General features: G+C 32.3%; 1 protein-coding gene and 2 long non-coding RNA genes across 3 annotated transcripts; all 3 read right to left on the reverse strand.

Annotated features, from left to right (window-relative positions):
- Positions 1-18,179: 18,179 nt before the first annotated feature.
- Positions 18,180-23,633, reverse strand: LOC143057837 (G-protein coupled receptor 157-like). Its single transcript, XM_076231266.1, has 3 exons — positions 22,875-23,633; positions 21,395-21,618; positions 18,180-18,620 (listed from the first exon to the last, which is right to left on the reverse strand). The coding sequence occupies exons 1-3, from the start codon at positions 23,335-23,337 to the stop codon at positions 18,252-18,254; spliced, it is 1,056 nt and encodes a 351-aa protein (XP_076087381.1). The 5' UTR covers positions 23,338-23,633; the 3' UTR covers positions 18,180-18,251.
- Positions 23,634-25,333: 1,700 nt separating this feature from the next.
- LOC143057838 (uncharacterized) lies at positions 25,334-29,972 on the reverse strand. Its single transcript, XR_012972830.1, has 3 exons — positions 29,317-29,972; positions 27,758-27,981; positions 25,334-25,867 (listed from the first exon to the last, which is right to left on the reverse strand). It is a non-coding gene; the product is annotated as an uncharacterized LOC143057838 (long non-coding RNA).
- An 11,160-nt stretch (positions 29,973-41,132) lies between these two features.
- On the reverse strand, positions 41,133-47,743 carry LOC143056432 (uncharacterized). The gene is made up of 5 exons (XR_012972337.1): positions 47,602-47,743; positions 45,921-46,032; positions 43,520-43,579; positions 41,994-42,047; positions 41,133-41,209 (listed from the first exon to the last, which is right to left on the reverse strand). It is a non-coding gene; the product is annotated as an uncharacterized LOC143056432 (long non-coding RNA).
- Between the last annotated feature and the right edge of the window lie 2,841 nt (positions 47,744-50,584).

Genomic DNA, 50,584 nt, shown 5'->3' on the forward strand with positions numbered 1-50,584 from the left:
AAGCTGATGACCGTAACTGCATTCACGGTCATCCCAAGATGTCGGATGAAAAATTAGGTCAGTTTCTGTATTGTCTGTTAAAGTGTTTCTATATCATTTTCTTTACAGATCATACATTGAAACGATGTAAATTTATAAAAGAATCACTCGGAAATCCCTTATTACTTCTGAGAAATGTGCATGAAACGGGAAATTCGATTTGAAAAAATCGCCAAGATGACCGTAAATCACAATCGAGATGACCGTAACAGAATCAGCGATTCATAACAAGGCTGACCGTAACTGCTTTTAAGATGACCGTAATTTGTAAATGATGACCGTAACTTTTAAAGGATGACCCTCAATTCTAAGAAATATCCGTATTTATATAACTATCTTTTTGTATCAAATGATTAATCGTGTTGGTATACACATAATGATATGAAAGTTTTATCCTATAATAGGATAAAACTTTCATATCAGTATAGGTAGAAGAAAATAAGACGTGCTACAAATGCAAAGATTACCATATGTATCTTTTTTACAGTAGAGGGTTCAATTTTTAAAATGAATTTGCCAAAAGACATGCGGTGCACAGCCTTCAACTGCTCGACAAAAGATTTTTTTTTTGTTTCTGGGATTCCTTTTAATGACATATAATAAATACACATTTTTAAAAATGCCAAAAATTGCATGTACACCCATTGATATTATGTCGTCTTTCATTTTGTCGTGCAAATAAAATAACAGAAATATTTTGAAAATATCATTCGAATAAACTAGTGAAGGTGAGCTCCAGCAAAGTAGATCCTTAAAATAGTATTGTACGAAAAGCGTATCACAAGGCGGAACGTTGTCAATTTGTATATATACAGAAATTTTATTCATACAGTCAGGATTCTACTTCTTCAAAATTATCTCCCCATTACGCCAGTTCATGCTCACAGTCGTAGAAATGGAAGCCATTGTAGGGATGACGCTCTGCCAATTTTGCTCTTGAAAACTGATAAATTTATCAACATAGCACCATTACGATCGATCGTTATATGTCAGTTATATTTTAAAATAGAAATGTATCTACTAGCTAATGAGCATTAGTTAATGATCTTGTCTGCATAGATTCAACTTAAAAATATTGTCTGTTTGGATGTCAGATGGAATTTTTGAAAATTCTTAGGGAGCTACCATTTGATTTTTATGGGGGGGCTAGGATGAAATTTGAAAAAAATAGGCAGGACAGGAGTTTTGAGTAAAAAAAAAAGGCAGGATGAGACACTTTGCAAAAAAAAAAAAGGCAGGATGACAATTTAGGTAAAAAAAAGTCAGGATAAACTAATAAAAAAAAAGGCAGGACCAAATAGAGTGAAAAATAAAAAGGCAGGACAGAGATTACAACTAAAAAAAAAATGCAGGACAAAATTTTTCATCCCCCCCCCCCCCCCCCCCCATAAAAATCAAATGGTAGCTCCCTTAAGCATTTAAAAAAATTCTAATTAAATATATCGTGGAAGGGCAGACTAAACATTTTCAGTGGTTGAAGATTATAAACCCTAGTTATCACACACACATTTTCATCATCCAAATTAAAAGACTGTCGTCAAGTACTTTTAGAAAAAATAGCTATTCGAACACACCTACTCTGTTTTTGTGATTCATTAGATAGGTATCTCAATTGACCCATATATTTCATCTTTTCGTACTGTCATTTTTTTACGTTATAAAGTCAACCTGTAGCTTTGATATATAATAATGATAGAATCTGAAGCGAGATGCTACATATATAAAATACTCTTGCTTTGTACGTTTTAAAGACAAAATATACACCCCAAACATGCCCTTACATAAAAAGGTGCACTCGATTTTTCTCTTTTCGATACAATCGTTACCTGTTTTGGGGAATTTTTTCTTGATTCACATAATGGAAGGGCAGACACGAAAATTTCTGAACTAAAAGATTGATACATATGTTCTCCGTCCGTGATAAAAAAAAAATCGGAGGTTATGCATTTTCTACATCCAACTTATAGATACTATATATGAAAAAGAAGATGTGGTATTATTGCCAATGAGACAGCTATCCAGAAAAGACCAAAATGACACAAACATTAACAACTTTAGGTAACCGTAAGGCCTTCAACAATGAGCAAAGCCCATACCGCATAGTCAGCTATAAAAGGCCCCGATAAGAACCATGTCGTCGACTTCATATCTTATTGTTTTGCATTACTATGTAATAGATACATTGAAAACTTATGCAAATGGTGTTTTTAAAATAAGAAAATTGTCGTTTTATTTGTTTCTATTAACTTTTTAAAATTTTGTTACTATATCAAACATTACAGTTAACTTTTATCGCTTTTGTTCTATTTCAAAAGTGTTTCCGCCTGCATATATCAAGACAAATTAAGATTTTAATCTGCTTCCTCTGGACCCATACACATGGGATCGATTACCAAATATTCGTATGTATTATTAATGTTTTTAATGCTCCATTTATTGGCATTATGTTTTTCTGGTCTGTGCGTACGTTCGTCCGTTCGTCTGTTTGTTTGTCCGTTTGTCCAGCTTCAAGTTAAATAAAATTGAAACTTAGTACACATTTTCCCTATGGAATGATCTTTTTAATTCTAATGCCAAATTACAGTTTTATCCCATTTTCATAGTCCACTAAACATAGAAAATGATAGTGTAGATGAGGCATCCGTGTACTAGGGACACATTCATTTTTCTGCAAATTTTCGTCGTATCGCTGTAAATTTGTGTTAAAATTTTAACGTCGATATCAATAAATATTTCATTGTTTACGAGAAATATGCAATTTACTATCATTGTTATAAATCCTAAATATGGCCAATTATATTATAGTTTAAAAAAAGAAATTTATGAAACATATTTATATCCGCTAACCGAGCCCCTATTGAGATCGACAAACTCAACAAAAAAGCTTTGAATACAATACTTCTTAGAATTGATGGTCTTCCTATAAAAGTTACGGTCGTCCTATATAAATTACAGTCAGTCTTTACAAATTACGGTCATCCTTTACAAGTTACGGTCATCTTTTTACCAATCACGGTCATCCTTGTTTTATGTTACGGTCATCTTGAAAATATTTTGATTATGATTTACGGTCATCTTAACGATTTTTTCAATTCGAATTTCCCGTTTCATGCACATTTCTCGGAAGTAATTAGTGATTTTCGAGTGATTCTTTTATAAATTTACATCGTTTCAATGTATGATTTGTAAAGAAAAAGATATAGAAACACTTTAACAGACAATACAGAAACTGACTTAATTTTTCATCCGACATCTTGGGATGACCGTGAATGCAGTTACGGTCATCAGCTTTACCCCAGTGAATATTCACCTAGACCAAGGTGAGCGACACAGGCTCTTTAGAGCCTCTAGTTATGTTTTTGAACATCATTTGACAAGCAAGGGGCCAAATAAGCATTTTTGTACTTTCCAGTTAATAAGCATATAAATCTCTCTGAAATTATATCACAAGTTTCCATACTACAACAGGATAATTATGGCTCAAATCACATAGCCATTAGTAATAAAAAGACAAAAAACAAGTTTTTTTTCTGTTTGGAGGACAGTTTTAAAACACTGTAAGGGAGGTAATCAAATTAAATTTAACAATACTGTTATATATATATAAATATATGATTGATTACTTGTTACCTCCCTTGCACTGCTTAAAAATTATGTATTGAGAAATGATTGTTTTGACATGTGTAGCTGTAAATTAATTTTTAGAATTTACTTTGAATATTCTGTCCATACTTGATACAACCGTCACTGCTTGACCTCTACAGATCATCTGGTTTTTATGCCCCACCTACGATAGTAGAGGGGCATTATGTTTTCTGGTCTGTGCGTCCGTTCGTCCGTCTGTTCGTTCGTCCGTCTGTCCCGCTTCAGGTTAAAGTTTTTGGTCAAGGTAGTTTTTGATGAAGTTGAAGTCCAATCAACTTGAAACTTAGTACACATGTTCCTTATGATATGATCTTTCTAATTTAAATGCCAAATTAGAGTTTTGACCCCAATTTTACGGTTCACTGATAGAAAATGATAGTGCAAATTTCAGGTTAAAGTTTTTGGCTTCAGGTTAAAGTTTTTGGTCAAGGTAGTTTTTGATGAAGTTGAAGTCCAATCAACTTGAAACTTAGTATACATGTGCCCTATGATATGATCTTTCTAATTTAAATGCCAAATTAGAGTTTTGACCCCAATTTTACGGTTCACTGAACATAGAAAATGATAGTGCAAATTTCAGGTTAAAGTTTTTGGTCAAGGTAGTTTTTGATGAAGTTGAAGTCCAATCAACTTGAAACTTAGTATACATGTGCCCTATGATATGATCTTTCTAATTTAAATGCCAAATTAGAGTTTTGACCCCAATTTTACGGTTCACTGAACATAGAAAATGATAGTGCAAATTTCAGGTTAAAGTTTTTGGCTTCAGGTTAAAGTTTTTGGTCAAGGTAGTTTTTGATGAAGTTGAAGTCCAATCAACTTGAAACTTAGTATACATGTGCCCTATGATATGATCTTTCTAATTTAAATGCCAAATTAGAGTTTTGACCCCAATTTTACGGTTCACTGAACATAGAAAATGATAGTGCAAATTTCAGGTTAAAGTTTTTGGTCAAGGTAGTTTTTGATCAAGTAGAAGTCCAATCAACTTGAAACTTAGTATACATGTTCCCTTTGATAAGATCATTCTAATTTTAATGCCAAATTAGAGAATTTATTCCAATTTCACAGTCCTTTAAACATAGAAAATGATAGTGTGAGTGGGGCATCCGTGTACTGTGGACACATTCTTGTTTTTAAATAAAATACCTCTATATTCTTTGATTTTGATATTGTATTTGATACTTGCTTTATTACTGCTTGAATTACCTCTATAACATAATATACACTTTTTTTTAATTATCAATATGTAATTGTTAAACTACAGTCTATAAATACTTATAAAGATGCTAACACAGCCTCAATTTTACATTTTACACTTCTAAATCTTTATATACTCTTTTTAAAATGTGATTTAACATACTAATGTTTATTGTTCTTAATGTCTCTTAAATTCCATGATAACTTAATCTCACAAATCAAGAATCTATTTGTTAATTTGCTTTACATCTTCAAATTCAAATGTCCCCATATTTCAACCATACCAAACATGTTCTTTTAGTCAAATATTTTTAACTGTACATTTATATCTTGTTAGTAAATAAATATTTGTTCTCAACTGCTGTTTCTTTATTTACTTTTTATTCAAACACCAACATACATGTACTAAAATAATCACTACAAAATGCATGAAAGATAACATACAAAGTAAAAAATGCTTCAAATCAGAACACACATGCCCTCTATTATTCAACTTACACAGAAACAAAGTATAAATCTTGCTAAAATATTGATAAATTAAATCATCATTCATTCCATGTTCATAAACTCACTTGTACAACTTGGTTTTCTGTTATCTGAGGAAGGGAAACAACCCTTATATTTGATTATATCTGACCGATAGAACTAATTTTATTCTCAATTGTTTATGTTTACTGTTTTACCTCTTTCTGTCCTTCAGTCCGTCTGTCCCATGAATATTTTTCGTAGCATTTTTCTCGCGAACTACACTACGATTCCAAACTCCTGTATTATTTTACACATGATAACCAAATTGAAAATTTTGTCACATTTTTCTGAAGAACTACAATACAAGGATTTCTGGAATTTGATTTCGAAGTTTATATAAGTATTCATAGCTGACTATATGCTGTATGGGCTTTGCTCATTGTTGAAGACCGTACGGTGACCTATAATTGTTAATGTCTGTGTCATTTTGGTCTTTTGTGGATACTTGTCTCATTGGCAATCATACCACATCTTCTTTTTTAAAATACTGTTATGCGTTTTCACATTCATCACTCAACAACTTCCTGTTTACCGAACTCTTACATAGTTTACACTTAAAATTATGCACTTGCAGTGGGGGCATCATCAATGAGCAGCAGCTCACAGTTTCACTTGTTCATCTTTTAAATATTCTTTTCTGTGATTGCTTCGTAAAATCAAGAAATATATATAAACATTTTTCCCCTGACAAATTATTTGCTTTGATTTATAATTCACAATTATACAATACTACATGTACCTTTATAAGAAATAAGAATTTGCACTAAAGGAAAAAGTGCAGGTCAATCTGAATTACAACTACACTTCATGACTATGAATGTTCCTCCGTCTCTCTTGTATAAGGGTAATGTCTGTATAAGAAGATGTGGTATAAATACCAATGAAACAACTCACCATCCAAATAACAATTTGTAAAACTAAACCGTTGTACGTCAACATACCGCCTTCAACACACAGCCTTGGCTCACACTGAACAACAAGCTATAAAGAACCCCAAAATTTGCTTGTCATAATAATTTCAACCTTATTTTTCAACATTTAAAAAGCACATTACATACAGGTGAGCGACACAGGCTCTTGAGAGCCTCTAGTTATGTATTGTCCTGAATGAATGTTTAAGATACTGTAATTTGTGTATATTTGTCTAAACCAGAACACACAATCTGACACTTGGTTGCCATGGCAACCAAAGTGTCCTAGCAACAAAAATGAATATTTTTTCATCAATCTTGATTGAAGGCAAGATAACATACCAAATTTGGTGATAATCTGTTGACCCCCATGTATCACTCATTGCATGATTTTTACACGGAGCCCTACTTAATACCTAACCTACGAAAACATGTTTAACCCCGAATGCCCCAACCTATTTTATAAATAACAAATTGAATAATGATCCCCAGTCAGTATTTATAAGCTCTAAAAAGATTTCAAGTCTCAGGTACGATCCGCGAACCATTTAATTTGAGGTGGCAGTCTGAGATATTTGAGAGAAAAAAAAAATGACTTTGATTCTTGCCTTAAGCTAAACTCGGTTCTGGCCGTATCTGGATTAAAACAATAGTCTTGTCCACTTTTTTGCTATTAGAAACTAAAATTTCCAACAGAATTATTTAACATTAAATGAACATGATGAATAAAAACGGGCGTATTTTTTGTTTTTGGCTGAGGTTTGCATGTCTGACTGAAATGTCTGTTTCGCCGGACTTATATATTGAATACATTTTTCAAGACGAAACTGTAACCTGCCTGCTGGGTGTAGCCTTTATGTCTCCATTTGTCGACCGTTATTCATAAATTCGTTGTCATTTCAGACTCTTTCGTAGCCTTTGGTTGATTTTGAACCCCTCACTTTCCTTAGTTTTGTTGGGTGAAACATACCAACCAAACATTTGGTTAAAAACTGCATGTTTGTCTTTTTAACTCGTGTCGGTCGTATTGTAAATTTCATCGAATAGCCCGGCGTATATCTTGTTTACAAGAAGAAATCTGTGAGGTTATGACAACTTAACTTGCAACAAACCGGCGAGAATTTCCATGTCTATTTTTTACTGACAAATCCCACATTAAATATATCAGTACATAGTTTTGGATCCATACTATCATTTTATGATAGACAATTAATAGGGAGAATACAGCATCAAAAATGTCCAACCCTTACACTTTACAGCAACTATAATATACACATGCCCACGCCAGGAAACCATTTGAATAGTACATATACTGACACTTATTTTATGTATTTTTAGCCCAAAAAGGTCCCAAAAATTTTTCACACTTCCGCCTCCCCCCCCCCCTTTCCAAAATTCTGGATCCGCCCCTGCTTTTCCATTTTTTTGTAGATCATATTTCGTGGTGGAGCCATTATAAATAAATTTACCATATGGCTATCGCTCATTGATAAAGGAAATGATGACTGACGGTACTATTACATCAGTACTTAATTAGTTTATATACCTTTTAATTGTCTTGGAGTGTTGTGTCGATTTATTGATTCTAGCCATTTCTAACTGATTTTGTTTTGTATATTATGGTGCTTGTAGCTGTTGGGCGGTTTGGGGGTCCACAAGCATGACTGTTTTAAAGTAAAATCACAAAAATACTGAACTCCGAGGAAAATTCAACATGGAAAGTCCCTAATCAAACGGCATAATCAAATGACAAAACACATCAAACGAATGGACAACAACTGTCATATTCCTGACTCTGCACAGGCATTTTAATGTAGAAAATTGTGGATTGAACCTGGTTTAATAGCGCTAAACCTCTCACTTGTATGGCAGTCGCATTATTATCCCGCAAAATTTTGTATGCTCCTGTTCTAAGTCAGCGAGTTTCTGATTCATTGGTTGTTAATTTGGTTGCAATCTGATACATGTATATCGGTTTTCGTTTATTGTAATGTCAAAAGTCGGGTCATTGTTTTTTATTTTTTAAATGTTTTTCATATTTTGCAATATAACGCCTTGTATAGCTGACAATACAGTATAGGTTTTGCTCATTGTTGAAGGCAGTACGGTAACATTTTATTGCGAAATGCCATGTTGTTTGGAACTTGAGGATAGCTGTCTTATTGACAATCATACCACATTTCCTTATTTTATAACTAAAAATATCAGAAACAGTCCATAAGTTTATGCTTTTGCAAACTTTTGATTTACTTTGATATTTGGTTGATTGATGTTTAGCGCCTCTGTTGTGCTATTTCGTTGCTGTCAATTTTTATTAGTAGAGAAAATCAGATTGTCAGAGATGATTGAATGGTAGTATTTTCCATTAAAAATAAAGTGAATCTATGTTTTATAAAAGAAAAAGCAACCTGCGATGCAAACCAAGTATTGAAATGAAATCACCATAAATTATGTGGACAACACAAGCATTTTTTTTCGGGGGGGGGGGGGGGGGTCGGTGGTATAATTTGAACCAATGGATAATAAAACAAAAGTACGACGTAGTTAATAGTTTACTTCCTAGTACTGACATGATTCAACAGATACGATTTGCGTAACTAAATCTTAAGTTATATATATGTGTTTGTCAATGTGATATAATATTTAGGTTGCAAGTACATGTAAATTAATATTAGCCCTTATCTATCCTCTTTTTTTTATCTCGTGCGTATAGCTGATGCAGTGTAACTCCCGAAACACCTGTTGTGCATGTTCGCGGAATATTTCATTTACGTAGTTTGCTTCTAAATCATAACTGTAGATGTCTACCTTAACCATTCATTTAGAATTACCTTTTTATGTCTGTGGTGATAGTTTTAAAATGATCAACTTCGGAATACAATAATTAGTGTTAAATTGAGTAAGATGCATACTATGTATAGGCTTTTCCCCCTGTTTCATATTTGCATATCTTATCTACAACACAATGTCGCTAAGAATTAAAATCCGAATTTTCTATCAACTAGGTGCTAAGTTTGAGTAATATGTTTTTAAATTACAACCACTGTTAAACGAGATTGTTTTCAATTTTGTTTCAACGGTGATTTGAATTTCTTAATATATTAAAGCCTACACCCATAGTCACAAATGTTCAGTTTAAATTCCTTCGTAAATTTTACGGACCCCATCACGAGTTGGTTGAACGTTATGGAATAGCCGTTTCACAAATGATATCGGATATGTTCCTTACGTCGTAACTACAATCACCTTCCCTTTCATGAATGTGACCTACCGAATTACACTATAAACCGGATTAGTTATAACATGAGCCCCACGACGGGTGCCACATGTGGAGCAGGATTTACTTACCCTTCCGGAGCACCTGAGATCACCCCTAGTTTTTGGTGTGGTTCGTGTTGCTTATTTTTAGTTTTTTATGTTGTGTCATGTGTACTATTGTTTGTCTTTTCATTTTTAGCCATGGCGTTGTCAGTTTATTTTCGATTTATGAGTTTGACTGTCCCTCTGGTTCATTTCGTCCCTCTTAGTTTTACACCAAGGAATATATTATGTCTAAATCAGGATAGTATATTCAGTAAGAACTTTATGTACATTTGAATTCAGTTGATAACAATCACATTAATCATTGACGTGTGATTCAGTTCTTCAAATAAATTAACCTTGTAAACAAAAAGTGCTGTAAATAAACCAAACAGATACTTTTACCTTAAAACAATGCTTAAGGTGGTACATAACACTTTCACTAAAATTAATTTGGCTCGTTTTATTTTCATAAAATTTTGTCGAAGTATCTTCTTTGACCCTTTAACAAAACTATCAAAATATAAAAAAATTTGAACCATCCATTTTGTCAGAAAATTTACACTGGTTATATAGCAATTTGACAAGCATCAATTTTGATCATTGAGAAGCTTAATATTCCTTTTACAACACAACGTAATTAAAACGTTTAGCTGACTCTACATAGTTATCTCCCTGTAGTGTTAGGTACCTCCTTAAGATCTCACAGAAATACATTTATGTATTTTAATTTCTTATAGAAACTTTTGTGCTTAAGTTAATTTTCAACAAAAATCTTTGAAAATAGCTCAGGTTTCTATGAAATTGAATCGCTCCTCTTTATTATATTAAATTGCCAACAGAGACCGCACAATATATTATGTTGTGTGCACAAGATATTATTTTGTGCGCACACGATATTATTTTGTGCGCACAATATATTTAAGTTGTGCGCACAATATATTTAAATTGAGCGCACAATATATTTAAGTTGTGCGCACAAGATATTATTTTGTGCGCACAATATATTTAAGTTGTGCGCACAATATATTTAAGTTGTGCACACAATATATTATTTTGTGCGCACAATATATTTTTTTTTCTTTGCATGTCCCTAGCGGGGCTCCGTACTCAGGCATATATAAGCATTACTGTTTGACTAGTGACTGTATTTGACATTAAAAATACACCCTGTGAAGAAAATGCTATATTTATAATTCCATTGAAGATGTTTTTAAATCTCTGCAATAATATAAAGGGACGGTAACAACGGGTACCAAAAGGATAACAAAAGAATGAAAAAAAACTAATAAAACTTTGTTTGTAAATGACAGATATTGCTACCATTTAGTGTAACAGAAAAATAACCTTAAATTGGAAACGCGCACTATAGAATATTTCCTGCTTTCCTAGTTGGGTAAATGCAAAGTATAACACACAAGTAGAAATGCCGTGAGATTCCAATCCAATATGATATTATAATTTACATACATGTAGGATATTACATTTTACTGCTAGTAATTATGTGGGTTTTTTTGGAGGGAATATTGCTGCATTATGTATTCAACCCGAGTATGATTTTATGCAAGCAGTGGTATACGAGACAATAAAATGGCTTTAAGTTATGATACTGAAGTTTTCTTACTTTTTTGATCGTCTTATAGATGTGTATTTTTGTAATATGTGGATCATTACGTTTTGTTGAAGAAGGACATTTACAATCAGTGGAGGAAGGAACCCACGAATGCAGTTGTTGTCCCTAGCAAATTACGCTTGTGGCGACGTCAAATAATTTAACGGACAACCTTGCAAGACATTTTCATAAATCCATATTTTTCATAGATAACCCAGTAATCTTAATACAATTTGGTGTACCAACTTCAACTTTTAAAGTACTTTTTATTGGTATAGTATTCAAAGCCGAAAAAAAATCTTCACGAAATCAAATCTCTGTTTTCTGGCCGTTAAAGTTTTGTAAAGACATGAAATGTTTACTCAGACAATATTCCGCAAGACATTGCAAAATTCTTGTTTTGAATTGAATATGAAGCTCAATTTATTTATTAATATGAATTTTTGGAACTTACACTTATATTAGTACAAAGCCATCTTGCTTACAATTTGATAAACTATCTGTCAAAATTTTATTTTTTTAACTGAAATGTTTCAAGTTTCCAAATTAAATTTATGCTGGGGACATTTCCATACATCATATTCTTTTCAAAATATCTATGCCAGTTTTTAATGGAGACAGTCATGTAAACCAATACTGAAATATATCACGTCATAGAACGTTAATGCAAAATTTCGAAGAATTACGTGTTCATTTCGCGAATTGTTCGAGTCTTATGTTTCGAGTTTGTTACATGGGATAACGCTAAGTAAACTTTTTTTTCTGACAATCTGTGTCTTCCGAAGCCTATGAATATCATAGTTTTATTCCTTCTCTATCATAATGTGAAAATTTAAGAAGCAATCTTCATTTTCATGTATAATTTGAAAAATAACATTTCAGCATTTCTAAGAGAATTTCCCCGTCAAATATTTACTTACCGATATTTCTCGTGGTAGTAGTAATACCTAACGTTGCGTCTTTCTCGTGTACATGTACTCGTACGTGCAAAAGAGATAAATAAATAAATAAATAAATAAATAAATAAATAAATAAATAAATAAATAAATAAATAAATAAATAAATAAATAAATAAATAATCTTTATTTCAAGAGGATGATCCCATTAGTTAAAAACTAATCTTCCTGAGAGTCCTCAAAATAATAACATTTTTATGTACATAGAGTATTATAAAGTTATATTATACACAATATACAATTGTATTTAAATAATAATGAAAGTGCATATTAATTTGCACAATTGATAAAAATTTGTAACATTTTGTTTTAAAAGATACAAGTGTATTACTCATTTTTATTTCATTTGGTAAACTGTTCCATATTTGAGAACCTGAATATGTAAATGTTTTCTTTAAAAAATTTGTTTTTGGTTTTGGAAGATTTAATAGTTTGAACGTAAGTTATAATTTTGATTATCAGTAAAATGAAAATTTTCTTGTAAATAGTTAGGAACCATACCATTTAATGATTTTTAAAAGAGAGAGCCAATATCGAAAATAACAACATTATAAAAGTCATTTATCTTCAAATTTCCGAGTACATGTAATCGTTAAGTGTCCTTCACAGATTACTAAAAACTGATTTCAAATTCCTAATATATACATGTAGATAAAACGTCAGTATTAACCACTTGCTGTATGGTTATCAAGATGTACCTACATTTGTATATTTTTAGAGATAGACGTGTTATTTTTTTTTTAATACATACTAGTTTATTAACTTTTCACTTTTGTATAAATTCAAAAGAGTTACTAGTTACAAGATACGTGTATAGTGGCGGATGAAGAGCAATCACTGATTCAGTACACATATTAAAAGGTTTTAGTATAAAGACGTCATAAACTCTTGAGAAAACCATGACGTTGTGCAATGCAAAATGTATATATACCGACAGGATATAGGACCATATATTAAGTGTTTATAACTGTATGAAGTTAACATATTAATTTTAAATAGAAAATCAATATTAAAACCGATGTCGATTTCATGTTGTTTTGTAGTTTCAAAAGAGTAGAAGCTTATAAAAATAAAATATATACTTTTAGTTTCTTGGGTATAATTCGGAGTTTAGTATGACGTCCATTATCAATGAACTAGTATACAAATCTGTTTAGGGGCCAGCTGAAGGACCCCTCCGGGTACGGGAGTTTCTCGCTGCATGGAGGACCCATTGGTGGACTTCGGCAGTTGTCTGCTCTTTGGTCGGGTTGTTATCTCTTTGAAACATTCCCCATTTCCATTCTCAATTTTATTACTAAAATATTACACCATAAGCAGCAAAATTCTCACTTCATACTAAATTAGCTCGGTAACGAAACTTGACAGTAACACGGAACATTGTATGTTTTATATGCATAAAACGTATCAACGATTTTTTTGTAGTTCGCCATCATTATATATGAGTCCTGCTATTTAGAACAAGATCTAACTCTTTACACTACAGATGCAAAATAACCGCGCTGAAGTACGTCCATTATTCATAGTTCATTATTCAAAATTCAATAATGAATAATGAAATAGTTCACTATTCACTGTTCAATATTAATAAATGAATAATGAATAATGAAATAGTTTATGTTTCATTATTCAACTTGGAGCGGTGAATAGTGAAATAAGAATTAAATAAATTGACTGTGACACTATAGCTATATCCCGTATTTCTAAATTCGTCATTTTGGTTTTAGGCCACACCAATTTAATTTCTTGTTCTACGGATTTTTGGACTCCAAAATTTGGGGCGAGCGAGCGATTTGAAAATTTTAATAAAAAAATATTTAATTTGCAAATTTTTGAGGCGAAGCTTGAAAAGTAAAGGCGAGCGATTATAATTTTTTTTTGTAAACATAAAATAATAGGTTTTGACAATAATAAAACTTGATTTATGACTTGTACTTTGACATTTCTTTAATTTCTGAAGTATTTTTTCCCTGTTCACCAAGAAATAATTAAATCTGGTCTATGTATGTGTGACTGACAATGTGACAATTCTCCATCCAAGTCATAATCAGTTTGGGGGCAACCCCTTAATGTTATAAATATCCCTTTTACATGTTTTATGAAGGATCAATATAAGTTATAATATATTTGTTTGTACAAAAGGGCTCATATTTTCTCAAAGAACTATAATATCTATCTGGTATTAAATGGTCAAAACATGTCCAAGAATTTTGTAATATTCCTGGACTTTAACCATGTTAAATCAACACATTTACTTTAACAGTTTAATATTATTCAAAATAAGTCATGTAAGTGGACCCCTCTTTCAGAAAAAGTTGTTTAAAATATGATGTAACTCTCCTCTTTTTCAGTATAAAATTCTAAGTTTTTAAAGGTTTTGTATAGAAGAACTATACAAATCCTTGGTATTTCTATTTTCTATTCTACATCAGTAAAATGACCCCTTGTCTGAGGGAGCTAGGGTTGTTCTCAACCTGATAATAACAAACACAGGTCAAAGTACGGCCTTTTACAAAGGGCTTTGATACAGACCAAACAGCAAGCTATAAAGAACCCCAAAATAATTAGCGTACACAATTCGAACAGGAAAACCAACGATCTATTTATATATCCAAACGGGAAAATACCAATGAACAACATCAACAAACGATAACTGCTGAACGACCGGCCCCTGAATCAATCAGGACAGGTGCATAAACATGCAGCGGCTATGGATAGTTTTGTTTCGCCAGCATACAATATAATTGCAGTTGAAGGCAAATCCCTAAAAAGTTCTTTGTACTTTATTCTAACAACGAACATTTTTTGATAGGGAATATATAAGTAAGGGGGAAAAAAAACATTTTTTTTTTCTTTACAGGTATTTCCGCTGTTTTAAATTTATATCGGAGCTCTCCCACTTTGGATAAATAGGTTTCATGCTGAAACAAATATTCTCACATATATTTACACAGTGTGGTGGGGTGCTTTTATGTTTAAAATCGTTATATACAGGTTAGACTGTGATTTTAAAAACAAATGTTGATATCTTTTTATAATATTTACAAAAACAACGGTGCGGGAAATGGACATGATTACATTTCCGGATGCGGGAAGCGGGAATATAAAAAAAATAAAAAAATTCTGTTTTGAAAAAAAAGGTGCGGGCGGGTCCGTCGAACAAGGAATCAAATTGGTGTGGCCTTATCTAACAAAATATTCAAATTAATATAAGAAAATTCAATAAAAAAACTCTTTAGATTTATAATTTCATTTATTTATTTAGTTTCGGAGGATAAACTAGTTGGTTTTGCTAACTATTTTTAACAGAAATTCACTCGTTAACGGTTTTAACATAGTGTATGAATGGATAATTATGCAAAAAGGAACATCGTATTCACAACTAGTTCAACAATTTTAAACTAAATGTACTAACAAAATCGGTAACGAGAGACCATATAAAAAGGACTTCCTACATGAAGTATTCGAAATATACTAAATTATATGCAGAAAACGTATCTTGTAATGATTTGTTTAACAATACAACAAAAAAAGATGTACAAATTCTGAAAAACGTGTTTATTATAGGTATTCATTGTACTTTCGCATCGGACCAACTTCGCTTTATAGGCTCATATAATATTGAAAATAAATAAACGTTAGAAAACAGCAGTGTGTGTATGTATTTTAAATACAAGTACAATCAAATTGAATATTTTGCCCGGCTGGACAAGTAGTTACAAATTACGTACATATGAAATACGAATCAGAGGTTTAATATAGTAGCTGTATACTACTAAAATATCAAGGTCAAATGTGTTATCCGGCATGACATAAGAACGACAAATCAAAGGATTCAACTTATTATATATACCTAATATGGGACAATGGTGTTGATTAAAAATTACATCGTTTCAGACCCTTTTGCTTACCACATAACTTGTATTGCTAATAAGTAAAAAAAGTCCTGGTCGAATCCGATACCTGACGTGTACTCGTTACGCCTCTGTCAGGCACATCACCAAACAGTGCATTTAGGGGTCAAAATCGCACATGAACTGCGTCATTGTAGAGTGACCGACACTATACTAAATTCAATCAATGACCAAAAATAATATATATTTCAAATACTTTCTTGTTGCAGTAATAATCAGGAAGGATTCAAAGAAAAAAGATTTTGAAAGCAGAAAAAAACTGCACCTTAAAATCAACCTGATTTAATCAGATAACAATACGATTATGAAAACCCCCGGCTAAAATAAGTCTTAGGTACTGACAAATGATGTCAATAGTTATTTGCAGTAGTATAGTATAAAACAGGAAGCCGCGGTTAATCAAATCATCTTTTGTCATGTAAATGCATGTAATATTTATCGCTTCACATTAAACGACATTTTTGTATCATGTATATGCATGTAATATTTGCCGCTGCAATACGACATTTTTTGCCATTTATTTGCATGTAATATTTGCTGCTGCAAATTAAACGACTACCTTTAAAGGCGTTTTCTTGTGTCTGAAGTAATATTTGCTTGTGCACATTAAGGGGGTAGACCTTGGTTCAGGGAGATAACTCTTTAAATCAGTTAAGCGTTTGTAAAAGTCAAGTTCATCAATGTTTTTTAAGCATTTACCTGAAACAGATTAAAAATAATCTATGTAACCTAGAAGCTTAGAATATGTTTTTGAAAATGGTTGACACAAACGTACTGATGATTTTAAGAGTTGTTTCCCTTAACCTAGGTCTACCTCCTTAAACGACGTTTTCTTATGTGTGTGACGTATATGCATGTCATATTTGAAGCTGCATATTAAACGACGTTTTTTGTATCATGTAAATACATGTAATAATTGCCGCTGCACATTAAACGACTTTTTTTGTCATGTAAATGCATGTAATATTTGCCGCTGCACATTATATGATGTATTTTGTTATGTATATGCACGTGCACATTAAACGATATGTTTTTGTATCATATATATGTATGTAATATTTGCTGCTGCACAGATATAAACTTTTTTTGTATCGTATACATGCACGTAATATCTGCCGCTACACATTAAACGAACTTTTATTTTTTATTTGCTTACATTTTATATTTTCTGCTGAACATTTAACGACATATATTTTTGTCATTCATTTGCATGTAAAAATTGCCGCAGCACATTAAACGACCTAGTTTGGTCACGTATATACATGCATGTACTATTTGCAGATGCACATTATATGACGTTTTTTTGGTTATGTATATGCATGTAATATTTGCCGCTGCACATAAAACGATATTTTTTGTATCATGTATATGCATGTCATATTTACTGATGCACATTATATGACTTTTTTTGGTCATGTTTCTGCATGTAATATTTGTTTTAGCAAATTTAACGACGTTTATGCATGAAATATTTGCAGCTGCACACTAAATGACTTTTTTGTATCATATATATGCCTGTAATATTTACCGCTGCACATTATCTGAATTTTTTTAGTCATGTATCTGCTTGAAAAATTTGTCGAAGCACATTTAACAACGTTTTTTTTTTTTTTGTATCATTTATGCATGATATATTTGCCGTTGCACATTAAACGTCGTTTTTGTATCATGTTTATGCAATTATTTTTGCTGCTGCACATTACACTACGTTTTTCTTGTGTCATGTATATGCATGTAATATTTGCCGCTGTACATTAAACGTCGTTTTTGTGTCATGTATATGCATGAAATATTTGCTGCTGCACATTTAATGTCGTTATTTTTGTTGTGTATTAAAGGATCCGTTATAGATTAAATTGTATATTTCCATCTGAGTACCAATAGGGAACCCTCGATTGGCTATTAATAAATTTCACTCGTCAAAATGTAGATATTCAAAACAGGCTATGAACGACTGTAATCTCTGCAGATGAGTCTACTATGTACAATGTAGTTATGATTAGTTTTTATCTAAAATACTGTAGGGAAGCTTTTGATTAACAAAAAATTGAAAAAAATAGTCGACCAATATATATATAGCGTTGATTTTTTTATTCAAACAAACATAACAATATTATCACAAATGGCTTAAAATGCTTACGAGATTTTAACAAACTGTTGTTTGTCTAGTTAACAATGGTCTTTTCTCAGAGCGTTTCTGATTACAAAAAAAATTATTTTTTAACAAATTACGAATTTCTTTGTCAAAAATACAGAACAATAAACAAGAACACAGCGCTTGCGCACTGTCACCAAAACTCTGAAAGTGTAATAACACTTTATCCACTGTATTGTAGTTCTTTATTTCTTTGGCTGTATGTCTTCTTACTGCTGCTGTTAGGTAGCGTATTGTACCAAATATTCGGAGAACAACTTCAATTAACCAGAGAAGCAGAAATCGGATATCTTCGTGAGGTTTTGTCTCTACGTCTGACTGGACTGCAGTTTGGCTTGGCGATAGAGAACCAATATTCATCTAAAAAGAATAAAACGTAAACTTTGATTGTATAGATGAAATGCATGGTATATTTGTATTTATATTAGGACTTTGTCAATATTTGCATGAAACTATGATGTGATCAATGTTACATTCAAGTAAAATTACAAATTGTGACGTTTGCAACCGAGAGGTCAAGAGCATAGAACAATTCTATTTGGAGTTATCTTATAATATATTATTCAAACACATCAAGAATGCAATTGCTTCTGACTTTGAACGTCATACGCGCATTTCGTCTACATAAGCTCGAATCTTAAAAGCTTAAAGGTTAAACAAAATACGAAGTTGGTGAACATTTAGGGTAAAAAGTTCCAAGGATGAAAATGAAAGCTCACTAGTATTTTTAAAACCGCTGCAAAACTGATAAATGACTGATCATACAACTTTTTAACCGCGATTGCTTTAATTCAACTTAATACAATTTTCAAAGTAATCAAATATTTTATTGTCATAAAAAATAAATTTTTGTCACATGAATATTTTCCTTGGATGTTCAGTGGTAAATGTAACAAGGATATTTGATGGAATGCTGTACACCAAAGTTTATTGTTAAACAGCACTATGTGCAATAAAGAATCAATAGACAACTTTCGAGTTCAATGCATTTCCGTCAAAAACTCTGGTTTTAGTGAACGTCATTTGTGCGTTTAGGGGCGAGTGGTTGGAAAACTATAATTCTATATTGTACGAATTATTCGGCAAATTGAATTCTCAAAATTGACAATCAGCATTGCTTCATTAGGGGATTGTCATAAAGTACCTACAGAACAACCATTATTTCTAGTTTATCCTGCACAATGACGATCTTTAGACGCTTGATGAACGTAAATAGTGCAGGGATACAGGCGACCCCCTCTATCTGGTAAATGACGTCATAAAGGCCTGTATAATTGACGATTTTTTTCCGTTGACGGATGAACTCGAAAGTGGTCTATTTGAGTGTACAAAATATTTGAGACAGTCATTATGAACATAATTTTTTACTATAATCAATAATGAATAATATACATATAAATTAAAGTCCATATCCTGAATCATGTCAAAATATCATCCTTTTTAATATAATATGTAAAGAAATAAGGACACAACAAGTGTTATTCATTTTTTTGTAGTATATTAATGTCAATGAGTGCAAGAATCTGGCATATGCCAAAAGAATTATAAAAAAAACTTCGTTCGATTTTTTTTTTGGTACTTTTGAGACAAAGCGGGTTGCCTCCATGCAAAAAGGTTTCACATAAAAAGGTCAAAGGGTTGGCGAAAACGAAGTAAAACCGACAATTGCTACATTGTCTACCTCTATCGGCTCGTACTCTAGTGTAACGAGAATCATGATCCTGAGTTCTTTTGAAATACATGTATAGGGGGAGGGTTGAGATCTCACAAACATGTTTAACCCCTCCGCATTTTTGCGCCTGTCCCAAGTCAGGAGCCTCTGGTCTTTGTTAGCCTTGTATTATTTTAATTTTATATATGTACAATTTGGAAATTAGTATGGCGTTCATTATCACTGAACTAGTATATATTTGTTTAGGGGCCAGCTGAAGGACGACTCCGGGTGCGGGAATTTCTCGCTACATTGAAGACCTGTTGGTGAACTTCTGCTGCTGTTTTTTTCTATGGTCGGGTTGTTGTCTCTTTGGCACATTCCCAATTTCCATTCTCAATTTTATATAATTTAATATGAAATTTGATTTATTCTAGATTAACGCCATTTTCAACACTATTGTGACATTTTAGAGCGGTGTTGAAAATGCCGGAGAGAACCACCTACGTTCGGTAAACTAACTGACAATCCAAGTTAATTGGGATCGGATTCGAGCGCACTTGTACGTGCTAATCACAAGCTTAATTTTTGACAATCGTTCGACAACTCAGTCAACCAGGCCCAAAATAAAATAAAAAAGATGTGTTATGATTGCCAATAGAATAAGGATTGAATAGAGTCCAAATAACCGTGGAATTGTCTAAGTCAGAACACTTTTTATTTATTTTTTCAACGCTATTAATCTAATTATTTTTTCAATATTTAACACAAAACGGTATGGGAAAATAAAGGATTTTTGGTCATCTGCTTGACTAGAATATGCGTTCATGTATGTTATTTAAACTATTTGTCAAAAGGGGAAACACTCATGCTCACAACGGAAGATGAAGTGTCAGTGCCTACATTAATTAACGAATCATCTACTCCACAATTTTACATTTAAAACAGAACTGTTATAACTCGTCAGAGAAGTAGTCAAGAGATCAGAGAGTTCAATAAGAGCTGACATCAACATAATGTTATTGAACACATCAAATTAGTTTCTTCCTTGATGGAAAGCATAACAAAGTCACACACAAAAAGTTCATATTAAATGAAGAATGATTATCATGCACGTTATAAGAATGAAACTACAGTGCGTTCGGATATACCATTGAAATTTTGTTCTTGTCCGACGAGTTGCTATAATTGATTTCTTTTCGATCAAGTCAAAGGTGAACGGATTTAAAGATTCGATGTAGCCTTGCAATGCTTGAAAGACCATGGTATAATCACAACAAAAAAAAAACACAAAAATACGGTTAAGAGAAAATCGTTCAAATCTTCCGAATATAAAAGTGTAAAACTTAGTTGAGATTCATCATAATTATATAAAAACGTTTAAAAGTAAATATTCCAATGTTCATCCAAACGCGATCTGAATTACAATTTGTATGTTAAGTAAACTTTTAATACAAATAATTAAATAACCAAAAATACTCACTTTTCGTCGATGTCGTCGTATTTTGATTTTACGCCATTTTATCAACAAGTAAAACGCACAACAGGAGAAATACATAAGAATTTCCCATCCTTTTCCTGAAATGGTCATCCACAAAGTTCTATCGTAGTTGGGGAGACATGCTGATATCCAGCACCAGGCACCGGAACCGACAGACAAGTCAGACCCCAACACGTTCTTGCTCACAGCCGCTGTTGTTATAGCAACTGAAAGAACAATTGATAAACATGTACCCAAGTTTTACACGTATTTGCATCGTATTTTTAAAATACGGTGTATTTATGTGCTTCGAGTTGTTTTATGCGTTAATTTAATTTTAATTAATATTTCCATTCGCCAGTACATATAAGCATTCTAGAGGTATATGGAGGGAAACGATGGAAGTTTTCAACGACATTGACTGGCTATACAGCCCATTCACGGTCAGTTAAATATGGAGGGTGTGTGAGTTGAGATCTCACAACACATTTTTAACCCCGCCGTATGTTTGTGCCTGTACCATGTCAGGAACCTTTGGCCTTGGTTAGTATTTTTGAATGTTATTTTTTTTAATTTTGGTTCATTTGTATGTTTCTGAGTTTAGTGTGATGTTCATTTTCGACAAACTAGAATACGTTTTTTGTGGCCTAGGACACGACGACGCGCGCCTCCGGTTGTGATATTTTCTGTCTTTGTTGAAGACCCATTAGTGCCCTTTGTGTGTTTTCTGTTCTTTGGTCGTGTTGTTGTCTCTTTGATACATTCCCGTTTCCATTCTCAATTTTATTAAGACCCTTTTCTTATTTTTGATCTGTTTGTTGTCCCTTCATGTATAAAATCAGATAAATTGTATGTAGGATGTGTGGTATGCGCCAATTCCACAGCTACCCTATAGCTAAAACAGATTCCTAAAAATATCTGGCCAACGGCATTAATAAACTTTTAAAAAAGAACTAAAATGATAAAAAAAAAAATGATTATTCATCATTCTGTAAAGTTTATGAGTTTACGTCTACTAATTGAGGCCGGAAACATTTATGTCTACTGATTAAGCATAATATATCAGTCAAAAATATAGATGTTAATATTATTTAGGCGGAAACATCCGTTCCGTTATATTTTCATGCGATATATAAACATCTTAAATCATATTTACTAGTATCCATAACCCATTTGTTAATGTCAACTGCTTATTAAGGGTATTAATCAATTTGGTTGTCAGAGACTAGTGGTTTAGCAATGAAATAGGGGACCCGAGGAATATTTCGAGATAACCGTAGTTCGGCTCAAACGAAAACAGGAAATTTGACAGTCACAACTCTTGCTTAAACTGGTAAAGCGTAATTAAATCTGGATGAATATGGGATTTAAGGGGATCGATGAAATGTACAAAAATCGGAATCTCAATACGTAATCACTTGATTGACTGTTAAGTCTGTGAAGTTAACTTTTATTTACCTTAACAAAATGTATATGTACTTACAAGGAATTCCCCAGGTAATGAAATGATACAAAATTGTCTTCTTGATACTGCTGGGAGAATTGTCCTCGTATGTCCAAAACAAATGAAAGGCTATAATAGTTGTCCAGAAAAACGAACTCATACCAAACAGTGTTGTTATGTAACTTTGTGCAATACAGCCTAGCTCTTCGTACCGATGGCAAGCAGCCACTTTGTCATCAGTAGAATCCTTAGAATTTAGAAAACGCGCTGCTCCCGATAAAAGTCCGAAAGCATTGAACATATCAGCAACTGTAAGAAATATTAAGAATTGTCGAACTTCGTCCGTTGGTTTCCCACTTTTATGTCGTATATAATGAGCAAAAAATAACACAAACGCTCCTAAAATTGACAACGAGGCTCCTGCCAAAGTCAATACAATATCTAACATGTTAATTTTGTCAATCAAATCTCCTGGATCAGTGTTATTCCCCATCTTATACATGTTGTATTTACTTTAAGAATAGGACGAATATATGCTTCTTATCGCCTTTGTTATGAATTATCAAACTGTTCGTGTGTAGCACGTGGTTTGGTTTACAGTTATTTCAATTGATAACTTACCTAGTATATCACATTTTTTAGAAATAATAAGGTTTTCCGGTTATAATGCAATATCTTACTGACTAAATTTATCAGTAAACCGCTTGTATTGGAAATTTCTGTGTGGTACACACAAGTGTACATGTACATGTATGTGAATGACAAACATACATGTATAAACTGCATGTACAATATATTACATGCAATTTTACTTTCTATATACTCCAAATTTAAGCTTTTTCTTATTTTTTAATTCATTGTTTTGACTGAGCTAGTGGAAATATAAAAAAATAAATAAATTTCCAATGACAATATTTATTTACAGATATCTCGTGACCCAAAATAAACCGAAGGTCATATTTATCTTTATCATACTATGTACGTCATAAATTTAAGTTCAAAATACAGAAAAGGATAATCCCAAATTATTTATAGAAATGACAGGTTGCATTCACTATAGATCGTTGACCATAAGAACACAGAAGTAGCGTCCATTGATTATATCTGCTGTCTATGCGATATGGGTTTTGCTCATAATTGAAGACATGCGTACAGCTGCTTATCTATTTTACCGCACTGATACATGTATGCTTAAAATTATAAAAACTAAGATTTGTTCCAAATGGATGATTTGTCTACTTGTCCTTGTACGATTTATTAGTATTACCATTTGACATCTTAATTTAAGTTGTTTTATTGCATATCAACCCTGGTGAATAGTTATATCATCGAAAATAATACCTGCTTTACTTATATTAGTGAGGAGAGCTCTTCTTTGTTCTGTATTTCTACCAGGACAAAAATAAGAGGAGGTCATATGATTGCCAATTCAATATCTCCAACAGAGACCAAATAACATACAGCCTTCAACAATGAGCAAAACTAATTTTACATATCAAGCAATAATTAAAGATGCCCAAAATATGCAACTGTTGAACAATTTAAACGGAAACATTTACGACCTGATTTATTTACAAAACAATAAACGAAAAACACATATGATATACCGCAACGAAGGACAACCACTGATCGAATTACAGGACCCTAACTTGGGACAGACACACACAGAATTTGGCAGTGTTGAACATGTTTGCTGGCGCAAAATACTCAACTTAATACACGAAACAATGATGTAACAGTAAACCCCAGGAACATACCATACAAATTCAGATGTAAAGGGCTTAACTCATCAAATCGACAAAAATCTCCCCCCCCCCCCCCCAAAAAAAAAAATTACCGACAAAAAACAACAAAAACAACCAAAAAAAAAAAATATACAAAAATAAATACAACAAACGTACAAAAACACGACATAAATTACAGATTTGAGAGAGATAGTGGTTGGTATGATCATTTATTTAAATACATGTTATTAATTTTCTGGATTGTGAATAACTCAACGACCAATAGTAAATTTTCACTATTTTGTTTCACATTTTTGTATATTAAAAGGGAAACAACTCTGAGGTTTGTAAAGCTGCTTATTCAACGCAAACTGAACGAACATAATAACGTATTAGGAAGAAATATGAACAACAAAATTCTACAGTGTAGTGCAGTAACAAATGAGTAAAACTGAATTAAGAGAGCATATATGAACTTTTTTTTATATAGATTAGACCTTTGGTTTTCCTGTTTGAATGGATTTTACACTAGTAATTTTGGGGCCCTTTATAGCTTGTTGTTTTGGTGTGAGCCAAGGCTCCGTGTTGAAGGCCGTACATTGACCTATAATGGTTTAATTTTTTTTAAATTGTTATTTGGATGGAGAGTTGTCTCATTGGCACTCACACCACATCTTCCTATATCTACTTACCATAAGATATGTATGGGGTTTACAGTTAAGAAAATGATATATAGTTATATATTGGACAAACACAAAAGAAAACGAAAAGGAAAAAAATATACCAAAATATTAAAGAATAAAAAAGAATGGGATGCGAGCAGAATACAGCAGAAAGGGGGAAAAAAAAAGAAAAACATAGTCCCCCTAAAAAAAACCATACAAAGTTATTCTTAATTGACATGTGGATCAATTAATCATTTCTATAACTAACATTCGACAATAATGATAACCTTTCATCTTCATGTTTTACACAACCTCCAAAACATTTCATTCTAACTAACTCCCGTGTTCTAGCAGAAAACGCACAAAATACTATGAACGAGCACAACGCCTGCGCACTATCTCCAAAATTCTGAAAATGAAAAAGAATTGTATCTGCTTTATCATAAGATGTATACGCATGTCCAGTATGCCTTTTGATTGTTGCCATAACAAATCTTACTGTTCCAAAACTTCTGAGAAATAACTCTATTAGCCATAAATACATGAACCGTTTATCCACTTTCGTATATTTTCTTTCGCTGTAAGGAACACTTTGCAATCTTATAAATCTTGGAGCATTTATACCTTCAGCCATTTTTCCTGCCTACAAAATAATGTTTTAATCTCATAATTTTAAAATGTAAAATACATCTAACATCTGACTTCAAAACATTTAAAAAAAACGGTGTCTTTATTAGAAAAAAACAAAATGCAATTATACTGATTCATTTTGGTAGCTTATACCGGCGTCATACATTAGCGTATAGCTCCGACGTACGCCGGGCATGGTAAACAATCATGTACGCTGCCAATACGCTAGTAATTTTGGATGCATTCAACTTGTCAATCATATCTGTATCGTGTGCACAACGAGTTTTAAGCGTGTATTGGACGTACATTTTTTTGTACGAGAAGCGTACCTAAGCGTTTATCGGGCGTTCAAGTAACGTATGCTGGCGTTTGTCTGGCGTTTGTCTATTACGTAGATGGAATAGAATCTACAAAGGAAAAGAACGTCTCTTGAAAGTATTTGGGATGCGTATCGGACGTATCTGGGGCGATAATCCGTGCTTTCAGCGTGTCTGGGACGTTTAATTATGCCCCCGTGGAGGGTGTTTGTTACAAACATACCCGCATACATTTTAGTTATAGTCGAACGATCTTGAAACGTATACAACGTGCCCTAAACGTGTCTAAAACTTATCTGTAGCGATTTAACGAACTTGTAGCGTATGTGTTACGAGCGTGTAGCGTACAAGTATACGCTTGGCACACGCTTGAGCTCGATGAAAATTTAATGCTGCATAAAAATGTTTTGTAGTTGTACCGTTCATCAAGCGTATATCTTTGCATTTCGACGTACTTCAAACGTATGCAACGCGCGTTTAACGATTGCTTAGCGTTCCTCTAGCGTGTAACTAACGTATACGGACTTTGTCAATTTTCTCTGTATGTCTGGTGCACGTCGGTCTATACGCCAATGTGTGACGCCGGCATTAGGTCTGAACCTAAAAAAATCAGTAATTATACTCATATTGCATGCACGTGCCAAATTAAGACTTTGTATTTTAAGAACCATCTGTATGTAAATGGTTTCAGTTTATTTCAAGTTGCTCTGACCTATCAGTTATTTTACCTGCGATCCCAAAATGATAGTGTAGAAAAATGACATATACGCAGGCCACCGCAACATTTCTTTAATTATTTCAATTTTGATCGTATTTCACTCAAATTTTCAGGGATGGTGCTTGATTTAATAGGATAAAGATATATATTTTCAATCAGTTTAATTGATGTCTTGAGCTGGCATGACAGTTACTACCAGTGGTCATTTTTTTAATTTATGTATCATCGTGATTTTGCTTAGTTTCTTTTGTGTGACCTATTCTAACATCTCCCGCGGACTTCCTTTCAACTGAGTTTTACTGTTTTACTAGGTTTAACTGTTTTTAAAACTAGGCGGTTGAGATCGCACTACACATGTTTAAACCCGTCGCATTTTTACGCCTGTCCAAAAAGAGGGGCGACAGATACCAGAGTGACAGTCAAACTCATAGATCGAAAATAAACTGACAACGCCATGGCTAAGAACTAAAAAGACAAACAGACACACAATAGTACACAAGACATAACATAGAAAACTAAAGACTTAGCAACACGAACAGTCAGGAGCCTCTTGCCTTTTTTAATCTCGTATAATATTATTTTAATATTAGTTCATTTATATGTTTAGGAGTTTAGTAACACGTCCATATTCACTGAACTAGTACACTTTTTTGTTTAGAGGCCAGCTGAAGTCCGTCTCTGGGTGTTGACGACCCATTGCTGGCCTTCGGCTGGTATTTTTTACTCTTCTCTCGGGTTTTTGTCTCTTTGACACATTACCCATTTCCATTCTATATTTTATTTTAGTAGCATTTAGTTAGCTAGATCGGTGCCAGTGCAAACATTCGTCAGGCTATGGTTTCATAGATTTTTTTTATATTTTGTGTACCTTTTCTGCTCTGATTTTTTCCTTCCAATGAAACCGTTTAAGTAGAATATAGAATAATGCACATAAAATATACATCAGAATTTCCCATCCTTTCATTGTTAACGTCATCCAGATAGTTCTCTCGGTCTGTGATAGACACGCTGAGATCCAACACCACGCACCAGAACCAATAGTTAGGTCTGAACCTAACAAATTCTTACTCAGTGCAGTGATTGACAAGGCGCCTAAAAATAAGAATTAAAATTTTACATGATTGTACAGTAACGTATCAGCGCTACAAATTGTGATTTAATAATATTGTCCTAAGTTGGCGTTATATTAAAAACTATACAACCAAAATTACTATTATATGAAAGTCTTCAGGGGAAGGAAACAACAAAATATATGCTTTATTAACAAAAACCGTGTTATTTCTGTATGTGTACATGTAGATATACAGTTCCTTTTAATTGTTCATATCAATCATTTGGTTTTCAAATCTCGGCATTTTCGTATAAATATTTGATTGGCTTTCCAACCGTTTTATTGCAAATGCCACTGGGGAGAGTTATGTTGAATAAACGCATTCCAAAAAAGCCTAGTATTTTTAAGAGTTTATTTTACCAAAATGACTCGAAACCCCTGCTTGTGCACGTGTAGTACCAGCTTAGTGTAATCAGCGTCCCTTTTGAATTGTAATTGATGCATTTATTTTCTGTTCACTTTCAATGTTGATTTTTTTTAATTTTTAAATGTAATAACAAAATTAGTATAAGTCGCAGTGCTATATTTCAAGCTAAAAGTCGTGTAAGTTTGTTTAATTATTCATAGATTATTCATGAAAATACACTTTGTGTGAATAAAAAGATATCTTTGAGACAGACTGTGAGTTTTAAAATTAAGTATGAAAAGTAACGGTTTCTCGCTACGATAACATACAATGTAGCTGTGTATGTTTAACTATGATTAGAGTTATTTACCTCCCCTCAAAAGACTAATTTAAGCTGGTACGTCAATTCCACCAAAAAAAAAAAGAATCTATGGTATCTGTTCAAACCGTCTTAATAATGACTGTATTAAAACATGTATTTCCTTTATTCAAATAAACATAGTATTACGCAAGTTTTCTCAGATCTGTACTTAAGTGTTGTTTGTTGTTGAGATGTACAAGTACCCGGTCACGTCCACTCTGTGTTTTGTGATTTTTACAGCTCGTTATGCTGTACTGTTACACCACTGTCTAAGGTAACCGGAGGGTTGGGTCCCATTTACATGTTTCATCCCGCTACATTCTGTATGTTTGTGTCTGTCTTAAATCAGGAGCCTGTAATTCAGTAGTAGTCGGTGTTTTTTTGCTGTGAAACATATATGTTTTTCTTCGTTCATGTTTTTTTTTATATAAACAAGGCCGTTAGTTTTCTCGTTTGAATTGTTTTAAAATTGTCATTTCGGGGACTTTTATAGCTGACTATGCGGTACGGGCATTATTTGTTGTTGATTGAAGACCGTACTACATGTATGACCTATATATATACATGTATATATTGCTATAGTTGTAAATTTTAATTGCTCGTCCTTACCTGGAATGCCCCAGCTAATAAAGTGATAAAAAATAGTCCGTTTGTAAATTATTACTGTAGGACCATTGTGAGACGGTTCCATTGGCGTCAGATACAATAGGTGAAACGCAATAATAGTTGTCCAGAAAAACGAACTCATGCTTGACATTATTGTTACGAAAGCCTGAAAAATACACAAAGGATCACGCCCAGTATGACACGCTACTATCGAATTGACTGATTTATAGTCCATAGATCCAATAAAACGAATTGCGCCAAATATGTTACCAAGGGCAACGAACAAATCTGCAACTGTTAAGCATAAAAGCAATCTCTTGGGTTCATTTATATACTCCCCGCTCCTCCATCTTAGAAATGTGAATATGAATAACAGACACGCACCAATGACGGACAGCGAGGACGTGACGATTGTCAAAGCGATGTCAACGTTAGTAGTTTTATTAATATATTCCTCTGTGCCATTCGTAACATTTTCCATTTTAAAACTTTTTAACCGATTTTACACTTCAACACTTTATTTTAAAAATCGGTCGGATGATACGAGATTCTCGTTAAATATCTTTGTCCTTTACAATATTTAAATCAATGAAGAATTATCGTGTAACATATTAAATAGTTTTCGATAAGACTACGTGTCCCTTGTTTAAAATTGAGGAGCTTATTATCTGTGTTGCACATATTTCCAAATATCTTATCTTTAGTACATTTAACTTCTTTGCACTAGCTGGATATAGTCCACAAGATATTGAATAAAAGTGAAAAAAGAGAATTCCCGCGTTAAGTTTGTTTGCATAGCCATGACACTCTGATACAGTGCTGGATTTAGCTGATTTATCTAAAAAGGTCATTTGAGATAAACAAATGGAATGTTTTACTATGTACTTTTAAATACCTTCTCCCACCCCCTCCCCTAGAAGAAAGACATACACAAAAAAACGAAAAAGAAATTAAAGTATAAGAAATGAAATAGCTGTATCAAATTAGACTCATACTGTTTTATAACAACAATATTACTCTGACTAACTGGTAGACATTCGAAAATGTTTTTAAAATCTAAGTGATAATAACTATAATTTCCATGACACCATTATATCGGTGACTATCATATGTTTATCATATACGTTCTAGTATGAAGGCTTAAAAATAATAAACTTTTAAATATATCGGTGCTACAAGTCAAGCACGAACCGTAACGGTTATACAGGACATCAGCTCTATATATAGAGAGAGAGAGAGCTTTTATATTTCACAGGTTTTCTATGTTATATGTTCTTGACTGTGGACTGTTTTTCGACTTTTCTCTTTTATAAATTCTGTGTTCTGTTTGTTTCTCACATTCTATTGAACATCCTTTCCTCCCCTGAGTGTCTTCCTTTCTTCTTTTCATGTAACAACTAAAGACTGATGACAGCAGGTTATATGAACTGACGCAGATGTCGTTAGTATTACTTGTACGACTTTGCCCCCCACCCCCCCGCCAAAACAGTACATTAACGGGTGTTACACAGACTCAGGCTTTTTAGATGATACATGGACTCTTTTAAGGTGTTACAAGGACACTATTTATGAATAGAATCACTCGTGCATGATCAATGAGTTCATGGGCACTTTAACTTTCAATTGGATTTTAACCTTTTTGTCAACGACTTATTTCCTGTCTTTTTATTGAACAAAATATTTACGTTAGCATCAATATCTTTTTTCAAACAATTCCAGTAAAATACTATTCATATCAGTACACTAAGGGATTAGACATTTAACTTCAAAAGGGGGGGGGTATGTTTCTTCCTAAAAAAGATATTTTGATCCCAAATTTTATGAGAAAAAAAATATTATGGTCAAGCAGATGACAAATTAACGGTTTGCACGATTCCTGATTTTCCGAATACCTTAAATAGTGCTAATTTAAAAACATTTGGGTGATGGCGTTGGAAAGTAAATAGTTAATATATTAAAAAGAACATACCCCCCCCCCTTTTATGAAGAAACATATTTTGTCAATAAATGTTTTCTTCAATATATGGAAATGAATAGTATTTTGGACAATGTTGAAAGTTAAGAAATGATGATACTGACGTGTATATTTCATAAAAAATATAAAAATAAGACAGGAAATAAGTAAATAAATATCAAATCTTATCAAAAGATAAAATCCGTATTCACTAACCAATGCACGATTGATCCTATAAATTGTATTGAGACAGTTTAATGCGATTAAACGTCTTGAAAGAATGAAACAACAAACATTGATTTTTATATATATATAGTACTATACATGACTATCGTATAAAAAAGAAGATGTGGTATGATTGCCAATGAGACAACTATCCACAAAAGACCAAAACGACACAGACATTAACAACTATAGGTCACCGTACGGCCTTCAACAATGAGCAAAGCCCATACCGCATAGTCAGCTATAATAGGCCCCGATAAGACAATGTAAAACAATTCAAACGAGAAAACTAACGGCCTTATTTATGTAAAAAAATGAACGAAAAACAAATATGTAACACACAAACAAACGACAACCACTGAATTACAGGCTCCTGACTTGGGACAGGCACATACATAAATGATGTGGCGGGGTTAAACATGTTAGCGGGATCCCAACCCTCCCCTAACCTGGGACAGTGGTATCGTACTTCGTTTTCATGTGTATATTAATTAATGTAAACAATGCAAGAAGATTTGGTACATGTATGATTACAAATAAGATAACTATCCACAATAGACATAAATGACACAGAAATTATCAACTATAGGTCACCGTGCATATGTCCTTCAACAATGAGAAAAGCCCATGCCGCATAGTCATCTTCAATGTATTAATGGCTAAGAAATGACAAACGTAAAACAATTCAAACGAGAAACCAAACGGCATAATGTACGTAAAAAATAATAAATGAAAAACAAATAAGTAACACAGCAACAAACGACAACCACTGAATTACAGGCTCCTGACTTGGAACAGGCACATACCGAATGTGGCGGGGTTAAACATGATAGCGGACGCCCAACCCTTCCTCAACATGGGACAGTATAGCGTAACATTACAACATGAGAACAAACTATAATAATCAGATAAAAAAGGCTCAACTAATCAGTTGGATACAAATTGAAATACATCTTACAAAAACACAGAGTGGACCTGGACTGATACTTGTACAACAAAAAGACACTACGTACATGCTCTTGGAGTATTACCAGCAGTTACTGAGAGCTAGTTCAATGCTTAAATTAATAACTAATACAAAAGATCATGCATTTAAGACTAAATTATCAATAAGTACACACTCAACATTCAATGGATTGTAAGTTTGTTTTTAAGAACCGAAACCAATAGATTTGACATATCGGATCAGATACGTATTTCGAAAACAGTGAAATTTAAACTAAGTTAATATGTTTTGTATATGTTAAAACTAATAATGAGCTGATTGTTGATTGTTGGTGTTACAGCGTCACTTTTAAGCGCCACGTGTTGGGCTATTTCGTGGCAGTCAGTTTTTATTGGTGGAGGAACCCGGAGTTCCCGTAATACCTCCGAACTTCTATAGGAAAACTAACAATGCTAGTCAATTACGATTGGAGTCGAGTGCATCCGTATGAGCGGGGTTCGATCTCACAACCTCAGTGTTGAGAGTCAAGTGATTAAAGTAGTAGAACTATTTAGAACACCGAGGCCCCTAAAACTAATAACGAACAGCCCTGTAAACAACAACTTTAATATACAAATAAGGAATCAGTCGTGTGCATCCAATCTTAGCTTGATGGTGCTGTCTTTGTGCTGAAAAGAAAATCACATCTAAATTATTTTTATTTCAAACATTCGGACATAAACATCTCAATGTGTGTAGGCATTTATTCAGTCATTGCTTCAAATTGTTTAGCTCAGTGTTTTTTTTATTATTAATCTAAATAAAAAAATAAAAAACTATACCTTGTAAACATATTGTATTTATTTCCATTTTATGATTGCAGAAGACTTATCATGTTCCAAACTTGTCTTATAGAAATAGCCGTTTTGGCATCTACCAATTGAATGGAATAAACAATGACTTTACTTTTATGTTTTTTCTTGGACCGATTTTGGCCTCAAATTTCAGTTTCATCTGACGAAAGATTTTGACCACTTTTTAAACACTCAAGTGTCTATTTCATATGATTCAATTAATTTATGTGAAAGATTTTAACTTATTTAGTCATTAAAAACGATCCGATTCAAGCTCAAATATGAAAAATCTACCAAATATGCGAAAAAATGTCACTTTTCAGATGATTTTTGTCAAAAACGAAAGTGGCCGCATCCGTGTTCATCCTCAATCTTTATATATGTTATGTATTATTATCAAACACAACTTCCATTTCAATATTTTGGATGAACACGAATGCGGCCACTTTCGTTTCACACGGAAACCGTCTAAAATTTAACTAAAATGCTGGAATTTGGAAGATTTCAGTAATTTAGCATGATGTAATGGTGCTAGTACCCAATAAATGTGCCTTGTATTGTCAAAAACAGCCCATATTTATGTAGCAGAACCATTCTACTATCCAATAAATAACTAAAAGTTTACATTTTAACAATTTTGTAAAACTGCTATATTTTGGGGCCAAAAAAGGGTCTTACTGGACCTACTCCTTTTACTAAATCAAGTAACTACATGTTGATGTATCCAGGATATTCAATTCGCTCAGTTTCCTAAAGTGAAAATAAACTTCACGAACTTACCAATTGACCTTGTGTGACCCTACATAGAAATCTGCGTGACATCCACCACAGTAGTTATCTCTAAAAATAATAATATTAGAATGAATGCATAAATAAATTTGGTTAGACATACAACTAAGAGAAGAAAAAACAATATAGACTCTGATTGTTATGATCATATTATATAAACATGGTATGCCAAGAACAATTGCGAAAGACAATACTCGGTGTAAACTATTTACGTTTGTAATGAAACGGATTGTAATAGATTAACATATTTCAACATACATGTATGGTACTAACTCCATATTCTTAACCTCCCCTCCTCCCTTATCAAATTCTAGATACATATCTATCCTACATAAAAATTCAACCAGAATGTCGCTCATAGTATAAAGATGGAATTAACGTTCAAACAATTATAACATACTGAATTGGCCCTAGACATAACTTTACCAACAATTTACATAATGTAAAATCTGTGTATCAACTAGAGATGTGAATAATTCTTCATCTAAATACTGTAAAAAAAATGTTTGGATCATGTGACAGAAAGATAGGTCTAGTACGTCTTCTGTGCAATGTTTTTCTTTCAAGACTATCAGTAAATAGTGAGTAGGCCGAAAATCTACAAAACAAAACCGAAACCTGTATTTTTTTGTCTGTTACAGTAGTTTAACATCATTTTTGGATACAATAATACAAAATAATGAAATATACATTGAATATCGTAGTAAGCTATTTTGTTTGGCTCATTGTTGAAGGCCGTTTGTTGGCCTAAAAGTGCTAACTTTAACGTAATTGGGTCTCAAGAGTTCTCTCATTGAGATGGACTCATCGCATCTTATTATTTTCATAGTAACGTAAATACAGGAATACAGTTATAGACACTTTTGTTAATTTCTCTGCTGGTTGACTGTTAGTCACCGAGGGTATTAGCAGCCCAAAAGTCACTACTTAGGTACTGGTATGAAAATACCAGGGATGAGGTAATTGAAAATGTAATGGTAATTAAGTGTAATGCATTACAATTTTCCATGTAATTGAATGTAATGTGTAATTGAGCATTTTTTTAATTACATGTAATGGTACTTTAATTAATTACATTGAAAAAAGCATGTAATGCTTAATTACTTTTGAATTACATTTCAATTACATGTACTTTATTGGTGTTAAAGATAAGGATTTGTGTTTAATAATATAAATTGTAAAATTATATTTATTTTTCAAATATTGATATCACATACTTTTTTAATATATAAAGTCTGTAATTCATTCTGAAGTTTTTATATTATTTATTTGACCTACATACATGACAAAATTATTTTGAATAGACTAAAATTATAATTTAAAAAAAATTTGAGGATCAAATATTTGTGTTGTTCAGTTTTTAAGAAAGATCTTTTAACTAAATAGATTGATAAGTAATTAATCACCTTCTAAAACAAAAACAAAAAAAATGTGTCACTTTGAAAAATCATTCCTAGATACTTCATTTTAGAATTTAAAATCACTGCACACAATCATTTTGTCAAATTAGTATACACAAAGGATTATAGAAATAAAAATTAACAGCAATGAAAACAAACAGCAACTAATCAGATTAAAATGTCCAGGGGCAATGCCACTATTACATGTATTTCATCTAATTAGCAAAATATTGCTAATATTTAGACATTTATATATACATTGTTTGTACTAAAAATTAGGGTTTAGTCACGTTTCTCCAACATTTGATAATTAGATTACAACAACATAAGGGATTAGGGGGTCCTCTTAAGGACTGGCATCGTGATAATTACATGTAATTCACCTATATCAGGTCTTAACTAAAATATTGTAAAATGGGATATTGTTAAAAAAAAATCATATCATAAAAACACTTTTCAATATTTTTAAAGTAAAATTTTTTTTTTTTTTATTTATAATTTCTTTATTGAATTATGTTAATTTAAATGACTTCACTTGAGATGTCAAAATACACCTTGATGTATTGACAAGTTAATAGGAACAAATTCCCTCTCCTATCAATGTGATGATCTTCTGATCAAGCAATATCTGCCAGATATGTTCCTGTCGAAAGACTATTAAAATTGCTGTCAAAGTGTTCAGACAAGAGAGATTCAGACTAAATGACAAAACATTAAAATAACTAATGATTATCAATTGCAACCCTTAAACTATGATTACATGAATATTTTACACATGTATGTTGGTGACCCTCTGCTGTTGTTTTTTATTTGGTCGGGTTGTTGTCTCTTTGACACATTCCCCATTTTCATTCTCAATTTTATGTATAATATTGTTAAAAAATATGATGAAATGTAATGTGTAATTTAATTAATTACTTAAGTAAAGTAATTGTAATTTAAATAATTACATTTCAAAAACTGTGTAATGTGTAATTAGTGTAATTGATCATTTTTGCAATGTAATGTGTAATTTAATTAATTATTTAAATTTTTTAACAGAAAAATTTGATAACAAAAAAATCCGTATTTTCAAAATACGGATTTTTTTGTTATCAAATTTTTCTGTTAAAAAATTTAAATAATTATTTTAAACTTAGGAATGTGTCTCCCTCATGCAAAGCTCTAATTACTTCACGGGCTTTGGTTATACTTTTTGTATCTTTTTGGATTTTAGCTCTTCGTCTTTCTAATAAGCTTTTGATTTTCAAATATTTTGGCCTCGAGCATCACTGAAGAGACAATTTTATTGTCGAAATGTGCATCTGGTGCAGAAACATTGGTACCGTTAATGTTATATATAATACATAGATATAGGAAGATGTGGTGTGAGTGCCAATGAGACAACTCTCCATACAAATAACAATTTAAAAAGTAAACCATTATAGGTTAAAGTACGGCCTTCAACACGGAGCCTTAGCTCACACCGAACAACAAGCTATAAAGGGCCCCAAAATTACTAGTGTAAAACCATTCAAACGGGAAAACCAACGGTCTAATCTATATTAACAAAACGAGAAACGAGAAACACGTATATATTACATAAACAAACGACAACTACTGTACATCAGATTCCTGACTTAGGACAGGTGCAAACATTTGCAGCGGGATTAAACGTTTTAATGGATCCAAACCTTCTCCCTTTTTCTGAAACAATAGCATAACATCACAACAAAGAAAAACATACGATAAAATATCAATTGGCAGACTTAACTCAATCAAAAAACGTATGATTAAACAATGAACGAATAAATTTGATCTGCGATATCTGAATACAAATGCACAGTTAATTAAATATTAGAGACAAACATTCATGACCAAAAAGCTAACAAACAAATTCATGTACATACGTGCATGTCGCATGTGGATAAGCGTCACATTTTGATACCGCACATGGTTCAACAAAACAGTTAAACACAATCCCGTTGCATGGTTGCTTCAAGGATAAGCCGCTTATTGAAACTGAAAATTAATATCATAATCATACATATACATACATGTTATGAGCCTTAAGAAATGACAAATCAGTTACAACATGGTTCCTTCAAGAATAAGCCACTCACGGAAACTGAAAATCAATATCACAACCATACATCTCTGTATTCATAAACGGAAGATCATATAGACAATAGAAGAAGTATACTAACAACAAAAATATTTTCATTTACCTTACTGTGTAAAATATGACGTAATGTTTTTTTTAAAGTTGGTGATTTTCTAAACTGTTTAACATTTCACAGTGTTCAGTTTTATACTTTTACTTTAATAATGCATCCCTTATTTTTATTAACTCTGTATTTACATTGTATCACTGATCAAATTTATTCGTTCATTGGGTGTTTATTTAATATGTCACTTCGTTTTTTGATTGAGTTAAGTCATTCCAATTGATATTTTATTGTGTGTCTTTCTATGTTGTTGTGTTATACTACTGTTGCAGAAAAAGGAGAAGGTTTGGTACCATTAAAACGTTTAATCCCGCTGCAATGGTTTGCACCTGTCCGAAGTCAGGAATCTGATTTTTAGTGTTGTCGTCTGTCTATGTGGTTCATAAGGGTTTTATTTAAATTATACCGTTGGTTTTCCCGTTTGAATGTTTTTACACTAGTCCAGTAATTTTTAGGGCCCTTTATAGCTTGCTGTTCGGTGTGAGCCTAGACTCCGTGTTGAAGGCCGTACCTTGACCTATAATGGTTTACTTTTATAAATTGTGACTTAGATGAAGAGTTGTCTCATTGGCACTAATTCCTATATCTATATTCATGAACATAGATATAAGAAAGTGTGGTATGAGTGCCGATGAGACAACTCTACATCAAGTCACAAATTGTAAAAGTAAACCATGTTATAAATGTACATTTGTAGGTCTTCAACACGGAGCCTTAGCTCACACGGAACATAGATATAAGAAGATGTGGTATGGGTGCCAATCAAACAACTCTCCACCCAAGTCACAATTTATAAAAAATGCGGCGGGGTTAAACATGTTTTTTTGAGATCCCAACTCTCCCCCTATACCTCTAACCAATGTAGAAAAAACAAACGCATAACAATACGCACAGTAAAACTCAGTTTAAGAGAAGTCCGAGTCCGATGTCAGAATAACGAACACTTACGAAAATACTTTTGATTTTAGGGATATCATACCGAATGGATAAAAACATCGCCTGAACTACATATGGTGCTTAGAATTTAAACACCTATCCATATAAAAAACGACGGAAGATACATGAAAGGGACATTGAAAACTCATACGTCGAAACTGACAGGCTTGACAAAAACGAAAAATATCAAACAGACCACAAGTGAAAAAAACCACGAGCACTGAAAACTTCAGATCCAGGAATGTTGCCAAAACTCAGGACAGGTCAATTGAAATAATTTGGTTGTATGGAAAACGATTAATTGTGTATGATATTTATTGTTCAAGATTTTCCAAAAGAGTGTATTGTTTTCATAGATATTTCGTCGATGAAGAGAGGAGCGACTTATGGTCATTTTCGTTTTGAATACGTAAGTGTCTTTAAATAAAATGTTAAGTCAGAGTTTAAGCCGATAATCAATATTATTTACTACAATGTACATACCAAAAAATATCATTAAATAATTTTAATGTTTATTTTTTTTTTATTTAATGATCGGATAGATTGGTATTCCAGAGTCATGTACATCCGGAATTATGATAATTTCGATTACAAAAATATTTAATTTTTAATATACAAAAGGAACAAACTCCGAAACAGTGGCAACGTTTTCTTTGCTACGCAACGTTAACATTAGTGATAATTTAGCGAAGCAACGTGACCACTATTTCGGAGATAGCCAAAGGATGTGAATCGACAATTTCCGTCACAAATAATTATGATATACAGTATAAAAATACATATACTTTGAAATTCTTAATTATTGTTTTTTTTAAGTTATTTTTTAAATTTTATAGCTAAATTATTCATTATTAAACGTTCTTACCAATAGAAGCCAAAAGGCAAAGACAAAGTACCGCCTTCATGTTGAAAAAATGTTAAGTGTGACATTTCGACAGGAATTTGGTTATCTCGAACGTGACGATTAACCTCAATTGGACTACACAATGAAGATCTGACGACAAGTAGAAATTATTGTCCTAAAACTAATTCAAGTTATCTTAAGCTATAACTTTACCTAGTCATACTATGATAAAATTCCTTACTTTGAAAATGCCTGTACCAAGTCAGGAATATAACAGTTGTTGCTCAATCGTTTTATGTGGTTGAGCTTTTGATTTTGCCATTTTCCGTTTTGAATTTTCCTCGCAATTTAGTTTTTTAGTGATTTGACTTTTTATCTTTTTTACTTATTGTTTTGATTGATTTCTTATTACCAGGTTAGCTCACTATAGGAAGGGAATAAAATGTTTAAAAATAAAATAATGATGATTTTTTTTCTGCTGAACTTTCATTGATTATGTAGAAATTCAGTGATACCCATATCTTTAGTTGTGTTAAATGTACTCACGAACTCAGGAGCAATGCTGAGCGTGACATGTTCTTTATATGTTATATTATAGATGAAGAAATCTTATTTTTGTTTTTTTGATTTTTTAGCTTTAGTTTAGCGATTCACCAACGACGTATGTCCTACGAACCAATATTTCTTATTTATTTAAATGTAACCCCCCGTACTTTGTATAGTCAACTCAAAATAAAATGTCAAGTAAGAAGAGACAATTACAGTAAATCATTTGTTATCTATTTTTCCTAAATACATTAAAGCAGAACTTATACGTCTATTTTTTTGCAATCAATGTTGAGGCAATTTGAAACTTTACATTGGACACTTTCATATTCCCTAAAACTGTTTTTACCAATTTTCGTTGTTTTCTGATGTTGGGATGCTTTCATTTACACGTACAATAACATTATCACACATATCCATTTTATTAACTTTTGATATCGACAAATAAGATTTGTAGTATGTTTATAAAGTCAAAAGATGTGGTATGATTGACAATTCGACAATAAAGGAATCGGATTTGAGCAACCATACGTCACCGTACGACCTCCAACAATGAGTAAAATTCATATCATATATTCAGCTATAAAAGTCTCTGACCTTTCATCATGTATGTACATTTACCAGACGATAAGTTTTAGTTTCTACGAATAGATTTTTAAATCGGAATTTTATTAATGAAAGAACAGGAAGGAAGAGGAAGGTTCCTATAATCCCCATTTTCCGTATAAGAAAAGTTTGGAGATACTTTCTTATGAACGAATACATGAACAACATTTAATAGAAATAGAGCTACTATTTGGAAGATGAAATACATATACCTTAATGTAGCCATACGCATCCGTCGCTACATGTACCATCCCTTTAAATTGTCTGTTTATGAATTAAGAACTTATAAAGAAACTAAGGTATCAACTCTCTCTGACAAACTTAACCTTAGGTTGATATGACTATTATAAATTTTAGGTCCATTTTGGTCTAATAGCTCTTTATCTGCTTAGGTTCTTGTACATCCATTTTTTTTCTAAAACTTTCTCATTGCCAGTTACTTTGTTGAAATAAATAAGGAAAACAAAGCAAAATATCTTGATCTTTTGATAGCTACTGCATATCGGATACAATATACTGTATCATGTCATTGTTACTAGACGCTTATTCAATGCATACATGTATGCATCCTCAATGTTCTCCTTGCTATACGATTGGTAGTGTTGCGTGACTGAAATAAAAAAATATATATAAACATTTTAAGCATCTGCTTTTATCTATTTGACATTTGATAGTTTCCAGAGATGTTTTTGTCTACATATTAAACTAACAATGTTAAATTAAAGATGTATTGACCACTCATCGAAGTCCACTTGCAAACATCATCTATATATTTCGGACAATGGTAGTACTACGTTAAAACATAAAAATGAAACGACAATCGTATAAAAACAACATACTCAGCCCTAGTGATACACATAAGAACTCTGCATACTAGCGAGAACTCATAACTTTAGTGTTGACAGGCTAGGTATACGGTAGATGCACTTCTTAGACCACTTGGCCACCAAGGCCAATATTTAGGTACATAGTAGTTAGACTAAATTTAATCAATTTAGATTACTTTTATTTTAAAATAACTATAAAATAAAATTGCCATATGTATGAAACCCCATTCACGTCTGTGTTAATTCTTTTGTTGGCTTGTTGTCTCTTATACAGATATGTCGTTTTCATTTTAATTTTACTATGAGCTAGAGTACTTGCAGTTACTGACAGCAGGTTCAGAGCCAATTAAAACTAATAAAAAAACATGCAGTAAAGACTTCATTACCAATAAGTAAACAGCAAACATCCAATGGATTTTAAGTTTGTTTTCAGGACCGAAATCAATAGATTCGACAAAAAGAATCAGATACGTATTCCCAAAACAGTAAACCTTGAACTAAGATAATATGTTTTGTTTATGTTAAAACTAATAATTAACAGCCACGTAAACATCAACTTTAATATACAAATATATATATATGTTCTGCATCCAATCTCAGTTCGATGGTGCTGCCTTTGTGCTGAAAAAGAAAATGAAAATCACGTCTAAAATTATATTTATTTCAAACATTTGAACATGAAAATCGCAACATTTTTCGGTATCTATCCAGTTATACATGTAGCTTCCACATGTTTAGCTTTAGTTCTTTTAATGAAAAAAAAAAACAAAACAAATAGCTACGGACTTATATAATTTATAAAGTGTCATTTAATATGATTGTTTATGTTTCGTTCTGTATACCCAGTAAACATATTTTATTCAGATTTATTATGATTACAGAAAAATAATCAGGTCCCAATTTTGTCTGGTAGATATAGCCGTTTTTGCATAAACATATCAAACATGATATCTACACTTATACATTTAATATATTTGTAATTGAATGTACACAACACAGCAACCAAGCATTCATATCAAATTGAATCATTTTTACATATTAGAACTTGGGCCGGCGTAGTGCTGAAACAATTTCGAGATATTTCCACAGTTATATGTTGTTGAAGCTATGCAATGTACTTCCCTCCAATTTTCTAACACATTATGAGAACAAGTGTCATTTAATATGATTGTTTATGTTTGAATAGTTAATTATTAGTTTTAAGTTATTAAAAAGGGATATAGTTACGAGACTGTTGTCAGGTCATTAAAGATTGCATATTTTGGCGTTAATATTGATTCACTTATAGGGTCTTTGCATCGGAACTAAACACATTTATTCAAAAACCAGTTGTTGGCATGACACGGGTTATGTTCTTCTCATATATGCTATGATGGTATGATACTAAACCCCTAACGGGAAGGATTGTGCCTGATGTTCATATGATGAAATCATAATCTTTCAGTCAGTTTAATTGAAGTCTGGAGCTGGCATGTCAGTTAACTGCTAGTAGTCTGTTGTTATTTATGTATTATTGTCATTTTGTTTATTTTCTTTTGTTACATCTTCTGACATCAGACTCAGACTTCTCTTGAACTGAATTTTTTTTAATGTGCGTATTGTTATGCGTTTACTTTTCTACATTGGCTAGAGGTATAGGGGGAGGGTTGAGATCTCACAAACATGTTTAACCCCGCCGCATTTTTGCGCCTGTCCCAAGTCAGGAGCCTCTGGCCTTTGTTAGTCTTGTATTATTTTAATTTTAGTTTCTTGTGTACAATTTGGAAATTAGTATGGCGTTCATTATCACCGAACTAGTATATATTTGTTTAGGGGCCAGTTGAAGGACGCCTCCGGGTGCGGGAATTTCTCGCTACATTGAAGACCTGTTGGTGACCTTCTGCTGTGGGTTTTTTTCTATGGTCGGGTTGTTGTCTCTTTGGCACATTCTCCATTTCCATTCTCAATTTTAAGGTTAATGCTCCAGTTCAAATCGTAAATGCAATCTTGCAGAAACTATCTCTAAATTTGACTAAATCACGTATCGGCTGGTATATGAAGGAAATTAAAATTCCAGCCGGTTTACAAAGTGAGCATAAACTTCACGAACTTACCAATTGACCCAGTGGTAATGTACATAGAAATCTGCGGTACATCCGCCACAGTAGTTACTTCTGAAAAGCAATATAAATGGAGGCATAAATCAAATTGGTGAGATCTCACAAAATATGTCTAACTCCGTCGAGTTTTTTGCGCCTGACATGAGTCAGGAACCTTTATCCTTTGTTAGTCGTGTATGATTTTTTTTAAATTTTTGTTCATTTTTATGTTTTGAAGTTTAGTCAGTAGGGCCACCATTAACACTGAACTAGAACACATTTTTGTTTATGGGTCAGCTGAAACACGCCTTTTTGTGCGAGATTTTTTCGCTCTGTTGAAGACCCATTGGTGTTTTTCGGTTAACTTTTTTTCTCTGTTGTCAGATTGTGGTCTCTTTGACACATTCCCCATTTTCATTCTAATTTTTTTAATCAATTTGGTGAGACATAAACTTTAGAGAAATAAAAGCTATAGACAATGTCTGATTGTTATGTTCATATAATATCAAGGTGTGCGAAGAACAATTGCGAAAGGTAATAGTCGGTTTGCACTACCTGGGGTCGTAATTGATTTTAGACTAACATATTACAATATATGGTACTAACTGTTTAAAATAAGCAACCAGACTCCCCTCCGCTTCATCAAATCCTAGATACTAGTATATCCGCTTATCCTAGTTCAAAATTCAACCAAAATGTCGCAAACAGCATAAAGATTGAATTCACGTTGGAAAATTAAAAACATACTAAATTAGCCCTAGAAATATAGATTCTACCACTGCATCTATCTAGTGTGAAATTAAATTTATCCAACCGAGACAGTTAAACATTCACATTTAAAACTGATCGCTGATCGTTTAAGATGTTTAAAAGTTAACTGTCGAGAGTAGAAAAATCGAATTATACGGGATTTAGTGGTAAAATCTGTTTCTCTGATGATTTTTAAACAATATGCGGGCAAACTTATTCCTTCTTTTCTAAATCATCAGAAATGATCTGCAAATTATTTTTCTTTCTATGTAACGTCATCAGACATGTCGTTACAATAGGAAATTCAGAAATATAGCAAGCAAATTGCACGTCATAATCGAATGTTGACCAACGAAGAACTGAGATCAAACGATTCACACGATGATTAAGGTTTATGATCTCTTCTGTAGCCTTGTGAATTATATTATTTTTAACCTGCAATAGTATCAAAACAGCAAAGATAATGAATAATAGAGTTGTGCCATTTAGAACACATTCAAAGAGGAAACTTCGTGCAAAGCTTTATTTTCTATTGTTGCATGGCATTTATTAGAAAAAGGGGATTTTGTGGCAAATAAAACCTATATTTTTGTAGAAAATCGACATCCTTTCTCTCACACTCTCATATTTGGCAATTCAGTGCTTGGTAAACAATAATTTCCTTAAAACAATAAAATTGAGAATGGAAATGGGGAATGTATCAAAGAGACAACAACCTGACAATAGAAAAAACAACAACAGAAGGTCACCAGTGTAGCGAGAATTCCCGCACCCGGAGGCGTCCTTCAGCTGGCCATAAATTTGTAAATTTATATATTAGCTGAAACAAATATGAATATGGACCAATGCAAGTACACCTTCTGGAGTGCACTTGACTTAAGTGACTCCGCACGACGTTTTGTTTTGATTTAAAGGTTGTTTAGGACTTTTTGTGAACAATAAAAGCTAGCACATAATAAATCTATGTTTAAAATTTAACAAAACATTCTGTATTAAAGTCTGTGGATTTTCTACGACAATCTTGATTTTATTTGCCTCAAAATCACCTGATTCTATTTAATGCAATGACACTATAAAAAAAAACTTTGCACGAAATCCCCCCTTGGTATATGTACAACTTGGCCCATATCTATTATTCATTATCTTTGCTGTTACTATTGCAGTTTGAAAAGTTCGTAATACACATGGTTAAAGAAAGGTTCTTAATCCCTAAATCAAAATAATTACCAGGTCAGGTATAGGATAACTCGAGTAGGAATTAGAGAAATAACTTAACCAACAATTTACACTATGTAAAATATATGTAGCAATAATTGAAGACATGAATAACTTTTCTTCTAAATACTATTAAAATATATGTGGATAGTCAGAATGATCGACTCCTTCTTTGCAAAATTAGGTAGAGCTGAAAATCTTCTAATCAAAAATGATTCCTATATTTTTTGGTATGTAGTTTAACATCGTATTTTTTGGATTCAAAAACGCAAAATGATGAACTACATATATACATTTGTAGTAATTTATTTTGTTTTGCTTATTGTTGTTATATATGGTCTCTGGTAGAGAGTTGTCTCATTGAGATGGAATCATCGAATCTTAAGTTATTATTTTTATAGTATTGTAAACACAGGAATAGACACTTCTGTTAAAATACATGTATACCCACTTGCAATTCGCATGGGGATATGCGTCACATTTTATTACCGCACATGGGTCATCAATACAGTCAAATATAACCTCCGAACATGGTTCCGTAATTAGTAAGCCACCTACGGAAACTGAAAATTTATATCAAAACAATACATGTACATATTATTAGTTGCATAGTGTGCTAGTAAACTAATACGGTATATATGGGATCAGTAAATATTACGTCACTAGCACACTATGTAACGAATTTATCTTACCGACTATCTTAACTTGTAAAATTTAGACATGTGATCTATCAAAATGAGCAAGCCAGTCTTTAATACTGTTAGCATTAAGAAACTGATTCCATTAATCCTACAAAAACAATAGCCAACGATAACAAATTGTTAGGTTTAAATGTGTTTAATGAATTTATTTCAATCTTAATCATCAATTGCTTCGTCTGTTGAAACCTTTAAGATTTTTTCTCAATTCCGTTTTGTTTTTATAAAGGGACGTAACACCACTACTAGCCGTGTATGAAATAAGCCCCGACTCTCTACTACATAATATGGAATATAAAGGGACGTAACTCCACTACTAACCGAGTATGAAATAAGCCCCGCCTCCCTACTAACCTAATATCAAATATACACGGTCTTCATGCGGACGCTTTTAACCAATCACATTCCGAGAAATATATAGGAGTTAAGATAATATATGTTATGAGCTTTAAGGAATGATAGTTTATACAAAGGAATAGAAGAATTTGCAGCATATTCACATGAATATGTTAGTGGCAATAAGTGAAATTAGGCGCACTGGGGTTAAATCCTATGCAGTAAGCTAACGCCTAGACATTAAGTTATTGCCTGAAATTTCAAGGCATTAGGCTAATTTCCTGAAATCTGATGTAGCATATGTTTAAGCATCAATATTTTACGTATGATTTTTTTCCCTGTTATTGACATACAAATTTCGTTTTTTTTATGAAGTACAAAATGTATTTAAACATTGAACAAATATCTTTCTATTTATGATCAATTTAATTTTAGGCAATTACATTAATGCCAGGACATAATTTGGAGGATTTTAGTTTAAATCTTAGGATTAAGATTAATGCTTAACACTATTTAGGCAATATACTTACTGCATATGCGTTATCTCATTGCCTATTGCCTAGGATTATTATGAGATTAATTTCAATTTTTTTGCTTCTAACACATTTACTGATAAAAATTATATTTACACAAAAACATGTAGCTGTGTTTGCTGAGAATGTTTTTGATTGACCATTTAAAAGAAATTAGATTTCTCTTTGGCTATGTGGGGTGACGAAATACCTCTCTACGTTATGTCCATATGCATAGTTTTAATCAGCTCCTGTAAAGAGAGTGTCACACAATACCTGCACTTTACAGAACCCTTATTTGAACACTTTGAGGATTCGTTGGTGACCTGATACACGCAAAATTAGCCCACTGAGTTTTTTTTGTCATTAGCATATCATAAATGTCCCAACATCCGAAATTATGATATAATGCGATTTTTAAACGAACACATTTGTAATGTACCAAAGAAAATGGACATACAATTTCCACATACAAATAATTATGATATATTGTATAAATTTACATAATATTCTGTATTAGTTAATGTTTTTTTATATATTATTTTATTATTATAGCCTAATTTATCATTGAAAAAAACGTTCTTACCAATAGATGTCAATAGGAAAAGACAAAATACCGCCTTCATGTCGAACAAAGATTTAATGACTTCGACAGGAATTGGGTTATCTCGAACGTGACGATTACAACTCTGCTGGTCTTCACAATGGAGAACTGACGTAGAAAAAACTCGTCCTACAACTAATTCAAGTTATGTTAAGAACCTTTTCACCCATTTCAAAATATGATATACTTTGATAAAATTTCTTTCTTTTATCAGTATACTGAGTGTCTTTGATGTCTTTTTTTTTCTAATTTAACCGACTATATAAAGAAAATAAAATGTTTCCAAATTAAATTGGGATTTGTTTTATGCTTAAATTGCATTGATTCCGACCGGTACTTGTCTCAAAAAAAAGTTCCTACATGATGAAGACTGTATACTTTAATTACACATAAAGGTTTATAGGGGAAATTATTCTGAGACAAGTGCTTGTGTTGATTACGGTAGAAATTAGGTCTGTCTTTATGAAATTTGGCGATACCCATATTTTTTGTACACCGTGTTAAACGTACTCAAAAACCCCGGATTATGTCCAGCGTGACATGTGCTTTATGATAGTGACGACTTGTCTATTGCTGAAGATATGTTGTGTTGGCGTTAGTCTAGTGATGAACCAACGACCTAATTCAACACATCAATATTTCTTATTTATTGAAATGTCGACCTTACGGCGAAGTCAACTCAAGATAAAATTTAAAGTAAGTAAATACAATTATATCGTGACTTATTTGTTCTCCATAATAGATTGAAGCATAACTTAATATAAATCTCTTATTTTCTATGCAATCCATGTTGAGGCAATTTAGAACTTACATTGGACACTTGTATAAGTACTAGACTGTTATTTACATACTTTTGTCATTTTGTAACGTAAGGAAACTATCATTTTAATATAAGAATGTATATAAGAAACTAAGATTTCAACTCCATTACGCAAACTTTGCCTTAGGTGGATATTACTAAAATAATTTCAGGTCCTTTAATAGTCCCATAGCTCATCACCTGTTTCGGTTCTTGTACATTCATTTATTTCTAAAATGTTCTCATTACAGTTACTTTGTTGAAATTAATGAGGAAAACAGAACAAAATATCTTGATCTTTTAATTAACTATAATATAATTGCATATTGGATATTATATACTAGCTATAAGAAGACTGTATCATGTCACTATCACTAGAAGCTTATTCAAAGTATATGCATCTCCAATGTTGTCCTTGCTAGACAATTGGTAGTATTGCGTGGCTGAAATTAAATAAATATATATATCAACTTTATAATAAAATTTAAAAATTTATTGACCGCTGTACAAAGTCAATTGCAAATATCGTATGCATGTTTTAGGACAATGATATGTAAATATGATACGAAAATGAAACGACGTACAAAAATAACAGACTGAGTCGTATTTTCTGCCCTAGAACTATGCATACTAGAGCAAAGGAAGATAGTTGTCCTATCTTTATACACACGACGATGTTCTGCATTGGGACCATAATGATTTTATAATTTTACGAGGAAATTTCTTTTTATTATTACTTGTTTACATTATTCGCTCTATAGTGAAAGTTATTTCCTGGTGGTGTTCATATTTGGTTATTTGGAAATTTCGGTATGTATTTATCATGATTGTATGATTAAAGTAAAAACCTGTTTTTTTTGTTTTTTTTTTATTTGGTGTTTAACACCTTTCATCTCTATTGGTAATTTTGTGGTGGCACGTTTATTGGTGAGGAGAGCTGAGATGTTGAAAGAGCACCACAGACCTTCGGCAGAAAAACTAATTTTTTTCAAAGATTTGCGACGCAATTGCTAAGTGCTGGGTTCGGACTCACAACTTTAGTGTTGACAAGCTAGAGATACGGTATTTGAATACATAGTAGTTTGACTAAATTTAATCAATTTAGATAACTATACTTAAAAAATTACTTATAAAACAGTAGTATTTAAAATTGCCATATGTATGAAGACCAATTTTTGGCATTGTGCTGTTTTCTGCTCTTTATAAATTGGGTTGTGGTCTCTTTGACACATTTTCTGTTTCCCTTCCGAATTTTATTTTTGATAATCATGATAAATTAAACTTACCAATCAACTACTTGTCCTGCTTGGAAGAATTCGGAGTTACAGCCTCCACAATAATTAGCCCTGCAAAAGTAACAGTAAAAAACCAAATGATATTTCAACTGATCGTGCGGATCGTATCTTTTAATTTGCATAAAGACAATCTATTTGAAGATGTGTGATAAAGATGAACGCCGATATAATTATCATTGAATTCTAATCTAATACCAGTGTCAACAAACGCATATACAAAAGAACTGAGTGTATGATATGGGACGAATAACTGGACACTTCATTGATTGGTTTTTCCCAAAACTCCTGTATATAAATGGACTGGTCTTTAATACGCGAATTTCTTAAACCCCACCCAGTCAAGTGAAATATACCTAGTAAAACAATGGTGTACGTACAAAGAACATATAACCTGGGGTAGGAAGTTTTATCATTGGTCAGGTTGTTGATAACATAATGAAAGACATGTATGTGATAAGAATACTATAGTTTTGTTATGCTATGTGTTTATTTGTAAGATAAGAGCAACATGAATAAAAGTATTATTAAGAATGTGGGTACATGAATAAAACGACAAGAATTTGGAGTGCAATGTATGTAGGCAAGCTTTTTAAGTACACATTTAAAATTTAATCTTGAGGCTCGTGTCGCACACTCTGGTCTATGTGCCTATTCAACAAATGGACAGCAAGTTTTCCTTTCAGTATTATATTGTACATTATACAATATGCTTATACATAAAGATGTTTTCGCTAATATGCAATAAATCCTATTTATATAAATACAAAAGATGCCCATCGGTTGAAATAAGTTTTGTTTTAAAAAAGCATAATATACTATAATTATTCAAAAACAAATGCATTCTCGTAATATAGCTTATTAATTCGATGTT

Source organism: Mytilus galloprovincialis, chromosome 13, assembly GCF_965363235.1.
Source record: "Mytilus galloprovincialis chromosome 13, xbMytGall1.hap1.1, whole genome shotgun sequence".
NCBI lineage: Eukaryota > Metazoa > Mollusca > Bivalvia > Mytilida > Mytilidae > Mytilus > Mytilus galloprovincialis.

Coding starts and splice junctions, on each gene's coding strand:
- LOC143057837 (XM_076231266.1), bottom strand. CDS start 23,337: ATGTATAAGATGGGGAATAACACTGATCCAGGAGATTTGATTGACAAA. Junction 21,619..22,874: donor CATTACCTGGGGAATTCCTT/GTAAGTACATAT, acceptor TTGTTCTTTCAG/TTGCTATAACAACAGCGGCT. Junction 18,621..21,394: donor TACGACGACATCGACGAAAA/GTGAGTATTTTT, acceptor TATTCTTTTTAG/ATGAATATTGGTTCTCTATC.